Source organism: Corythoichthys intestinalis, chromosome 1, assembly GCF_030265065.1.
Source record: "Corythoichthys intestinalis isolate RoL2023-P3 chromosome 1, ASM3026506v1, whole genome shotgun sequence".
Taxonomy (NCBI): Eukaryota; Metazoa; Chordata; class Actinopteri; order Syngnathiformes; family Syngnathidae; genus Corythoichthys; species Corythoichthys intestinalis.
The window spans coordinates 8,384,893-8,456,981 of NC_080395.1; the positions used below are offsets into that span (position 1 = coordinate 8,384,893).

Here is a 72,089-nt window from a genome sequence, read left to right on the forward strand (position 1 = left end):
AACTATAAAACTCAAATGACATTATCTCCCGTTTTTCTTGGTCGATTGACTTCAAATAAGAACTAGTGTGGACATCAACTTCCGCACTTTCAAATGAGAACAACCAGCGGCACGTGGTTGACGTAATTACAGCGTGACGAAGCTTCAAAAACGATATGCGTAAAGGCGTCGCTGCCGACATGTTCGGTGTTAAAGGGTTAATTACAGTTACAAATTACTTCTCCCAAAAAGTAATTGCGTTAGTAACTTAGTTACCTGAATGTAAGAGTAATTAGTTGGCAAAGTAACTGGTGATAATTTTCATGTTTTTTTTCTCCCAAAAAAAACAAGTCACACAATGTGAAGTTTAAAGGGTTTTTGGGACAATTGGCCCTAGCCCAATTCTTTACCCTAAACTTAACTTGACACAGGGGTATTGCGGATATTGCGATAGTTAGATAGTAACCTTTACTATGTGTGGAAGTCATTTAATGTTGTGAATCAACCGCTAAAGTTGTTAAAATTGCTTCCGTAATTGCATTAGTTCTTCTGTCCATTTTCAACATGTGTCAGTTTTAAAACTGTTTCATCATTTAAAGATAGATTTAAGTTTTGCCGATTTAGGAGTATTTTAGATAAAAAGTTACTTAGCTTCGCAAGGAAGGTTCTCTACAACAGAGCCTTCTTGAGAAGTGTACTGCTTTAAGATGGCGGCTGTTTACTTATGCATCTAGTTCTTTACTACACTTGTTGCTAATGCCGCCGTGTCCGTCATTTGCATCTAGTTCTGTATATATGTGATATCTACCAAAGCATCATGTGGGCATAGTTTGTAGGCTATCGGCTACAGTCAGGTATTATTGGAGCCACCTAGCATAGTAGCATTGCGTTTGCAACGGCGTCACACTCCCTTGCCTCCTCCACACTCCTGCTCCGTCTTTTTCTGACTTTTCTCGCGTCTGTCAACCAACATCGCAACGCATAGTAACGCACGCCTTTCCCACCTCAGTAACTGTAATGGCGTTGCCGAGAAAAGTAATTAGATTACTCACTACTGAAGAAAATAACGCCGTTATATTCTAACGCCGTTATTAACAACACTGCCCGTCAATATATATAATTATGAAGTCTATGGCTTTTCTCCAGTGTGTGTACTCGTGTGTTTTGTCAACTCTTGCTTCGTACAAAATCTTTTATCGCAATGAGAGCAGACGAAAGGCTTTTTTCCAGTGTGTCTTCTTGTGTGTGTCTTTAAATTTCCCTTCAGGGTGAATCTTTTACCACAGTACGTGCAGACGAAAGGCTTCTCTCCAGTGTGTGTAATCGTGTGCTCTGTTAACCCTTGCCTCGTGAAAAAAGATTTATCGCAAAGAGAGCAGACGAAAGGCTTTTCTCCAGTATGTGTTCTTGTGTGTTTTGTTAAGTCTTGCTTTACACAAAATCCTTTATCGCAATGAGAGCAGACGAAAGGCTTCTCTCCAGTGTGTCTTCTTGCGTGCAAATTTAAATTTTCCTTCAGGGCGAATCTTTTACCACAAATTGTGCAGACAAAAGGCTTTTCTTCAGTGTGTGTACTCGTGTGTCTTATTAACTCTTGCTTCGCACAAAATCCTTTATCGCAAAAAGAGCAGACGAAAGGCTTCTCTCCAGTGTGTCTTTTTGTGTGTGAATTTAAATTTCCCTTTTTGGTGAATGTTTTACCACAGAATGTGCAGACAAAAGGCTTTTCTTTAGTGTGTGTATGCGTGTGTATGATTAAATTTTCCTTGGTAGTGAATGTTTTATCGCAATGTGTGCAGGGAAAAGGTTTCCCACCCGAGCATTCGTTTGTTTTCGTTTTCAGTAATGACTTGTTTAAGGATTTGGAAGCATCGAATTCAACATTCTCTTCTTCGATGTGAAAGTCAGAAGAGTGTGACGTTACATCATCGCTATCCGAGAGTGGTGCTAAGAGGTCGTCCGGTTGTGATCGTCCGTCACCTTTTGTTGGCAGGTGTTGAAACAAGTTACTGCTTGCAAGTTTTGCTGCTCTTCTCTCTTCGCTTGGACCTTCATCTTCTTCACGCTTCACATTAACAGTCATTGAAAACTTGGGAATTTCCTCTTCTTCTTTAATCCTGGAGATTTCTGGCTCCGCCTCCTGTTTGATGTATGGAATCTCCGACTCCTCCTGTTTAACATCGGGGGCATCGTGCTTCTCCGGGTGAAGGTCTTCCACTATGACGTCTGCGGGACACAGGATTAAAAAAAAAAAAAAAATCATGCTCTTGGAATGTAACGGCTAATATTTCATTTCTGTATATTTTTTTCCAGTAGGAATTGAAATGATTTTCATTCAAAATGAACAGGAAAGATGGGATGAGACGAGACGAGACGAGACGAGACGAGAGTAGGACAAAACTGGTGTTCTGCCAAAATGTGCTACACTGCCAAAAGAGGCAAATTTAACAATGTACAACCGTGGGCTTTCAGTTTTTTAGATGCATACAGGCAGAACGTACTAAAGATGTCTTAAGAAAGTATTTAAAACGTAGTAAAATCAAATAAGGGTGGTTTAAATACGCAAAGTGACTAATGTGGTCAACAGATCAACAATCTGCTTTAAAGCTACCACAGCAAAACAAAAAAAATATTTTGAGGCAATAAAACGTAATAAAAGACTCAAAAACACAAATGGAAAGTACTCGCCGCTTTTAGACGTAGCATTTGCAGCGCAGGAAAGAATTGAAGAACACCGGTAGTGTTTGTCTAGTGACAGTGACCGCTTCAGACTCAGCACTTTCGCTGCACGCAGGAAGCGTTCAAGACCACACCGTTTAACTAGTTTTTTTTATCACTCTAAAAGCTGCAATCAGTACGTCAAGTCCTCAGATGAAAACCAACAAATCTGTTACGGTCCACGAATCCAAGGTCGAACGCCAAATAGCAAACAACAATAACAGGAATTTTGTACAAGGGTTTATGGATCACACAAAAAACACGCAATCGCGAAAAGGGAGACAAAATAGGGTCTGAAACACTTGGTCTGGATCAATAAAAAAAAAACTGAGGGAAAAGCGCGATGAGAGGCAGACAAACAAAAAAAAAACGGCAATGATGCAACTCGCAGTAAATCAATATCTCGGCAACCTGACTAGGATCGTTTTAAAGAAACTGCTGATGAGCTGGAACTGGATGCAGGTAAAACATTGGGAACTAAGCCTAAACGATAAATCGTTTAAACATCGCCATTGCGATGTGCGCGTGAGCGATAGTCCCATCGCAACCACGTGCGATAGTTTAAAAAAATTTATTCCCACATACGCCATGCCTTCTGCTCTGTGCATAACCTCACACCCTCCCTCTCCCAGCCCTTTGTTCCTCACAGTCACTGCAGCACTTGCTTATTAAAGTTAACGATGCTCGTCTTAGATCTTGCCAATGAAGGGGACTTCAAAGCGGAACAATGTGTCAATCATTGTTTAACTTGTTAAACAGTTTCTGCAAGGAAGCTGTGCTGGAATGAATGTGTGTGTGTGTGTGTGTGTGTGTGGAGACGTTGGAGACATAAAATGCCAGAAGTGATCATGAGTTTGAAATTTCTACATGTCACTCCAAGTGTAACAGCTAAGGTAGATAAACAGAAGCATTTAATAAAGCCAAGCCTTTTTCTACTACAGTACTTTATTCTTGTTCAAAAATGATTTGTTTGGACAGTTATGTTTAAAACTGATAATTATGACATTTGAAGTGCTTAAAAACCATTTATTTATATGCATTTTTTAAATCACTTTGGGGGGGGAAAAGTGAGAAAAAAAACGTCTTATATGTATCTCTTTCCATTGCTAAATCTGAATAAATTGAGCACAAAAAACACACAAACACACACAAAAAATGAAAATAAAAAAATTGGGGGGGTGTGCTACTTTGCGGTTTTTCACTTATCGCAGCGGGTTCTGGTCTGCGAAACCGCAAAAAAACGAGCGATCACTGTACACTGTGGTGATGGTGAGTCATCCAAAGTCTTTCCAAACAGCTATTCAAGTCATCTAGTGAAATTGAGATATATATATATATTACTTTTTTAAAAATATTGCAATACAATATCGCAATATATCGCAAACCCCAAAAAAATCACAACAACAGTTTTTTCCAATATCATTCAGGCCTATCGGGAACTCATCCCACACGTCTGGTACAAAACAATCGGACCAGCAGCAGAATGTGACAAAATCATGCCAGTCGCCATACTAGCTTCGTTTGCTAGCTAGCACAGCCATTCTCCCAGTCCATCCCAACCATGTCATCACCCCCAGTGTCCATTGCGTGCATAAAACACGATGCCCTCCGTTGGTCAAAACAAGTACTAAATATTAAAGATTTTTATATCAAAGGCAGTATTCTATGTGTTTCTATTAACATATTGTAGTAAAAGACAACAATTGTGGGGGTGCGGGGTGGCGTGGCTCAGTGGTAGAGTAGTTGTCCCCCAACCCAGAGGTTGTCGGTTCGATTCTTCGCCCTGATGAACTCGCCTAAGTATCCTTGAGCAAGATACTGAACCCCATGTTGCTCCTGGTGCTGCGTCACCAGTAGGTGAATAGTGAGATAGTGTAAAGCGCTTTGAGCGCCTTGAAAGGTGGAAAAGCGCTATATAAGTATAACACCATTTAACACCATTGTGGCTTAATAGAGCTACAAGTCTGAGGTACCCTTTAAGATAAACGTACAGTGTATTCAACATCCGAGTTCAGAAATACATGAGCAACAGATGGCCAAGCAGAGGAAAGTTAGTTAACGACAATCCTAGTAAAGTAAAACATACTTATATACGTATAATATATAGTATGTGTTGTTATTGTAATTTAATGTAAGAACGATTCAATAGCATTGTTTTTGTCGCCAATGACGATACCAAAAATATTTAATTGACGAATAATTTTAAAATAGTTATCAACGACTAAAACTAGATAAATACGAAAACACTTGAACAATGCTATTGTTATTATAGTTTATTGTAAGCATACCATAGTCGTCCAATTGTGTTAAAGTATGAGGATTAATGCAATACAAAGAGCACTAGTATATACAACCCATATTTATAGAGGACATCTCTAAAAACAGTTTACAAAAAAGGAATTAAGACAGTCTGTAATGAACAAAAAAGTTTAATATTAAAAAGGTCCAGTAATTTTACAATGAAACAGATTTCAAATTATTACAATGCACAAGACAACTCCTTACACAATATTGACATGATCGGCAGAGATCAATAACTCTGATTAGTTCAAATGCAATGTTTTCTGGAACAGCAAAAAAAGAACAAAGCTTGTTGAATCGGTGCAATAAAAAAGGGCAATGCAACGGAAAATGGAAAACTCTTTCAAGGGTAACCTTGGATAGAAAGACATGTAGTTCTTAAAAGATAAATGTTAGTACAAGTTATTATAACTTGATTTTAAAACGCGTCTTAATGTTTTTGTTTCAATAATATTTGTAAAATTATTCACAGGGTCACGCTGAGGTACTTCAGTGTCACTCAAAAAAAAAAGTGTCACTCTTTAATTATGTAAGGTAGTGATTTGAATACGCCACAAGATGTCAATGGCGAGTTTTAAATTAATTAGGGATCAAGCCAATGAGTGCATTTTGTCCCTTGACTGACGCCGTAGTTTTCCTTTCATGCACAATGTGGTGTAAGGCAGAGAGAAAGGAGAGGACACAGGCGTTCAGATTCGTAGCTCAGACCGCCCTGTTTATTGGCATAAGCTTCAGCAACTCCTTCACAACAAACCTAAGTATCATTTTGTGAAAAAGAAAGAAAAGTGCTTCCATCTGTATTAATTAGGCCCCATTCTCACACAGTTAAACAACAATGCAAAGAGAACTGGCATTCACAAATTCACAATCAAAATATATATGGCGGAAAACACAGACAAGACTGAAAAAGCAGTTTCTGCTCTTGCACTCCTCTTTAAAAGAAACTATTTTAAGCCAAAACAACTGTTGTTTGATAGAACAATATGTCTATATGCTGCCATAGCAAATTCATGGCGCATTAAGCCCCCGAACTATTTTTAATTTGTCCGTTTTACCCTGAAACCCCCCGTGTACAGACATCGCGCAACCGCTTTTGTTTCAACTCAGCCATGAAACGAATTATATCAAAATGTCATTTTTTGCTTAGAATCATTAATTGATGTCCAATATTTCGTTTAAGAAAAAAACGACTAGAAAATTATTCACTCGCATATTTCAATCTTTTAAACAAATTACATCACAATGAAAAAAAAGGTGTCTGTAAAAGTCTCGGATATTTACTATCTACTATCTATCGCTTCATTGTATTTTTTTTTGTTTCTGTCACATTTTTTCAGATATGTTAGATGATAAATAATCCATCCAAACAAAGAAAAATTGGGAAAAAAAACATTTAAAAAGGTAAATATATGAAAAAGAAAATCTCGACCGCTCCTTGATGTCTGCGATTTCTGCATTGCAACCCTTGTTATATGACCATTTTTCACCCATAAAATCCCCCCAAAATCCAGCTGTGGCCATTCACAGCTGTGTCTTGACACTCAGTGACACAAGCTACATGGAGGTTTTGGATCATAACAAGGTATGTACGCGATAATATCTCGTTAAAGTCATGGCTTCTGTAATTCTGCTCTCGCGTGCTCTCACCTCCAGATAGGGTTTTGCTGTTTACATTTAAAAAAAAAATAAAAAAATACCCTCCTGTTCAAAATGTTTCTTCCCCCAGAAAATTGAGATTTTAAGCTTTCCAAAGATGTATCACACATCAGACAATTTTGAAAGTTGGCTAAATTGGGGGTCTCAGAACGGAACTTCAAGTCACCTGAGTGTTTTACGCCATATGCATAATACACATTAGAGTTTGGTCAAATTCTATTTAAACATTTTAGCAACTCATTTAGCTAAAAAAATACACTGGATGGCAATATTTAGTCACAATATACAAACTATGATGCTCGGAGCCATTATCAGAAGATATCCTGTTTGTTGTGACTGACTACAACGGTGTCAGACGAGGGACAAAACGCACTCGTCTTGAGCTTTTATTAATTGAAAACTCGCCAATGACACCTTGCGGTATATTTAAATCACTACCTTACATAATTAAAGAGTGACACTGAAGGTATGGCAGCGTGGCCATGTGACGTCACCGCCGTGCGACGTCAACAACAATGGCGAGGTACTTGGTTTTTTATTTAAAATTTTACTAATTTGAATAAAACGAAAACATTAAAAGGGGTTTTAATAACAAATTATTGTAACTCGTACTAATATTTATCTTTTAAGAACTACATGTCTTTCTATCCAAGGTACCCTTTAAGAGAAAGAAACGAGTTGAAGACGCTTATTTATTTTATATACTGTAAATCAGGGGTGCCCAATCCCGGTCCTCGATAGCCCCTATCCAGCTTGTTTTCCATTGTCTCCCTCCTCTAACACACCTGAATCAACTAATCAGGATCGTTATCAGGCTGCTGCAGAGCTTGCTGATGAGCTTATCATTTGATTCAGGTGTTTAAAGAGGGAGACACGGAAAACAAGCTGGATAGGGGCTCTTGAGGACTGGGATTGGACACCCCTGCTGTGCATCATGTAATTAGACCTGTCAAATGTCATTGAAATTGTCACTGAAGGTAAAAGAACAATGAATGAACATGTGTGGAACTAAAGAATGTGATTAGCAAAACCGTGAAATAACTAAAAACATGTACATATAATGTTCTTCAAAGTAGCCAACCTTTGCACTGATTACTTTTTCTTGCCATTCTCTTGATGAGCTTCAAGAGGGAGGCACCTAGAATGGTATTTGACTTATAGGTATGCCTTTTCAGGGTTCATTAGTGGAATTTAGTGCTTTACCAATGGAGTTGGACCTTCATTTGTGTTGCATTGAATGAGGTGTGTCCAAACTTTTGGCCTGTACTGTATCTTGCGTATGTCTATTATTAAAAAAAAAAAAAAAAAAATAGAAAGAAAAGTAAATGTTTGCATGAGCTTCAACTTTAATGTACATCTAAAATTAAGGTTTTTCATTTCGATGTGGGGGAGAAAAATAGAAGATGAAAGGGGGGACTGCTGTTTTTGTTAACTTTTATTTTGCAAATAATTGAAAAAAAATCAGTTTTCTTTGTATGTGTTATAGCAATAACTGTCAAAAGCAGTTTTATCTGCATTTTAGTGGTTTTAGGAGTATTGAGATTTTTTTTTTTAATTAGGGGTGTGTCAAAATATCGAAATGGTGATGTATCGTGATACTTTGTATCCCAAAAGGTTATCGATATGCTCCTGCAAAGAATCGAGATCTGGTTTTAAAGGGTATGACAACACCTGGGGAAATGCTAATATTCCATCTTTATCCATAAACGCATGCCTTTTGGATTCATATCATGCCACTTCGTGTAAATACACACATTGCAACACCAAGAAAATGATAGAAATTAGGTCGAATGTCAAGCTAAAAGGACCCGCCCCCGAGATGCCGGAAATCTAGCATATTGTGTGCGTGACGTCACTATAGGGAAACAACGGGCTCAGTGCTTAGTACTGAATGGCGGCGATGATGGCGGACAATTTTGTTTCTAGTTGCAGCGACGAATCCGACGAAACGAACATTCTTCTAATGGTGACGAGGAGAATTATGAACCTTTCTTAGGAGTTTTGGGTTATCAATTTGAGCCCAAACGAAAGCCAATGCAGCCTAATGAAAGGATCATTGAGGGGAGCAATCACACTGATGAAACCCCGACAACAGTTCGTGTGGGAAACACCAAATGGTATATTTTGCATTTCTTTTTGTGAAGCTGATACGCCATGACCGCAAAATAATGTATAGAATAATTATCATTTATTGTGCTATCATCGGTTTTCGCTCTACCAACCGACACAAATATGAATGGGATTAGAGGATTTGTTCTATATATTTTACGAGCAATAATTTGTACATGTGTCCAGTCCTATATCCAATAAGTGATATGTTTTTTAATTATCAAAGAGTACTCACTCTGGCCATTTTCCTCCTTTGCTTTTCCTGGGGCGGTGGGGTGGTCTCATCAGAGCCAGTCATCGTCCTCTTTCTTGATATCTCGGGACATTTAAGTGCTTTCGGCAGCAATTTCTTAGCAAAACCTGATTTAATTTGTCCATAGTTCGTATAGCTTTCAGGAGTAAAATGAGTACCACACAAAACCGTGCCGGAGGCTGGGTCTGCAAAATTAGCCCTCTTAGCACTGACGAACTTTACTCATTGTCTGCGTAGTCCAGCTCTTTTTCTCGCGTTCGGGAACTCATGGGTACTACATTGCGACAGATGGCTATTTGTACACCACATAGCATGACAGGTTTGAACCATTTTAGCGATTTTTTGATGAAACACGAACGCAACTCTCTCGTCGATAAAAAACGATGGCACCTGCCTCGACCTATTGTTTCCTTGTTATGACGTCTCCGCCCCTTTGGGCTGTTACCGGAATACTTTCGGAAATGTTCGTCATTTTCAATCTATTTTCAATAATTGCTCATTAATGTGATTGATTTTTATGTTAACTTTATCAATATTTGTTATCTTGGCACATAACGGTTCCATTGATGTCTCACACCCACTTTGCGTTTTCATACCCTTTAAAAAGGTTTTGGTGTTTTAAAAAAAGGGACCAACATGTTGCTACCAAAATTTTTCCACCATAATAGTGTCTCAGGTTGCCATTGACAGTGCTCAATGCCCAATCCATTTAGACTGGGAACGTTCGTTCATTCGAAATAGGGCTGCAGCTATCGACTGTTTTAGTAGCTGATTAATCGATGAAGTATTTATTTCGAATAATTGAGTAATCGGATAAGGAACATAAAAAATTTAAATACCTGACCTGACCCTAAAACGGTATTAAAAAAATAAATGAGGATATACAGTGCCCTCAATACTTATTGGATTTATAGTAATTATGTGTTTTTTAGCTTCTAATTTTTTTTTCTTCTAAATAATATGAGACCTTAATGGAAAAAAAGTAGGGCTGTCAAACGATTAAAATTTTTAATTGAGTTAATTACAGCTTAAAAATTAATTAATCGTAATTAATCGCAATTAATCAAATTTCAAACCATCTATAAAATATGCCATATTTTTCTGTAAATTATATATATATATTCTGTAAAATAAATTGTTGGAATGGAAAGATAAGACACAAGATGGAAAGGACTGTAGTGGGCATTTCACTCTACTGTCATTTAAATCTGTCTATGCTGTCCTCACTCCGAAGCTAGTGAACGACGCCTTAATAATCAGACTTCCTTTTTCATCTGATTTATTAATAAAATGGCCTCAAACCATTGTCCTCTTTAGACCGTCGTAAAACTACAAAAAAAAAAAGTACACAAGCATTGCATTAGCAACAATGTTAGCTTAGCACGCTATACAGGTTCACTAAACATAAACAAAAAGCGTCTCATACAAAAAATATAACATTTCGCTTATTAACATAATATGTACATTCTTTACAACAACCATACTTACGGACAAATCTTGTCCAAGGATCATATAAGCACAACATTACAACGTAGGCGTCAGCCCGAGACGTCGTGCAGCCATATTGAACTGGCAAGAAAACAATAAACCATGTCGCAAAGTGACCACAAGAGTTCGCTGTTAGACAGCACAAAAAGCCTTGCTGTAAAACTTACCAAAAGGAAGAATACTGTCTGAGCGGGACATGTGCGTTAATTGCGTCAAATATTTTAACGTGATTAATTTAAAAAATTAATTACTGCCCGTTAACGCGATAATTTTGACAGCCCTAAATAAAAAAAAAAAAGAAAAAAGAAAAATCCAACCTTCAATACAGTGCATTTATTCAGTGGGGAAAAAATCCCAATAATTATATTATTAAATTATTAATTATTAAATAATTATTTGACATCAAATAATGTGTGTCACAATTATTAGCACCTCTGGTGTTAATACTTTGTACAACCCCTTTTGCCGACAAAACAGCACCTAATCTTCTCCTATAATGTTTCACAAGATGGGAAAAGACAGAAAGAGGGATCTTCAGCCATTCATCTTTGCAGAATCTCTCTAAATCATCCAGAGACCTGGGTCCTCTCCTCTACTCTCCTCTTCAGCTCACCCCACAGGTTTTCAATGGGGTTGAGGTCTGGGGACTGAGATGGCCATGAGAGGAGCTTGATTTTGTGTCTGGTGAGCCATTTCTGTGTAGATTTGGCCATATGTTTAGGGTCATTGTCTTGCTGAAAGACCCAGTGACGACCCATCTTAAGCTTTCGGGCAGAGGGCAACAGATTTTGATTTAAAATATTCTGGTATTTCAAAGCATTCATGATGCCATGCACCCTAACAAGGTTCCCAGGGCCTTTGGAAGCGAAACAGCCCCACAGCATCACTGACCCACTCCCATACTTCACAGTGGGAATGAGGTGCTGTCTACACGCCAACAAGCTGTTGGCTGTATTGAAGGTTGGATTTTTCTTTTTTTTTTCCCCATTAAGGTCCCATATTATTTAGAAAAAGAAAAAATATTACAAGCTAAAAAACACAATTATTATAAATCCAACAATTATGGAGGGCACTGTAAGTATTTAGTCAACCACCAATTGTGCGAGTTCTCCTACTTGAAAATATTAGAGAGGCCTGTAATTGTCAACATAGGTAAACCTCAACCATGAGAGAAAGAATGTGGAAAAAAACATAAAATCACATTGTTTGATTTTTAAAGAATTTGTTTCCAAATTAGAGTGGAAAATAAGCATTTGGTCACCCACAAACAAGCAAGATTTCTGGCTGTCAAAGAGGTCTAACTTCTTCTAACGAGGCTCCAATCGTTACCTGTATTAGTGGCACCTGTTTTAATTCATTATCGGTAAAAAAGACACCTGTCCACAACCTCTGTCAGTCACACTCCAAACTCCACTATGGCCAAGACCAAAGAGCTGTCGAAGAACACCAGCGACAAAATTGTAGACCTGCACTAAGCTGGGAAGACTGAATCTGCAATAGATAAAACGCTTGGTTGAAAGAAATCAACTGTGGGGGTAATTATTACAAAATGGAATACATACAAGACCACTGATAATCTCCCTCGATCTGGGGCTCCATGCAAGACCCGTGGCGTCAAAATGATGATAAGAACGGTGAGCAAAAATCCCTGAACCACACTGGGGTACCTAGTGAATGACCTACAGAGAGCCTGGGACCACAGTAACAAAGGCTACTATCAGTAACACAATGCGCCGCCAGGGACTCAAATCCTGCACTGCCAGACGTGTACCCCTGCTGGGGAAAGTACAAGTCTGCGGTGCGCTAGTGAGCATTTGGATGATCCAGAAGAGGACTGGGAGAATGTGTTATGGTCAGATGAAACCAAAACAGAACTTTTTGGTAGAACCACAGGTTCTCGTGTTTGGAGGAGAAAGAATACTGAATTGCATCCGAAGAACACCATACCCACTGTAAAGCATGGGGCTGTTTTTCTGCAGAGGGACCAGGACGACTGATCTGTCTAAAGGATAGAATGAATGGGGCCATGTATCGAGAGGTTTTGAGTGAAAATCTCCTTCCATCAGCAAGGGCATTGAAGATGAGACGTGGCTGGGTCTTTCAGCATGACAATGATCCCAAACACACAGCCAGGGCAACAAAGAAGTGGCTTCGTAAGAAGCATTTCAAGGTCCTGGAGTGGCCTAGCCAGTCTCCAGATCTCAACCCCATAGAAAATCTGTGGAGGGAGTTGAAAGTCCGTGTTGCCCAACGACAGCCCGAAAACATCACTGCTGTAGAGGAGATCTGCGTGGCGGAATGGGCCAAAAATACCAGCAACAGTGTGTGAAAAGCTTGTGAAAAGTTACAGAAAACGTTTGGCCTCCGTTATTGCCAACAAAGGGTACGTAACAAAGTATTGAGATGAACTTTTGGCATTGACCAAATATTTTCCACCATAATTTACGAATAAATTCTTTAAAAATCCAACAATGGGATTTTCTGTTTTTTTTTTCCCCACATTCTGTCTCTCATGGTTGAGGTTTACCCATGTTGACAATTACATGCCTCTCTAATATTTTCAAGTGGGAGAACTTGCACAATTCATGGTTGACTAAATATTTATTTGCCCCACTGTATTCTGATTCTTTGAATAACATTTCTAAGTCTCATATCAAATCCGATGTAGCCAGAATGTTGAAATTTTCCATAGTTAACTGTATGGGTGTGTGTATGCTGTCCAACTGGGCTCCTACTAAAAGCTTTACATAGCTTCTTTGGAGTGTCCCTTTTGCGCATCTAATCAGATGAACTGTTTGTAGTAGTATATGACCATGTTTTGTGAGTTCCTTGATATGATGTGTGAATTAACAAACTGGAGGGAGAGGGAGACTACGCGATTGGGTCGGGACAGCTCATCTAGATTTATTTTTTAATTGAAAAAAATCTGCGAAGGACTGAGGGCGCGAAGTAGCGAGGTATCACTAATTCACTGCTTCTACTCGCCAGATCGACCAGATCCTCTACTACTGATGTTCTACATCCTCCTTGTCGTTGTGATGTCACTTTGTTGATGTAGTTGTGAGAAAAATTTATTATTCCAGCAAAGATGTGATATGAAACATCGCAGATGCAAGATGCCACTGACGCGAACTTCAACTTTCTAACTTCAAGTCAGCTCAGGAAAACTCATTTGGTGATCATGGGACAGTGCAGCTATCTGGTGTTGAATGAAAGAGCTACTATTCCTCTACATCAGAACTCAATTAGTGGGGAGCTCTGCCCTCGCTCCTCACATCCACTCCGTCTGGACTCTGACTCCCAGTCCCACTTCACAAGGAACAGTCATTTTACACAAGTCACTTTACTATAGTCATTTTATAAGTTACCCTTATAACATTTATAAAGTCATCTAGTCACTTTATACTGTATAACCATCCCTTTTTGCACAACCATGCATGTTGGTATGTATGAATGTATGTATATATGTGTGTGTGTGTGTATATATATATATATATTAAGCTTGAGGACGATAAACCGATACGACCGGATATCCAGTTTTCCAGGTGAGAGATATAGATGTATCGATAGTAAAGTTACCATTCGACATTAATTAGCCATTAAATATTCAGTGAACCGACAGTAGAGAAAGAATTCGGCTATCGCGAGCACAAGAATCGGCTTCTAATGCCTAGTTCAATGCATTGCTTAGTATGATAATTTAGCTTTTACTTCACATGCTGCGCTTGTGTCTTTCAGTGAATTACACAAGAGCGCCTCATTCACCACACAGCGCACACTGAGATCGAGACCGCATGCATGATATAATATGGACAAGCACTACTCACAGTCGTGGTTAACTCAACTTTCCATGCATTTCGGCAGAACCGCTACTAGTGGCCGTCATTATCCCATCGTCACGGGCGTGCCATAACAACGCGAGAGCTAACGAAACCACTGTAACGCACGCTCCGTAGCAATTTCTTCACAGCCCAAAACGAAACTAGTAGTGGCAACGAAGCAACATGCTAAAACAATGGACAGTGTGATCACCGACGGCAGCGACGTGCTGTGATTGATTTCCAACACACCCAGGAAAACAAAAGTCGGACTTTGAAGTGATGAAGGCGGCCAGATCTGTTCGCATGGGACAGAGCTTGTGTGAAGTGTGGAGCGGTACAGAAATCGCGAGTTTTAACCCTGAAAAATAACCCACTACAATGCTGGAAAGGGCGGCATATTGTTTCCACGAAACGCAGTCTGCTTAAACATGAGGATTAGTTGATCAAGAAAAATCTGCCCTTCAAAGATATGGACAGTGATGAGCAATAAAAAATGAGGAAGCACAGGCATAAGTGAATGACTTTGCTGTGTATTAGCTTAAAGTAATGATTATTGACCTGTTTAAAATGCCATGTTTTTATTCCCCCAATTATACCAGTCGTAAAGCATAATTTAATATTTATTTATGATAACACTAGCAGGTTTAATTTTTTTTTCAAGAGCTGCTGCATATAATTAATTTTTTTTTTTTGTAAGATGTTTACGTTGAAAGTTTGCACTTAAATTACTTACCTCTTATGTTAAAAACACCAGGAAATACAGTAATTGAATTACTGCACTTTATTGTTGTCTGTGACTGGAGTTTTATTGTATTATCAATCCCATCAAACAAAATGACGGTCATATAGTAAGCCTCATTTTTTTTCTCATAAAACATTAGTATGAAATTTTGTTAATTTTGCTATTAAAAAATGTGGTCTTTTTTATATTTTTAAAATACTGAACGAACACACACAACAAATGTTCACTATCATATCGTTTTCACTCTGTATCGAACCGTATCGTTCTTAAACTGTATCGAATCGTATCGAATCGCTCAGCCTTAAAAATGTATCCTTTTTTAATCAAATCGTAACCTGTGTATCTAGTTACATATCGAATCGGCTTCATGCCAGATTCCCAACCCTAATATATATACAGTAAATGTATATAGAACAATACATTTGCACTATTGCAGTCAGCTTTTCCATTCACCTGTTTATATTGTGTCTTGTTTCATAGATATTGTCAGACTGTACAGTTGTCTATTTTTATATATATGTACTTATTTCATTTTTTACTTGCCACTGAGGTTAGTGTGTCATGCAATTTGAATTCTCTGTCCTTGTACATGTGATAGAATTGACAAAAAAGCAAACGTTGAACTTTTAGAGTGTAAAGAATTGAGGTTTTTACACAGGGTCCCCCCAGAATTGATAAATCTAAATTCAAGACTTTTAAGACCTTTTTTAATGCCATTTCAACTGAAAATTAATACTTTTCTTGCACCCATTATTTAGATCATATTGAATCATATTAAATAAAGCACTGAACATCAAATTTAACCTCAATTACTCAGTGTGTTTGACAAAAGAATGCACATATATTAAAGATACAATTAAAACACATTTAAAGTAACATTATAAAGTCTGTCAGATTTTTTTTAAAACACACACACGCACACAATAAGACAAAAAGAGGAGGAGGACAGGACTCAGACCAGCCATCTTCTGTAACAGGCTAGCCGCTAGTGCACCTGCCAAGACCCCAGTGAACATGGCTAACTCGAGTTAAAACGGCGAAATTCACACTCATTCGAAAGGCAAACCGAAATGATCAAGCAGATCCACTACCTTCGCATGACACATAAACTGCAAGCTAAAGTATCTGGATGTAACTTGAGCCCCTATCACATACTTCAAAACAACGGGAATATCGCGGGACTTAACCGTGCAGCAGTTGTGTGGGAAAACAATTTCCCGTGTTGACTGACATGGGAAGCAGTGTGCGTGAAAGCAGGCGTTAAATTCCTGGGTCACAGCAGATGGCTGATGACTTAAATATCATAGCGGCGGCCGATGTAACTTCCTCCCTCTTCGCAGTAAGAGGAAAATCCGTAAACAAACATCTCAATTATAAACGTAGCAAGCTGGAAACAGCCAAATTAAACTGAAAACATGACCAAAATTAAAATGTCAATTACTACTTCGGGCCAGGCCAGGGTTCTTTCTCGCCAACTTTTTGAAATAACTATATATTAACGATGTATGAATGATAAACTAAGGAATACTTGTTATAAAATAAATAATTTGGATTAAAAAAAAGAAGGCGCTGTGTGGTCATTGCAGAGCCAGAGCGTGCCTATACGCCTTTTTTAATCTTCCCCTCTGCGAATCCGCAAAACCGCACCTGTTTATTTATATTTAACAAACTTTTCCAGCGTTATTTCGTTGTGTAAATAAATTTATAATGATCATAAAAATATGTAGTCTATTTAAACATTAAAATAATGTGCGTTTTTTTTCTGCCAACTGAGAATTCGTTACAAAAGACAGGCTTTTATGCAGACATCGTCACAAATGTTACACAAAACGCGGGTCGGGCTTTAATACCCGCGGACCAGTTCGGGTCAGGCTGAATTTTTTAGGCCCAATTTTACCTCTATCTTAAAGTCTTGATGAGCTTAAATTGACTGCAGTTACGAAGTCGGGAATGCTCCCTCCGGAAAAAAACACGATTTGACCAACATTCTGTTTAACAAACTTTTCTCCCGTTATTTCATTGTGTAAATGCATTTATAATCATAAAAATATGTAGACTATTTAAACATTAAGAAAATGTGCGTTTTTTCTGCCAACTGAAATTTGTTACAAAAGACAGTTAAGACATCGGGAACGCTCCCTTGAACAAAACGCAATATGACCAACATTGTGACAGCCGATGCCGACCAAAAATGACGTAATATCCTAAACAGATCACCAATGGACTCATTTGAAGTATATGAATGGTGGTCTGTTTTGGTGTTCAGAATCCACAATACTTCTGCCTGCAGGGTTTTCGTTCCACGCATTCCCGATGCAGAGGTGGGTGGATTCTCAGTTTTGCCGGTTGTGGTGGTTTGGCACGCACGAGTTGCATTTCAATTGGTAGTGCAGTGCATCGTAAAAATTCTATGCGTTATCTTCGTTATGGATTTTAAAAAAACAACAACTTCGTCACGGATATAATTTAGGTTGCACTGAGATGTTCTTGAAAATTAAGACCACGGTGAAAAAATTCCAGACTTACAACAGCTAATTTAATACTTTTAATACCTGTAATAATGGAAAACTAAATTCAATGCTTTTTTAATACTTCTAATAACCCGCAGGTACCCTGTTACAGCACACGGTGAAGGTGAAAGGTTTCTCCTTGGTGTTTTCTTTTGGAATATTTTCATTCTTGCTTCCGGGTGAACCTTTCACTTGGCGTGTATACACGCATGTCTTGTTAACTCATGCTTCATACGATATCTTTTATCACATAACGTGCAGACATAAGGCTTTTCTCCAGTGTGTTTACATGCGTGTCTTGTTAACTCATTCTTGCTAAAAAATCTTTTATCGCAAAGAGAGCAGACGAAAGGCTTCTCTCCGGCGTGTGTTCTTTTGTGTACATTTAAACTTCCCTTCTGGGTGAATCTTTTACCACAAAGTGTGCAGAAAAATGGCTTTTCTCCATTGTGTGTACTTGTGTGATTTATCAACGCTCGCTTCGAAACAAATGTTTTATTGCAAGGAGAGCAGACAAAAGGCTTCTCCCCAGTGTGTGTTATTGTATGATTGTTTAAATCTCTTTTTTCTCGGAATCTTTTACCACATGATGTGCAGACAAAAGGCTTTAATCCACTGTGTGTACTCGCGTGCCTTATCAAGCCTTGCTTTTCAATAAATCCTTTATCGCAAAATGAGCAGACATGAGGCTTCTCCCCAGTGTGTTTTTTGGTGTGTCTATTAAGATTTCCCCTCCTGTTGAATCTTTTACCACAAAATGTGCAGAGAAAAGGCTTTCCTCCCGTGTGTGTATACATGTGTTTCATTAAATATTCCTTGGTAGTGAATGTTTTATCGCAATGTGAGCAGGAAAGAGGTTTCCCACCCGAGTATTCTTTTGTGTGTCTTTGCAGTGATGACTTGTTTAAGGATTTCGAAGCATTGAAGTCAACATCCTCCTCATCCGTGTTGAAGTCAGAAGAGTGTGATGTTAAGTCGTCGCTGTCCGACAGTGGCTTTAAGAGGTCGTCCGGTGGCGATCGTCCCTCACCTCTCGTTGGCAGGTGCTGAAACAAGCTACTGCTAGCTAGTTTTGATGCTTGGCTCGGACCGTTATCTTCTTCACTCTCCACACTAACAGTCCTTGGAAACTTGCAGATTTCATCTTCCTGTTCTTCTTTAATGCCGCGGGTCTCTGGCTCCGCCTCCTGTTTGATGTACAGCATCTCCAACTCCTCCTGTTTAACGTCAGGGGGATAGTGCTTCTCCAGGTGAAGATTTTCCACTGTGGCGTCTGTGGGACACAGGATAAAAAAAAAAAAAAAAAATCACTTTCGCTGCATGCAGAAAACGGTTAAGGCCACACCGTTTAGTAGCATTAACCAACACCACAAGGACCACGTTCTTTTTTTTACATCGATAGTATGTGTATTTTTCATCAATCTATTAACTGCAATCAGTAACTCAAGTTTAGTTTTACTCAAGTCTTACGGTCCACGAATGCAAGGTAGGACCCCAGGTTCATTGAAAAAAAAAAAAAAAAAACAACGAACAAAAACAGGGTCCGAGACAGTTGGTCGGGACAAAAAAAAAGGGAAAACCACAACGAGAGGCATACAAATGAAAACGACAGGTCAATAATGCAAATCGCAATGAAGGGATATACTGTACAAACTTAAATGGTAGCAAGTCAATATCTCGGCAACCTGCCTAGGATCGGTTTAAAGACACTACTGATGAGCTGGAATTGGATACTGGTACTACATCGGGACTCATCCCACAGTTCTGTTACAAAACTATCTGACCAGCAGCAGAATGTGACAAAATCCTGCCTGCCGTCATATTGGCTTCGGTTGCTAGCTAGCACAGCTATTCTCAGTCTAGCTCAACCAAATTATAACCCCCAGCGTCCATTGCGCGCATAAAATATTATGTAGGTCAAAACAAGTACTAAATATTAGAGATTTTTAAATCAATGGCAATATCAGTTTTAAAACATTGACATTTCGAAAGTAGACAGAAGGGAACTAATGTAATAAATGCAATAACCTTTTTTTGAATGGGGAAAAAAAACATGAAAATTAACCCCAGTTACTTTGCCAAGTAACTAAGGCTACGTTCATACTACAGGTCTTAATACACGAATCTGATTTTTTCGTGTTTTTCCGACTCGAGTGAGGCATTAACTTGACGGTCTGAACGTGACAAAGTCGCATAGAACTGGACCATTTCAAATCCGATCTGGGTCACTTTCGTATGTGGTTCAAATCTGATCTGGGCCACATTTTTCCAGACTGTCGCGGCGGTCTGTACTGTCCACTCTCCCAAATCAGATTTCATGCAGCAATTACGTCATCAAATAGCGAGAGAGACGCTACCGTAGCGGTGCAGCTGTGCGTTATTAGCGCCTAGCTTGCAGTGAACATGGCTTTTGGGGAAGGGCTGGGCTTGACAACAGTCATAAAAAATAAAAAAGGGTTGAGAATAAGCCTGAGAATGCTCAGTTTTCTCTCTGCTCCAAGTGAGCAATATTTCATCATTGCCTACACGGCCAAGAGTCGGGGCAAACTGCCCGTATGTGTGTGTGACATGCACGGACCGTGCGTGCAAGCTATCGATCCATATAAACTTTGAATATAAGACTAAACGGGGATTATTTATGTCTTATTTGTGTCCTCCTTTTGAAGAGCAAAATATGATATCCCTGGAATGACGGATGACGTGTGTCATTTGTTTTGATGCTTCTGCGCATGCGGGTCTTCTTGCTCAGCGCGTGTCGGACTGCGAATTAGTGCGCATGCGTAATACTTGAACGGTCTCAATGGACAAAGGCAGTCTGAACGGGCACGCCAAAAAAACATGACAAAAAATCAGATTCGTGCATTAAGACCTGTAGTATGAACGTAGCCTAATTACTCTTACATTCAGGTAGCTGAGTTAGTAACTCAATTACTTTTTGGAATAAGTAATTTGTAACTGTAATTAATGACTTTTTAAAAGTAAGATTAACAACACTGGGCAATACAGTCCCCACATCCCCGAAGATTTATTTTTGCATTAATAATTTAGCCTATCAATTAACGTTCAACTTAATTAACAAATAACTAGAGCTGGGCATCTTTGGGCACCTAACGATTCGATTACGATTACGATTCAGAGGCTCCGATTAGATTATAAAACGATTATTGATGCACCCCCCCTCATTTTTTTTTTTTTTTAATGTTTTGTACATTAGTTCCAAAATTGTTCAAAAATACTCTCAGGCTAAACCAAACTACTATTTCAGTATCAACTTAACATATAGCAGTAAACAAATATACAAAAATAACAGTAAATAAAAAACTCCAGTCCCCATTCTGTATCAGCAGCTTTAAACTACATTCAATTAATTTAATGATGTGAGTCAACCGTAAAGTTGTTAAAATTGCTCCCGTTATTCCATAATTTCCCTTTTGTCTACTTTCGACATGTGAAAGTTTTAAAACTATTTTAAAGATAGATTCAAGTCAATATTTTACCGATTTAGGAGTATTTTAGATAAAAAGTTAATTAGGTTTGCTTGGAAGGTTCGCTACAACAGCCTTGCAGGGAAGTGTACTGATTTAAGATGGCGGCCGTTTACTAACGCCTGCATCTAGCTTTTTGTAGGTGTGCTGCTAACGCTACCGAATCGATATTGCATCTAGTCCTATATAAATGATATCTACCGTAACATTATGTGGATGTACTTAGAAGCAGCTTTTCAGCAGCAGTCAGGTATGTTGTTGTGTTTTTTTAATCTCGTGGCATGAGTTGAGCGAGAGCCGTGAGTTGAGCATTGGCATTACCCGAGGGGCCAGGTAATGAGAAGCATGATGTTTAGCTACTCTCGCTCCGTTCCTCATTGACTGCGTGGCGCGCTGAGTGTGTTGTACTTCCACTTTACTTGGCATATTTCAGTAATCGGAATTTGGATGTTTGTGAATCGTTCTCGAATCTTCCACGGCCGAATCGCGAAAAATCTAAGAATCGGAAATTTTGCACACCTCTACAAATAACGTTAATTGACGTTTGGGCTGGTCGTAAATATACATTTTTAAAGAAGCTGTTCGTTAAACTCGTTAGTAACGGCGTTAAAGAACCCCCCTTTGCGCGCTAAATTATGGCCCTTCCTATAATTTGGATTTCAAGACCCCGCAACACGCTTCCAATGCCTCTAGCTCTGGGAGAGAGCATCATCCTGTTCACTTGATCCAGTAAAACTTATTTTTTGGTTTTGATGGCAAAACTTTGGCACGCTGAGGTAGCGTGACAAGCGTTAACCCATCTGGCCGCTTGGCACGACCCATTATGGTTGTTTTCGAGGATGTTTGGATGAAAGTACAGCGATGAGCCTACCGGCGTGTTGGGCAGCTGTCGTGGCCGCCCGAAGCTCCCTTTTTTGGGGCAAAAAGACAATCAAGAGTGGAGTGAAATCCACATTCTCAGGCAAAACATAACTTTGAGGACTTTAACCCAAAACATGACACTCTGAAGTGAATTGATGGACACGAACTCCCCTGAAATGCACAGATGGTTGAACTGTATACTGTAAGTGCTTTGGGAAACAGCCGTTGGAGCGAGTTCCATTGTTTTATCTTTCACATCTATAGTTTTATTTTTTTGTACTTTTCTGTCAAGAACAATATGAAACCAACCAATGATATATTAAAGTATATAAAGTACTCCTTGATAATTTTGAAGTACAAGTTTCATTTTGGCAACATAAAAGCATAGGCTTCATAATGTATTGACGGACACGGGCCAATAAATAGGGGGTCTGCATTGTTGGCAAGGCCGTCAAAGCTGACAGAGTGGAATCACAGACAAGGAGCTTTTTTCGTTGAAAATTCTTGTGAATAAATATTTAAATCTAGGGCTGCAGCTATCGAATATTTTAGTAATCGAGTAATCGACTGAAAATTCTATCGATTAATCGAGTAATTTGATAAAACAAATAAATTTTTAGGTGGCGAGCAATTATAAATATACATGAGAAAACAAGACATTTCATCTAATCTTGAACCATTTTCAGTCAATCAATGTCTTTATTTTCGATGTATATTGTTGAAAACAGCCAACAATTGCATCTCAGATGTAACAAGAATAAAAAAAAGACTAATTCACTGCTTTCACTCAAAAAACCTTTAGACCTTATTAAAAATAAAATTATATATATACCTAAAAATGCCTTTATGCTTGATAACACACATCACTTAAAAGTTAGGATTTTTTCCCACGAGTTTAAATTGAATTTCTATTTGTGTCAAGCCATTTTTATGTTCTAGTTAAGTTTTAAGTTAGTCGAAACTATAAGTCCTGATAGGATTTTGAGTTTTTGCAGTGTTCAAAATAGATGTATGATACAGGCTGTATTGGAGCACATTAGGGACTAGTGCTACTTGGTGTTTTATCCAGCAATGACTACTGAGCTAAAATTGATAGTTAGCATTATTGAGTTTTTATTTTACATCCTCATCACTCCACAACGCTATGTTATGTTAAAGCCTGTATGTAAGACACGTTAGCCACGCATCGAAAGTGGTCATAATTAATAGAAACCTAGCCCTCTGCAGGGCTAACGTTACGTGAGCTAGTCACAGTAATGTTAATCTTATTTATTAGCGCTTTAGCGCTCTTTATTAGCGCTTAGCGCTCTACTGCTTTAAGATGGCTGCTGTTTACTAACGCTGCCCAGACGCGGCTGAGTCTGTCAATGCGCATCTAGTTCAACATACATGTGATCTCTATGAGACTCATCCGACGCTACCTGCTACCAACCATCGTGCGGGCTAGTATTTAGCAACGTCGGCGTCGTTTGTAGGGGCTGCCGGCTGCAGTAAGTATGTTTTTTCTTTTTTGCTTCTTCCTCTACACACGTGACATCAGCGCGTTGTCCCGCATTAAAAGTCGTCCGAGCAAAACGTGATGATTAGAGCTGTCAAAATAAACGATTACTCGAGGTGAATAAAATTACTCGGATCAGTTTTTAAACTCGAGTAACTTGAGTTGCTCGAGTATTCGTTTCAGCTCTACTTAAATCCCTGAATTCTTTATAGATATGAACGTGAAATAAAAAACAAAAGCAAAAAAACATGCAGTTAGTATTTATTTTACATATATATGTCGAAGTACAATTCTCGTCTGTTAGTGAATGTAGCTAGCGGCTAGCCTGGTATACAAGACTCACTGCTGTTCAAGCTATAGAGTCTGGCGACCTTTGAGCGGATCAAATTTCCAGGGCGGAGCAAGCCACAACAAACAGACAGCGGAGTGGACCAATCAGCGTCGGGCGGACGTGACGTTGGTAAAGTGACAAAAAACTAGCGCGAGCGTAGAATGGAGAAGTTTATTCAACGTGACTAACGCGAGACAGACTGTTGTCAATGACTTGTGTCGATGTGTTTTTGGTATTTTAAAACTAATTTTATCGCAGATTGGAACATTCTCGGCTTTCCCATTCGCCATCCGTGTTGTTGTGGAGACGACCTCCGACGCGCAAGTAATCGAATCCGATTGGACGGATAATTTCGTTTGGCTCGAGAGGCCATTAAGGAGGTGGGTTCCAGACTATTCTCGAAGTGTTTGAAAAATACAGGGAGAACAGTCTGGCCGTGCCGGGCAAGCTAACGGCCGATGTGAACAGAGCTTTTCCGGTGAAAATTCTTGTGAATAAATGCTTAAATCCCCCAATTCTTTATAAATATTGCCGTAAAAGTCTCGGTTCTTGGTTAAAAGCAAAAAAAAAAACAACAACAAAAAAAAGTGCAGTTAGCATTATTTTACGTAAATATTCCGAACTATGATGCCAATGCAATACTGGCTAATTTCTCCCATTGACTTTTTTTCACTGAATCCTCGAACAAATCCCTCCTGAGACAATCCTTCCTGTTTGTATGCGCTACAGCTTTCATACTTTTTCAGCAGAAATCCAGCATTAGATGGCTGTGTGCGTGTTTGTAAATAGCTCCTCTTGATGGGGACGGCCCCCTATTTGAATGTGATGTGCAGTACATGACCAATCCGACCCGTCAATACATTATGAAGTCCATGATAAAAGATTCAACCAACAAAATTGTAAATGGCAGAAAATACAGACAAGACTGAAAAAGCAGTTTCTGCTCTTGCATTTCTCTTTAAAAGAAACTGCTGTATTTTAAGCCAAAATACTGGTTGTGTTTGATAGAACAATGTCTATATGCTGCCATAGCAGATTCATGGTGCATTAAGTCCCCGAACTATTTTTAATTTGTCTGTTTTACTCTGGAAAACCGTTTACAGACGTCGCGCAACCGCTTTTGTTTCAACCCAGCCATAAAACGAAGGTAATTGTATTTATTATTCAGAACATCTGTCATTTCTAGCTTAGAATCATTAATTGATGTCTAATATTTCGTTGAAAAAAAAGAAGAAAAAAAAAAAAGACTTAAAAATTATTCACTCGCAAATTTTAAACTTTTAAACAAATTAGGTCACAATGAAAAAAATCGCGTCTAAAAAAGTCACGGATATCTACCTCATAACTATCACTTAATTGTATTTTTTTTTTGTAACTGTCACATTTTCTCCGTTATGTTAGATGATAAATAATCGATCCAAACAAAGAAAAATTGGAAAAAAAAAAAAAAACGGACGAAACAAAAAAACAAAAGAAAATCTAGACCACTCCTTTATGTCTGCATCGTGACTCTTGTCATATGACCATGTTTCACCCATAAAATTCCCAAAAAATCCAGCTATGGCCATTGCATTACACATTCCTGCATTTACTAGAGGTAAATCTCAGCTGGATGCCATGGATGTTTTAGAAACTAGAAAAAATGCTAATGTCAGGATACATGTAGAAAGAGTTAAAGGAATGTTTGGGAAAAAAAAACTGTTCTAAATTCAGTAATTCCAATCACTATGATTCAGTCAGTTTCATAATGAAACAACATGTCTCGATAAAATTGTTGCAATTCCTTGTGCACTTTGCAATGCATGCCCTCCCATTATTCCGTCCGACTGATTCATGGCCTTACTGTGGAAATGAAATTGATGAAAAAGATTAAATGATTTCTTACAATGCTATATGAAAAGTTTATTCGATTTTTTTTTTTTTGTTTGTTTGTTTGTAAATTTTGTTCTCTTCAGCAATGTCCTACAAAACTGACAAAACCAGCCATTTTTAGGCATATTTTTAAGACCGCAGCATTCCTTGTGGAAAGCCTTAATCTTACAATTATCCCTGCTGCGATAAATTATTGTCTTATTATTACCACTTTTTTGGCAGTAACAGATCTTGTTCTCTACATTTTCAACTGGCAAACACAATGTATTTTTTTGGGGAGAAGGACTTGCTAAGAAGTTCAGGTAGTATGCACATTTTGTAGAAGGTGGCAACCTTCTCCAGTGCTTCGGCAAAGAACTTGGTGTCCAGGGTTATGCGCTGGATAAGCATTTCTTTACCTGTCAACAAACTCCGGTCCTGGTAGCACCGGCCAGTCACACCAGGCTGACACTCGATCTGGTACGAGTATGTATGGTCTGCTTTCCATCCGAAATGCCCATCAACAGACTCTATGCAGACATTTTTATCTTGCACTGCACTTTCGATTGTTGAATCTATGTGGCAGAAAGAACATTTTATCTCCAGGAGTCCTTCTCCGCAGCAGTCGTCACACTTTACTAAGCCATCAGGTGAGGCACCTAAGTAAGGAAACTCCTTATGGATGTAGATTCCACTCTCTGTCACTTTCATGTCTCTTTGTTTTGGCTTAGTGATCATTTCATAGTCTTTCCTCACTTTCCATTCATGACTGCATCCATACCTACAATGATAAAATTATATTAAAAATATTAGAAATAATTAGGGCTGTCAAAATTATCGTGTTAACGGGCAGTAATTAATTTTTTAAAATTAATCACTTTAAAATATTTAACAAATTAATGCATGGCAGCGAACAGAGTATAATGGCGCCGCTTTAAGTATATTGAGAGCAAAGTCAAGCGAGTGGAGTGGACACAGGCATTCATTGGAGCCGTGCTATTTATTGGTATAAGCTTTGCCATGTCGTCCACAACAATTATAACCATTGTGGCGAGAGACGTGGGGAAGAATGCCAGGCGATGAGCTTTTCTTAACACCCTGTATTGTACACAACACAGAGAAGATATACCATTTGCAGCCACCACAGACAGTCATGGTTGCCCAACTTTCCAGTAAATAAGACGATCTTGGTCTTTTTCAAAAGGCCTAGATAATTATAACTACTGTGGCAAGCGACGTGGGGAATAATGGCAGGAGATTATCTTATTCTTAACACCATGTATTGTACACAACGCAGAGGAGATATACCATTTGCAGCCACTACTGACAGTCATGGTTGTCAATGTCCTGTCATGCATTTGGACAGTTAAGTTAAGAACAGTTAAGTCGCTACAGTATCATTTAGTGAAAGCACAAAGAAAATAATATTCCTATCTCTTGAAAAAAATAATGTTCACAAAAAGAAAAGCGCTCAATGCAAAGAGAACTGGCATTCCCAATCAAAATAGCTATGCAAAATAATAATTACAACTCTATTTAAACATTTTGTTTAGCTCAACAAATACACTAGATGGCAATATTTAGTCACAATATACAAACTATCAAAATTACTGTAACTTGTACTCACATTTATCTTTTAAGAATTACAAGTCTTTCTATCCGTGGATCCCTTCCACAGAAAGAATGTTTATAATGTTAATGCCATCTTGTGGATTTATTGTTATAATAAACAAATACAGTACTTATGTACAGTAAATTGATTGTATACATCCGTCTTGTCTTTCCATTCCAACAATAATTTACAGAAACATATGGCATATTTTAGAGAAGGTTTGAATTGCAATTAGGGCTGAAGCTATCGAATATTTTAGTAATCGACTGAAAATTCTATCGATTAATCGAGTAATCGGATAAAACAAATATATTTTTAGGTGAAGAGCAATTATAAATATACATGAGAAAACAAGACATTTCATCTAATCTTGAACCATTTTCATTCAATCAATGTCTTTATTTTCGATGTATATTGTTGAAAACATCCAACAATTGCATCTCAGATGTAACTAGAATAATAAAAAGACTAATTCACTGCTTTCACTCAAAAAACTGAGTTCTTATTTAAATAAATAAATAAATAAATAAATAAAAAACATATATATATATATATATATGGGCTGTCAAAATTATCGCGTTAACGCGCGGTAATTTTTTTTAAATGAATCACGTTAAAATATTTGACGCAATTAGGGCTGCAGCTATCGAATATTTTAGTAATCGAGTAATCGACTGAAAATTCTATCGATTAATCGAGTAATCAGATAAAACAAATATATTTTTAGGTGAAGAGCAATTATAAATATACATGAGAAAACAAGACATTTCATCTAATTTTGAACCATTTTCAGTCAATCAATGTCTTTATTTTCGATGTATATTGTTGAAAACAGCCAACAATTGCATCTCAGATGTAACTAGAATTAAAAAAAAAAAAAAAAAGACTAATTCACTGCTTTCACTCAAAAAACTTTAGATCTTATTACAAAAAAATATATATATATCTTACCTAAAAATGCCGTTACGCTTGATAACACACATCACTTAAAAGTTTGGATTTTTTCCCACGTCTTTCAATTGAATTTCTCTTTGTGTCAAGCCATTTTTAAGTTCTAGTTAAGTTTTAAGTTAGTCTAAACTGTAAGTCCTGATAGGATTTTGAGTTTTTGCAGTGTTCAAAATAAATGTATGATACAGGCTGTATTGGAGCACATTAGCACCAGTGCTACTTGGTGTTTTATCCAGCAATGACTACTGAGCTAAAATTGATAGTTAGCATGATTAAGTTTTTATTTTACACCCTCATCACTCCACAATGCTATGTTATGTTAAAGCCTGTATGTAAGACACGTTAGCCAAGCATCGACAGTGGTCATAATTAATAGAAACCTAGCCCTCCGCAGGGCTAACGTTACTTCAGAACAGTAACGTTAATCTTATTTATTAGTGCTTAGCGCTCTTTATCAGCGCTTAGCGCTCTACTGCTTTAAGATGGCGGCTGTTTACTAAAGCTGCCCAGACGCGGCCGAGTCTGTCATTTAGCATCTAGTTCAACATACATGTGATCTCTATGAGACGCATGAGACGCTACCTGTACCAACGTAGCATCGTGCGGGCTAGTATTTAGCAACGTCGGCGTCGTTTGTGGCGGCTGTCAGCTGCAGTAAGTTTTTTTTTTCCCCCCTTCTTCCTCTCCGCACGTGACAGCGCGTTGTCCCGCATTAAAAGTAGTCCGAGCAAAACGTGATGCTTAGAGCTGTCAAAATAAACGATTACTCGAGGTGAATAAAATTACTCGGATCAGTTTTTAAACTCGAGTTACTCGAGTTGCTCGAGTACTCGTTTCAGCTCTAGACGCAATTAATGCACATGTCCCGCTCAGACAGTATTCTGCCTTTTCGTAAGTTTTAAAGCAAGGTTTTTTGTGCTGTCTAACAGCGAACTCTTGTGGTTGCTTTGCGACATGGTTTATTGCTTTCTTGCCAGTTCAATATGGCTGCACGACGTCTCGGGCTGACGCCTACGTTGTAATGTTGTGCTTATATGATCCTTGGACAAGATTTGTCCGTAAGTATGGTTGTTGTAAAGAATGTACATATTATGTTAGTAAGCGAAATGTTGTATTTTTTGTATGAGACGCTTTTTGTTTATGTTTAGTGAACCTGTATAGCGTGCTAAGCTAACGTTGTTGCTAATGCAATGCTTGTGTACTTTTTTTTTTGTAGTTTCACGACGGTCTAAAGAGGACAGTGGTTTGAGGCCATTTTATTAATAAATTAGATGAAAAAGGAAGAAGTCTGATTATTAAGACGTCGTTCTCTAGCTGTCTCGCTTTGGAAAAAGTAGACGCTTCGGAGTGAGGACAGCATAGACAGATTTAAATGACAGTAGAGTGAAATGCCCACTACAGTCCTTATGTACCGTATGTTGAATGTATATATCCATCTTGTGTCTTATCTTTCCATTCCAACAAATTATTTTACAGTATATATAATTTACAGAAAAATTGGCATATTTTATAGATGGTTTGAATTGCGATTAATTGTGATTAATTAATTTTTAAGCTGTAATTAACTCGATTAAAAATTTTAATCGTTTGACAGCCCTAATATATATATATATATATATATATATCTCTTACCTAAAAATGCTGTTACGCTTGATAACACACATCACTTAAAAGCTAGGATTTTTTCCCACGTGTTTCAATTGAATTTCTATTTGTGCCAAGCCATTTTTAAGTTCTAGTTAAGTTTTAAGTTAGTCTAAACTGTAAGTCCTGATAGGATTTTGAGTTTTTGCAGTGTTCAAAATAAATGTATGATACAGGCCGTATTGGAGCACATTAGGGACCAGTGCTACTTGGTGTTTTATCCAGCAATGACTACCGAGCTAAAATTGATAGTAAGCATTAATAAGCTTTTATTTTACACTCTCATCACTCCACAATGCTATGTTATGTTAAAGCCTGTATGTAAGACACGTTAGCCACGCATCGACAGTGGTCATTATTAATAGAAACCTAGCCCTCCACAGGGCTAACGTTACGTGAGCTAGTAAATGGTGTTATACTTATATAGCGCTTTTCCACCTTTCAAGGCAGTGACAGTAACATTAATCTTATTTATTAGTGCTAAGCGCTCTTTATTAGCGCTTACCGCTCTACTGCTTTAAGATGGCGGCTGTTTACTAACGCTGCCCAGATGCGGCCGAGGCTGTCATTATTCATCTAGTTCAACATACATGGGATCGCTATGAGACGCATCAGATGCTACCTGCTACCAACGTAGCATCGTGCGGGCTAGTATTTAGCAACGTCGGCGTCGTTTGTAGCGGCTGTCGGCTGCAGTAAGTTTTTTTTTTCCCCCCCTTCCTCTCCGCACGTGACATTAGCGCGTTGTCCCGCATTAAAAGTAGTCCGAGCAAAACGTGATGCTTAGAGCTGTCAAAATAAACGATTACTCGAGGTGAATAAAATTACTCGGATCAGTTTTTAAAGTCGAGCTACTCGAGTTGCTCGAGTATTCGTTTGAGCTCTAATTGCGATTAATTACGATTAATTATTTTTTAAGGTGTGATTAACTCGATTAAACATTTTAATCGTTTGACAGCCCTAGAACTAATACATTCATGTTTGTCACTGCTACATCTCAATGAAAATTGAAAATATGTATCCATGGATATAATTATTATATATTATTATAATATAATGATCCTCCCCTGCAAAAATTTGAATGAATGCAAACCTGTGAAAAATGCATTTATTTCTGAAGGGACTTTGATTTTTGATCATACCTTGTAGCCTCTGTTGTGAATTTGAATGTATCAGGGTAGCATACCCTCTGAATCAGTGAGTTGGAGGGATTTTCTATCTCTGTCCGAGATGCAGCTTTAAAGTTACTAGCTGTAATACGGCCGGCCCGATTCAAAAACCGGGATTTTGTAGTTGACTGTTCTCTAGTCATCTGTTTTACGGCACTGATCTGAAATGAAGACAACATATTATTCTCACTGAACTGGTCACAGCTTAAAATATTACAACTCGACAATGACAGTGAAATTTAGCCTTACCTGAGAATCATCTGTACTAGCTTCCGCTGTAAGTTCATCCAATGACTTAGACACATGTGTCTCCATGAAGACGGAAGACATTGGTTTCGGCAAGCCCAACTTAACAGTCTTGGGGACAAACTCCTCACAGTAATCGGGTAAGACTGACAGTACCACTGGCTTGACACCAGAAAAGTGCAATTTTCGGTAAAAGTCAGTATAATCCTGAGGGGGTTGCAGTTCCTGTTCACCTGGGGTTACTGACGTAACAGACTCCCCAGCACATTTCCGCTTTTTTGCTGGTGGGCTTGTTAAGTCCATGTCTGATGATCTGGAATACTCAACATTTTGGGTTTGTGAAGGGGCTTGCCAGCTACAAGAAACTGAAGTGCTGGTAGTGTCATTTTTCATCTTTACAGCCGTTTCTACAGCAAACATTACAGAAGTGACATGTGAACATGTTTCACCCAAACCAGCCATGCAGGTGCAATGTCCACACAAGATTGTTCCTGAGGGCTGAGCAGCAAACCAGGGTGATTGAGGCGTCTCACTCAGATGTTGTGAATGAACTACCTGAAAATATATAATTATAAGGGCATAATAAGAAAGTTGGCATACAATTAATTTACAACAACAGCCAAAATATAAATTAAACGAAGGACAATCTGGAGTAGTGCTATCGATAAACCATATAAACATAAAAAGCACTTGCTGCATTGACAAATGACATGAAATACAGTGGAGAAAATAAGCATTTGGTCAATACCAAAAATTCATCTCAATAGTTTTTTATGTGCCCTTTGTTGGCAATAACGGAGGCCAAACGTTTTCTGTAACTTCACAAGCTTTTCACACACTGTTGCTGGTATTTTGGCCCATTCCTCCATGCAGATCTCCTCTACAGCAGTGATTAGGGATGGGAATCGAAATCAGATTCAGACTCCGAACCGGTTCCTAATGTTTCGAGGCCTCGACATCACAATGAAAAAGCCTTAACGATCCCTTTAACGAGTCCTGAAGACGCATATAGACCCTACTCACGTGAAGTCACAGCCACGTCCCCGCGCCATGTTGTCCGTGTACTCGTCATGTTAATGCATTACCGCTTCGTAAATTCCTCCTATTATGGCATGTTTTTCTGCTCGTTAACATTAATAATCAAAATGGTGAAGGCGTGTGTGGCGGTCGGTTGCAAAAACAGAGAAGATAGACGGAGAGACTTGGAAGTTTTACCGTATTCCGAGAGACCCGGAGAGGAGAGCGAGATGGACTGCTGCAATTCGACGAGAAAACTGGGCTCCAAACGACTACCACAGATTATGTAGTAGTCATTTTATATCTGGTAAAATGCATTTAATCTATATTTAGAGGGTTTAGGGCTGACAACCACAATTAAGATCATTGCTAGGCTAATCGCCGACAACATACAGTTTCAAATTCAAGATGCTTATTTGTTCCACCATCTTTATTTTTTGAATAATATTTAGTTGGTAACAAGTGAAAGAAGCTTGCCTCGTCTACGGATCATCGGTTAAACAGGGGTGTCCAAACTTTTTGCAAAGGGGGCCTGATTTGGTGTGGTAAAAATGTGGGGGTGCTACCTGGGCTGATTTACGTAGAACAATACATTTAAAGAAATGCTAGCAAGCCCTTCTGTGTGTCACATTTGCTTCATTATTATTTTTTTAAATACATAATTTCAACAGTCCCGTCTTTGTGGCGTTCTCTTTCGACACTCGGGCTCTTGCGAAATACTGCTGCTGTGCTAGCTTCAAGTTGCTATAATTTCTCGCTGCGTATCTTTCCTGTAATGTTGTCGCACATGTCCGCGTGACTTGTTATTATCGCGCACATCGAACTCTTTGAAAACAGCGACTGTCTCTTTGCAAATGAGGCAGACACAGTTGTTGTGTGTTTTATTGAAGAAATGGTCCAATATCCACCTATCCTTGAAGCGTCGGCCATCGCAGTCAACTTTTTTCTTTTTTTGATTGTCGCCATTTTAGAAATCACACAGGGTAATGTTGCTTAGAGTGCTGCTCTTAATGTTTTTCAAGGTTTCGTGAGAATAGGCCGAGTTTCTGTGGAAAAGATAGTTGTAGATATCAGGCTAGCAGATATCAGGCAGAGAGGGCGAAGACAGCGGGTCGAAAAATATCGATTTAGGCATCAAATATGGATCTGGCGAATGGATAAACTGAAGCTTTTCCGCATAACGCCTTTTATGCAACGCATCCAATGAGTTTACGGCGTCAGATAACACTGGGGCTTCCATGAATTGCTCTATAACTTGCACGACTAATTGAAAACAATGAGGTCTAAAAAAATACGGACAATATGGCGGCCGGATACAGCGACACGTCATTTTGTGACGTAGGTGAGTAGGGTCTATTGCGTCCTGACTGTCTTGTTTTCCAGACGCATTAAAGTAGCATGGCGCCAAGAATCACCGAGACAGCTGTACAGCTAGCTAAACTCCGAAATGGTGATACAGAAGACGTTGGTATAATTTGCTAACTTTATTCAACCAATAGGGAATGGGACGTACTACGTCATTGTTTGGACACGCCTCCATGCTGGCAATATCCTTTACTTCCGGTCCGGCAGACTTCAACGGGGATTGTAACGTGTGGTAGTGCTAAACTAATTCCTTCGGTGTATTAGAAATTCTGGGTGTGTATTGCTGTGTTACCGGCTGCAACAGTGTCTCCCACTCACGACAAAAAAGGGCAAGGAAAACTGGACTCACTTTTCACCGTTTTCCTGCATGGAGGACCAAATATCAGATCACGAAGGCACGATGGATGGCTTGGGTCGCAGCAGTGATGATACATACATGCGTTGCCTCTGTAAATATTTTACAAACTTTAAGAAAGAACGCAGGGTCGTAGCAGTGCTTCCCTCTCTCACTCGCTTGGATGCGGCATTTCTTCTTCGCGTGTAAGCGCTAATGATGGGCGGATCGATACCAAAATATCGATATTTCGATCCAGCGCGTTAAGTTTTAGGTATCGATCCCCAAGCAAAAGTATCGATATTTGGAATTAATATACAGTATTATAATTTCTTTGTCTATTTTTTGGCTATATTTTTGTGCACACTTTATGTACTACTTTTCCCTTTCGCCTTCTACACGCACGTAAGCAGTGCACGCACATAAGCAGTGCACCGGCGTCTGCTCCCGCCCCCATTTACGTCCCTATCCTGTGTATCGATCAGCATGCCTTTCCTCTGCCCCTCTCACGAGGCACCAACACAGCCACAACAAACATTTGGAAGCTGGTAGGCTCAGGCTGGTAGCATGGCTGCGGGATTGAAGACGGAACGTAAAAGAAGTCTGGTTTAGACATATTTCAATTCAATAAATAGCAATGAGGCTAAGTGCACAGTTTGTGCCAAAACTGTCAGATATTGTGGTAATACCACAAACCTCACGAAACACCTTGTAGGAGCTAATAGATAATCAGAGACGTTATAAGCATTAGTGGCTGATGTGCAATATGAAACGATAATAAATATGGCGTTTTTGTCATCTTACATGAAAAGAACTTTGCAGCACAATTGAATATGCTTTGTGATGGGAAGTTATAGCTACATCTTGTTTGTGAAAAGCAAAGTTCATACCACATTATATAAAAAAGGTAAAATGACCATAGTAACATATTTAACATTGAAGTATTACTGTAACCTAAATGTGAGTCTCCATTTTATTAATTTTTGATACAATGAGGACAAATCAGCCCACATCACATTCCATAGGATAGTCAAGTGAACTACTAGCAAGCAAGTAGTTGGGTATAAAAAATATATGAATTATTACTTAACATTTTAAATAGACACATCTCCCCTTACTGTATTTCTAAAATTAGCTATTATTATTATTATTTTTTTTTTTAATGCAAGTGACTATTGTTTATTGGATTTGTTTTTTAATTAGATTCAAAATATTTAACTTAGGTAGATTAAAATTTGATCAAATACAATGTGGAGCAGGGAAATGTTCCGTGCATATGAATTTAAGGGTCATATTTAAAGAGTGAGACTGACTAATCAGATTTTGTTGTTGATGGATTGGTTTGTGAGTTTCTAGGGAAACTGCTTTGCTAGTTATTAAAATCAGCAGTTTTTCCATTGCAATGCATATTTGACACAAAGAGACTTTCATTAGTTTTTGAGTGCTTGCTGTAGTTCTACATTAGATATAATCAGAATGGCTGAGAAATCTGCAGGGTTGTATATATATATATATATATATATATATATATATATATATATATATATACATATATATATATATAAATATGAACTTCCGGTATCGATATCGGATTGGGATCGCAATATTTGGCCTTGGTATTACTTGGTATCGGATCGAATCCAAAATCGCTGGTATCGCCCATCACTAGTGGCGGGGTGATTCCTAAGCACGCTCTTCTTCACGTGAGCGCGTTCTTCATCGCGTGAGGAAGCACAAGGGCGCCCCCACTTGAGCGTGAAAGCACCATAAAAACTAAAAGGCATGCATTTCAATATACTGGTAAATAATACACTTTAACTGGGGTCCCTAAACTACGGCCCGCCCAGACATTTGGTCCGGCCCCCTGAACCATACCAGAGCCCCTTTTGATTTTTTTTTTCCCTCAATAGTGTCATTTATTTTCTGGCCTTTTCCTGTGAAGAACTCAGAGAGGGTTATTTGGTTATTATCTATTTGCTTAATAGTGTTATCATTATTAATTATTATCCTTATTTTTATTTACTTTTGTTCCGTGAAATATCCAGAAAAGGTTATTTGATTGTGGCTTTCTGAAAAACAATATTTTTTCACATTTAGGCACTCCTGTAATCGTCACACTTTTTCTGTTACAAACTGACCCCGTCCCCTCATCAGAGAAGGGAAAGTTATGTGGCCCTCACTGGAAAAAGTTTGGGGACCCCTGCAAGTTTAACACATATTGCCAACGGCAGACCAACGACCTATATGCCAATATATACCAATATTTTTTATTTCTATTAGAAAAATGTTTCGGTAAAATGTTACACATTCTTGTGCATTTGCCACTTATTGGCACAGTTAATATTGAGGCTTCGGGCCTCTTTTGACCTTGTTGTAAGTTTGTAAGGTTGTGACTTCCGATTAAACAAACTCAATGCCAATCAAAACTAGGGTTGTTCCGATCATGTTTTTTTGCTCCCGATCCGATCCCTATCGTTTTAGTTTGAGTATCTGCCGATCCCGATATTTCCCGATCCGATGGCTTTTCTTTGCTCCTGATTCAATTCCAATCATTCCTGATTATTTTTCCCGATCATATACATTTTGGCAATGCATTAAGAAAAAAATGATTAAAACTCGGACAAATATATACATTCAACATACAGTACATAAGTACTGTATTTGTTTATTATGACAATAAATCCTCAAGATGGCATTTACATTATTAACATTCTTTCTGTGAGAGGGAGCCACGGATAGAAAGACTTGTAATTCTTAAAGGATAAATGTGACTTTGTATATTGTGACTAAATATTGCCATCTAGTGTATTTGTTGAGCTTTCAGTAAATAATACTGTAGCCATGCCCAATTGCATGATGGGAAGTGGAACCATGACTGTGCGTACCAATTGATATATCTTCTCTGCGTTGGGATATAACATAGGGTGTTAAGAAAAAGATCAATTACTACTTTGCTTCCCCACATTGCTTCACACGATATTTCTAATCGTAGGGAGAGGGATTGTAAGGCTTTAGCCAATTAAAAAAAGGCTCCAAAGGCCTCCAAAATTCACTCTACTCATTATAAGCTGCCTTTTAGCTCTCTATATGGGTAAAACGGCGCCATTACAGATTGAGTGCGACAATGCGTGAGTGGGTCGTGCAGCGCATGCATTAATTGCGTTAAATATTTTAACGTGACACATTTTTAAAAAAATTAATTACCGCCATTATCGGGATAAATTTGATAACCCGACCTGAAGCCAAAACTAAAGACTCTGGATGAGTGTAACATATTATGTATGTAACGTTAAATACAATTAGAAAACGATTTAATTAAAAAAAATATATATATATATATATATATATATATATATATATCAGAGGTTGCGCTAGACATTTTCATTGTCTGTCATTTTGACTGACAGGGTCATAAAAATCCAGTCATAATCTATTTTTACCAGTCACTTAAATTTTTAAAATGATAATGACATATTCAATAGTATTTAGTTTTCATTCATTTTTAATTAATATTGTAACGCTTGCTTGGCGGCGAAAAATTAGACACGGAAGTTGTATTTTTCTCCCTCTTTTTAACTCTGCTTACTTACGTAATGTGTAAACACGAGCTGACGGACAATATGGCTGCTCCAGTCAGGGGGCGGAGTTGTGACGTCATGTGATTGGGGTCTATAGACAAGTTTCCTGAGCGAAATACGGGCGCTGCCATCTTGGAAAATGTCTGCTTCGCACTTCCGGTCCGGTCGAGTAGCAGTGTATTAGCAGTGTATTGACGACGATAAAACTACGAAATCAACCCAGAGCAACCCATGGAATCTTCAAAAATGGATTCAGCACGACCTAGATGACACGTAGATGAGATTGGATGGCAGTTCGTGTCACTTCGTTGATCATTCGTGGACAAAATTATTAACAACGGTCAGCCTGTGTTAACGTGAGGAATGGATTGATACTACGGCCATTAGTGACCAAAATGTGGTGAAATTACAAGTTATATTACATTTGCCGACTGCAGAAGGGCTGACATGGATTGTTTTGTTACAAGGAAATGCTACAAGGTTATGTACATGTGATGTAAACACAAATAGTATGTCATTCTTTTTTTTATTGCAGGCATTGATCGCAATAAAACATTTAGACATGATTCAATTTCTTGTTTTATTTAAAACGATTGGTGCACTCCAAAACAGGTCAATAAATCACATTTATAAAAGTATTGCAAAAATAGCATACGAGAATGTGATATCAGACCGCAGAGCTCCGGAGCCTCGTGAACAAATAGCGACATCACGGAGGCCCTCGGCGGCATTTAGATGTGCTTTTTTCCCGTCCTCGGTAATTCCAGCTCCAATAGCATATATTTAAAGATGCTACCGTTCACAAGTTCGTAGTTGGATCACGGCGATCTCGGCGAACCACCATCTGTCACAATTCCTGCCTCTCTCGGCCTCTCCCGGGAGTCGAGCTGTCATCATCATTGTGGAACGCAAACGATATATGTTCGATAAATGTCCATCAACGTACAAGTCAAGTTGTCTTCTCTTTTATAACAGCATTTCCCAGCTGTAAACAAACGAATAAAAACTTGTAACACTTGGATTAATGCGGTGCATTCAAACACGATTAGCAACAGGCGGCTAGCAGCAGTAGCAGAAGCTAGTTGTTGTAAAAATGATAAAACTTCGTAATTACAATCATCATCGTAAAATCAATAGCAAAGGCAACAAGTCGTTTCATGCGCCAGATTTTAGGTTTCGTATTTTTAGAGCACATTACCTTCCATAACAGCGGGGGCATGACTGCAGGAGCTGTCAGTTTTGTACATCTCCTTCCCTCCCACCTGTATGACGAGTACGGGCACCCATGGTTTGGAAATCGACATGGTACGAAGCATGGAGGCCTTGGCTTGGTTCTCCACCCGCCTACATCAAAATAACATTCCCGGGATCTTGTATAAAGACCTTCCAACTTCGATTCCACCGCCATTGACTTCAACGGTAAACAGGCGGAAACGGAAGGGGAAGGAAGACATAAGGAAGTAAACCGGAAGTACCTCGGAAACTTGTCTATACACAGGCGACAATCTAGTCCACCAATTGGATGACGCGCTGGCACACCGGGTACACCAATAAGAACCTCGCGTTGATGTGTCAATCACGGTGCTGCCGCCAGACCACTACAATATTCTGACAGAATAGCCAACGACGTCATGCATTAAGAGAGACAATAGCTAATTAATATGCCACCCTGTGGTCTGGGGTGTGAATTGCAACCTGTCAAAATGACGGACGGACTTCAGTTTTTTCCGTCACCGTTTTAAAAAAACGGTCAACGATGGAAAATATTCGGTTAACGCGACCCCTGCTATATATTAAAAAAAGGCATGTCCGATATTTTTTTGCCGATTCCGATACTTTGAAAATGACGTGATCGGACCCGATCGATCAAAACGTTTGTTCTTGTTTTTCCCCAAATTAGAATCGATAAGAGAATCGATAAAATCCTATCAATTCCCATCCCTAGCAGTGATGTTTTGGGGCTGTCGTTGGGCAACACTGACTTTCAGCTCCTTCCACAGATTTTCTATGGGGTTGCGATCTGGACACTGGCTAGGCCACTCCAGGACCTTGACATGCTTCTTACGAAGCCACTACTTTGTTGCCCTGGCTGTGTGTTTGGGATTGTTGTCATGCTGAAAGATCCTGCCACATCTCATCTTCAATGCCCTTGCTGATGGAAGGAGATTTTCACTCAAAATCTCTCGATACATGACCCCATTTATTCTTTCCTTTACACGGATCAGTCGTCCTGGTCCCTTTGCAGAAAAACATCCCCGATGCATGAGGTTTCCACCCCATGCTTCAAAGTGGGTATGGTGTTCTTCGGATGCAATTCAGTATTCTTTCACCTCCAAACACGAGAACCTGTGTTTCGACCAAAAAGTTCTATTTTGGTTTCATCTGATCATAACACATTCTCCCAGTCCTCTTCTGGATCATCCAAATGCTCTCTAGCGAACCGCAGACGGGCCTGGACGTGTACTGGCTTCAGTAGGGGGACACGTCTGGCGGTGCAGGATTTGAGTCCCTGGCGGCGCATTGTGTTACTGCTAGTAGCCTTTGTTACTGTGGTCCCAGCTCTCTTTAGGTCATTCACTAGGTCCCCCCGTGAGGTTCTGGGATTTTTGCTCACCGTCCTTGTTATCATTTTGACGCCACGGGGTGAGATCTTGCATGGAGCCCCAGATTGAGGGAGATTATCAGTGGTCTTTTATGTCTTCCATTTTCTAATAACTGCTCCCGCAGTTGATTTCTTTACACCAAGCGAAGAGTGAAGAGTTACAGAAAACGTTTGGCCTCCGTTATAGCCAACAAAGGGTACATAACAAAGTATTGAGATGAACTTTTGGTATTGACCAAATACTTATTTTTCACCATGATTTGCAAATAAATTCTTTAAAAAATACAAAAATGTGATTTTCTGTTTTTTTTTTTTTTTTCCCACATTCTGTCTCTCATGGTTGAGGTTTACCCATGTTTACAATTACAGGCCTCTCTAAACTTTTCAAGTAGGAGAACTTGCACAATTGGTGGTTGACTAAATACTTATTTGCCCCACTGTAAATTAGACTTGACAGTGGATGTTAGCGAGAATAAAAGATTTTGAACTGAAAGTTTCGTAACTCACCTTCCCGAGCACAAGATAGATCCCTGCCGAATTCTTGTGGACGAGGACCTGTTTTACCCAACCAGCAACGAAGTGTTTATATGCCTCCAAGCTCTTCAAGTTTTTCAAACTTTCGTGAGAATAGGCCGACTTCGTGTGGACAAGATAGTTGTAGATATCAGGGTAGGAGATGTCAGGCAGAGACGGCGAAGACAGCGGGTCGAAAAACATCGATTTGGGCATCAAATATGGATCTGGCGACTGGATCGACTGAAGCTTTTCCACATAACGGCTTTTATGCAACACATCCAATGAGTTTCCAGCGTCTGAAAGCACCGGGGTTTCCATAAATTGCACGACAACTGACAATACGGACACACAATGACGAACAATATGGCGGCACAATACAGTGATCACGTGATTGTGTGACGTTGGTGAATGGGGTCTACAGCGATCCTTCGCTGCTTCGCGCTTCAAGCATCGCGCCCTCAGTCCATCGTGGAATTTTTTTTTTTTTTTTCAATAAAAAAAAAATGCAGGATTTTATAGAGGTGTCCGATCCGATTACGTACAGCATCTCCCTCCTGAAGCTTGTTAAAGTTAACGATGAGTGACAAATGAGCCGCATTGAACTTGCCAAAGAAGCTTGAGAGTACTTCAAAGGTTCCGACTCGTTTAACTTGTTAAACATTGGCTGTAGTGTGCTATGGCAACTCATTGTGATGTGTTGTTCTATGCAGCATAAGTTGATTTGACAGGACTCAATTAATGTAGCATTTAATAAAGAATTATACCAGCCATTGTTAAAGGGATCCTCGATCTTTAAGACAAGTAATTCTCAAAAGATAAATGTTAGTATGAGTTATAACAATTTCATATTAAAACCCCTCTTAATGTTTTCGTTTTAATAAAATTTGCAAAATTATTTTAAGCCATAGGTCGCCATTCTTTTTGACGTCGCAGTGCCGTGACGTCACCGGGCCCGTTGCCGAACTTCCAGCGTGTCACTCGTTAACTACCCCAACATGTCGTCGGTTCTGCCCTTCCAATTTGAACCAGATCGGAAAAGTGAAGAGCAGGATAGCATTGTCGGTCGTTCACAAGACTGGCAGTTGAAGCAAAATGCAGAGCGGGAAATACCTGATAAGACAAGAGTTGGGCAAAACTGGTGATGTACTCGCGGCAAGTGCGTCTCAATAATAACGAAGCGAGAGAGCGTATGCTGTTGAGAACTCCGGTTTTTGTTAGCAGATCTTCAATGTGAGCTATTGCATAATCAAATTTATTCCAGTATAATTGTTAAAAATGCCAGGTTTGAATGTTGCGTGTTTTGGATCCCCCTGGTGGTGAGTTGCAATTTGTTCTTTTTCAGATCAGGCATATTTTGGCCACCTAACGAAAGTTAAGACCCACGTTAACAATAGAAAGAAGAGAAATAAAGCATTGTTGAGGAAGAGCAAGTTTTTGGTCTCATTAATTCGGACGGACATAATTATAGTTCTAACCGGACTATCTGCAGTGGTATCCAACCTTCATCACATCAGCCCAGCTATATTTCACAATAATTCGTCAATCATCGTCAATACCGCTATCATCGTTCAAAAATCGAATCGTAGCACCCTGAATCGTAATCGAATCGAATCGTGGGGTGCCTAAGATGGCACACCCCTAGTCGTGGCTGTCCAGATTAAATTCGTCATCTGGATCGAGTGTCCTCCATGTTTTGTACATCCAACTCACGTTTAGCTACGTAAGGGTGGTTCATATTAATTCCAGCATCAGCTGGCCACTGTATCGCTGCATCGTACCTGTCTGGATCAGTTTGAGAGGTAGCATCACTCCAATTAGGTGAATACTGAACAGACACACTTACTGCCTGATGAACTGACAGTAGAGGTGAATTATTAGCTTCTGTGACTAGCGGTACGCCAGAAGGTTCGCCTACCGCTGTAGCGAGAGGGGTGGCTTGCCTGCTTAAGAGAGCGGCCAGCAGTTTGTCTTTGGTGCTTTATTGCGCGCATTTCACTCGCTATCCGAACGCGTTAAGGCCTCTTGTGGGGGAAAATTATTGGAACAGCATTTGATTTTAGTCTCTGCTTATATCCAGCCGCTCCGGTGAGCTCATTCATAAGTTGTCATCGACTAAAAGCCTCGATCGCATAGGAGAAAAAAATGGCGAGAATTAAGCTTTGGTTCTTTGGGAAGTTTTGTCAGTCTACAGGCATTTTCCCAAACGTTTCACCTCTTCTTGTCAATAGGAAATCTGTGGAGACTCAGATCACCCCCCTTGTTTCCATTTGACTGGAAATTGCATCCAAAAGCAGCACATCGTGACATTTTACTTAGAGAGTTTAGGCAGCCATACACAATTGTTGTACACAATTGGAAACATCCCAATTATACGTCATCACTCCGAGCCCGCAAAACATGGCGCCAACTATCGGTCAAAATATGTACTTAATATTATAAAATATTGCCATTTAGTTAACATTTCATGTGTTTCTACAACATATTTTAGTACAAGAGAATAATTATGGTTTATCAGGGCCTACATCTCTTTAAAGTGATCCTATAACTTAAATACATGTAGGCTCTAATAAACCACAATTGTTCTCTTGTACTAAAATATGTTGTTAGAAACACATAAAATGTTAAATCAATGGCAATATTTTATAATTTTTAGTCCATACTTTGTCCGTTAGTTGGTGCCATGGTTTGCGGGCTCCCAGTGATGACGTCATTGGCATCTTTCGTGTTCAACAATTGCTTATTGCTGCCTAAACTCGCGAAGTAAAATACCACGATGTGCTGCTTTTGGATGCAATTTCCAGTCAAATGGAAACAAGGGCAGTGAAGTGAGTGGTCAAGGTGGAATTATTATTTTTAGTGAATAAATGTGCATAAGTGGAAGCTTCTCCCCCTTTTTGGTCCCTGTATGCACGTATCCTACCCACCACGCGTTACAACTAGCGCCCGAGCATTTTTTCTGGATCCTCAGTCAAGAAAGGGATCCGTCTATTTTCTGGATTCGACGGTCGCACCGCGTCTGCAAAATTGGTTTCAGATCTGTCCATTTTTTATATTCGTCGGTCCCACAGCGGCTTTTCGGATCAGTCTATTTTGTAGAATCGACGGCCTAATCGCGGCTGTGACATTGCTATGGCATCGTTCTAATTCCTGGATCTTCGAGTGAGTAAAAAACGCAGATTTGGATTACTATTGCTATCTTTTTTGTTGACTATTCTTCGTGGGAGTTTTTCCCAAATCATACTAAATAATTAAAGCACTATGGCACTCTACAGTGACGACAGTGACTCTGACGTGGACCTTACAACAATGTTGAGAGTTCGTCAGGGAACGCGTGTTTGCGTACTGCTGAGCTCCCGAGTGAAGAATGGTCAAGGTGGAAATATTATTTTTTGTGAATAAATGTGCATAAGTGGAAGCTTCTCCCCTTTTTGGTACTTTTATACACGTATCCTAGCTACCACGCGTTACAATGTACAAGACATGGATTTTACGACAGCTCTGGATGCTAACAATCTACATAATTATATTGGGATTAGTTTGAAAACGCAATATGCTTACCTTGAATATCTGCTAATAAAACCGGACAGCATACACTCTCGCTCCCAACCGGACTTCCCAACAGGACCCTCTCGCACCACCAGTTTTGCGCAACTTTTGTCTTATCAGGTATTTGCTGCACGCATTTTTCCCTGAAGCTCGTCTTGGGAACGACCGACAGTGCTGTCCTGCTCTTCACTTTTCAGATCTTGTTCAAATAGGAAGGGTAGAAGTGACGACATGTTGGGAAGCTAACGAGTGACACGCTGGAATTGCGGCAACGGGGCCAGTGACGTCACGCACTGCGACGTAACAACAATGGCGACCTTAAAATAATTTTACAAACTTTATTAAAACAAAAACATTAAGAGGGGTTTTAAAATCAAATTATTATAACTCATACTAACATGTATCTTTTAAGAATTACTTGTCTTAAAAACAGGGGATCCCTTTAAGATCGAGGATCCCTCTAAGTATCTTTTATAGCAAAGTGAGCAGGCAAAATGTTTCTCTCCAGTGTGTGTTTTAGTGTGACGGTTTAACTTTTCTCTTAGAATCTTTTGTGGCAAACTGAGCAGGGAAAGGGCTTCTCTCCACTGTGTACCACTATGTGTTAGTTTAAACTTCCCGTCTCAGCGAATCATTTACCACAAACTGCAGCCAAAATTCTCCCCGGTGTGTGTAGGCAAGTGTCTTTTTAAGTGATATTTCTGAAAATATGTTTTATCTCAAAGTGAGCAGGTAAAAGGTCTCCCAACCACTTTTGTGCCTCTTTTCAATGAAGATTTGTTTAAGGATTTTGGCCTTTATCCATCTCATCGGTGTTAAACTCAGAAGAGTGTAACGTTACTTCTTCACTGTGCAAGAGCAGCGCGAACAAACCTTCATGGTGCGATTGTCCCTCTCCTTTTGTTGTCAGGTGTTGAAATGAGCCGTCGCACGAAGGTTCCTCTGCTCCGCTCTCTTCGCTTGAACCTTCGTCGTCTTCACTCTTCACACAGACAGTAATTGGATACTTAGTGATTTCATCTTCCTCTTCTTCTTCTTTAATGCTGGGGGTCTCTGGCTCCTCCTCCAGTTTGATGTACGGCATCTCCGACTCCTCCCGTTTAACATGGAGGGGATCGTGCTTCTGAAGGTGAAGCTTTTTAATAGTGACGTCTGCGGGACTCTGGAAATGGAAAAAAAAATCATGTGAATTGCTAAAGTCGAGCTTTGCTTAGTTTCCCATCGTGATTTTTATGTTGTAAAATTTTTTAACGACATTTTGGCCTTGTTCAGACTGGCAGCCAAAATCTGATTTATACCCCATCCAAATTGTAAAGGCCGTTTCATACTAGCGGCAGGCCAATGTAAAGGGTTCAGTGGTAACCCATTAATTGCATAAGTGGGAAAGTGAGAGGTGGACGGCAGTCTTCGGCGGAACGGCATGTTTAAATGAATTTTTTTTTCTAGTTGCATAAACAATACCTTATTGTAGCTAACAGTATCTTATTTTTTACTTCATTAAATTGATGTGTTCTGTCCTCACTAAACGTGATGTTGTTCAGCTTTACAAACAGCTAACAAAGCAAATCCAATTCTGAATGAATTGCAGACGTGTCGGCATCGTCGTAGCATTATATTCGGCAGGCTTCCCGGCCGATTAATAAATGCGCTTTCTTAGAAGTTTGGGACACTCTAACAATGGGTCTCATGCCTCCAGTTGCGAAGCTAAATGAAATCTCGATGCACGATTGTGTGGAACTGTAGTCCTCAACAACAACAAAAAACTATTCAGTCCTTGCCAAAACTAGTAAAGCTCTTTACAAGGCTATTAAAATCCCTCGTACTCCTAGAATAAGATTAGTTGTTTTCTTGTGAAACAAGTGGAATCAATCGGGAGTTCATTCTAATTAAATATATTGTACAGAAAGTCATTTTGGAACAATTTTGGTTTGTTGTGTGCCGTAAGATTTTTTCCAATGTAAAAACATGCCATGACTCAAAAAAGGTTGAAAATACGGCACTATTAGTGTTAAACGTTAAATCTTTTTACCGAATATGCAAATTTAGCTATTCTCGGCGCTGAATTTTCCGCCATAACTCTAATATACTTGTCCTTTGAAAAAAATTTGCATGTTGTGATAAAGTTCATTATTTTATGTAATGTATTAATAAACATTAGACTTTCATATATTTTAGATTCATTACACACAACTTTTAATATTGATGATTTTGGCAAAAAAGTCAAGAAAAACCAAAAATCCCTATCTCAAAAAATTAACGAATCATGAAAAGGTACTCAAAAGAAGCTACAAACCGAATCATCTGAATCAACGAATTAACTCATACCCCCTGCAAAAGATTCCTGAGGCTTTTGAAAACTCCCAGCCTGGTTCATTACTCAGAACCGCAATCATGGGCAAGACTGCCGACCTGACTGCTGTCCAGAAGGCCATCATTGACACCCTCAAGCAAGAGGCTAAGACACAGAAAGACATTTCTGAGCACATAGGCTGTTCCCAGAGTGCTGTATCAAGGCACCTCAGTAGGAAGTCTGTGGGAAGGAAAAAGTGTGGAAGGAAACACTGCACAAACAGAAGAGGTGACCGCACCCTGAGAAAGATTGTGGAGAAGGGCCGATTTCAGACCTTTGGGGACCTGCAGAAACCTGGAAATGGGCTACAAGTGCCCTACTCCCCAGGTCAAGCCACTTTTGAACCTGAAAAAGTGGCAGGAGCGCCTGACCTGGGCTACAGAGAAGCAGCACTGGACTGTTGCTCAGTGGTCCAAAGTACTTTTTTCAGATGAAAGCAAATTTTGCATGTCATTCGGAAATCAAGGTGCCAGAGTTTGGAAGAAGACTGGGGAGAAGGAAATGCCAAAATGCCTGAAGTCCAGTGTCAAGTACCCACAGTCAGTGATGGTCTGGTGTGCCATGTCAGCAACTCAACATTTGTTTCTACATCCGACGACATGCTCGAAATACGACGACACGAAAACGCCGCAGACGGACACACGGCGGATTTTCTTGTGAGAGAAATCAACACAGGTTCAAAGAAGGTGAGTGCAGGTTGTGAAAAAAAAGGAAAAAGGTGACGCTAACCATTGAAATGAAGATGGAAATGATAGAAAATTATGACCATGGGGTGCGCATCAGTGAACTGGCTCAAAAATGCGGCCGTAGAATGTTGACGATCTCCACGGTCCTCCTCCGATCGCCGTTCGCCAGTCTTTTTAAGTTCTAGTGACAATAATTATTGTGGTGACATCGCCAAAAAAAAATCGCCAGCTTCGTCAGGTTTTTATCATTTATTTCAGAACTTGTCCAACACAACACGCCTCCTGAGTTTAACAGAATAATTTATTTATTTATGGGGGCACAACATGTTGATGACCCCGAAATAAAGTGTCAGCTAGAAATTTAACTTACAAGAATATATATAATAATAAGTTGACAATGAGCATTTGTTTCCCATCATTCTTGAGGGGAATTCTAAATCAGGCTGCTTCGGCAATACTTTTCGCCAAAATCATCAACTATTGAATATGGATCACCCGCAGGTGTCGTACCAATGTAGTTACCCCAGTCAAAAATTGTATCCCCCGGGTGGAGCCATAGGAAGAAGATCTGAGTCTATATTATTCAATCAAAAAAAGTTGCTTCAATTAAAAAAAGTTGCTTCAATCAATATATATATTTTCAACCCCCCCCAAAAAAGTCGCTTTAATGAAAAAAGTGTTTGAATGCAAAAATAAATTTGAAACTCAAAAAAAAAAAAAAACTACAAATAATGCATGTGAAAGCTATTTTTATGTGATTTTTTTTTTTTTGATGGAAGTCAAGTTTTTTTTTTTATTGAAGCAACTTTTTTGATTGAAGTAATGTTGATTTGTGTTTGGGCCACATTTTGGCTAGGACATTGTTGTCTTTATTATTCAATCAAAAAATAAGTTTCTTTAAAAAATATAAATATTTTTAAAAGAAAAATAACTTCAATCAAAATTAGAAAAAATTAAATCATAGAAAAGTTTTTTAAATGCGAAAAAATGTTTGAGATTGAAAAATTTTCATTTGAACAGTTAATTTTTCATTTAAAAACTTTTCTTTGATTGAAGGAATCCTTTTTGTGTTTGGGCCATATTAAGGGTTGGACATTTGTGTCTAAATCATTCAATCTGCCCAAAAAAAGTTCCTTCAATTAAAAATATATATATATATATTTACAATCAAAGAAAACAATCATTTGAAAAATAAAATTGCCCCACCCTAATTTTTTTGTTGAAAATTATATGCAAAGCAAATGACCGTCTAAGTTGCTAGTCACATGATCTGTTCGAAAAATAATTTTGATCCAATTTATTTTTTGTTTATTTCATTCATTGTGGTTGCAATTATATTGTTTTACAACTTTTATAAATATATAGGAAAGTCAATTACATGCAATGACACTTTTTGCCCTCCCCCTTAAAATCCGCTTATGGCAAAAGCACTTGTGTGTGAAAATTTGACCGTTTCTTGTTAGGTTTGTCTATAAAAAATTAATGCACGCCGCCGCAGATTCACAAATACAATTCGAATTTTTGCAAACAATAAATTAGAGCTGAAACGAATACTCGAGCAACTCGAGTTTAAAAACTAATCCGAGTAATTTTATTCACCTAGAGGAATCGTTTAAATTTGCCAGCTCTAAGCATCACGTTTTGCCCAGACTAGTTTTAATGCGGGACAACGCGCTGACGTCACGTGCGTAGAGGAAGAATAAAAAAAAAATTAAAAAAAAAAAAATTACCGTAGCCGACAGCCACTACAAACTACGCCGACGTTGCTAAGAACTACGCCCGCATGACTCTAGTATGGTAGCAGGTAGTGCCCGATGCGTCTCATAGATCTCGCATGCATTTAGGACTAGATGCAAAATGACAGACTCGGCCGCTCTGGGCAGCATTAGTAAATAGCCGCCATCTTTAACCCTTTAACACCGAACGTGTCGGCAGCGACGCGTTTACGCATATCGTCTTTGAAGCTTCGTCACGCTGTAAATACGTCACCCACATGCCGCTGGTTGGTCTCGTTTGAAAGTGCAGAAGTTGATGTCCACACCAGTTTTTATTTGAAGTCAATCGGCCAAGAAAAACGGGAGATAATGTCATTTGAGTTTTATAGTTTTATTGCACTCATAAATATGCATTAAAACGTTGCACGGACCATGTATCCATCTCCATATTTCCATCATTTCTTCTCCTTTTTCAAAACCGAAAGCAGCACAAAAGACTACAAATCCCAAGAGCCGTTGTGATGTCAAGAAGGACGAACCGAATGTGATCATTTTTAATAAATTTCCGAGCGAGGCGCCAACTATTGAAAGGGTGGCATGCGAACCAAGCAACGGCCGGTTTGTTTGAGCGAGCGACTTTGAAACGCGCAGAATGAATCTAAAACTACATTTAGCGCAAGCTAATGCTTTATTTCATCAACTCAAGGAAGAAGATGAGCCGTATTTGTCGTTGTTTTCTTTGAATGAGTCGCCGTCTCGGTGAGTAGAAGTGACAGCAGCGCGCAAAGCCGCAAACGGCGAAAGAGTAGGCTGTGTGACGCAGCTCCGTGACCTGTTCAAGAGGAAGCTTTATTGAGTGCGCAAAGAAAAAACCTTTATTGTGTCGCAAGCCTGAAAATTTTGAATTGAAGTACTTGTCAATATTTCTTAAAATACTTTTTCCCCAAAGATATATATATTTTTTTTCTTCACTATAATCTTCATAATCAATTTTTATGTAGATGTGTGTTCGAGAAGCTCGAGTGCATGTACGTATATACTTTTGATAAGGTGATGGGTACAACACCTAACTTCACAAAGAGATATCCTCCAAACCATTTTTGTGTTAGATGATATATATAATTTTTTTCTCTCGCTATTTTGCACAGTATATAACCTGTTTTGACCATAGTATGTGTAAAGGCCAAAAACGCCTATGACCATACCTGCTGTTTGTGTTGAATTGTCAAACATAAAACTATTCAATCTTATTTTTTTCTATTGAATGTTTATCCTAACAAGTTGAAAAATTTTTATCAAGCTTCAAAACTGTTGGTTGAGCATGTTTGGTTGTCAATGGCACATCAACATTACAAATTTTGAAAAAAGATTTCGGGATTTTTTTTGTCTTTTTGGGTCCAAAATGTGGATTAGAATTGGTCAGTGAAGAAGTTCAAGGTGTCCTGAAAAAAGGGACCCAACTTGGCCATTGTAAACAATTTTTTCTTTGAAATATAAAGGCAACATAAAAATGCATGCAAATTCGGCCAAAATAGGCTTAGGTGTTAAAGGGTTAAGCAGTAGACTTCTCATCACTAATAAATATAACATTACTGTCACTCGCTCACATAACGTTAGCCCTTCGGAGGGCTAGGTTTCTTTTGATTATGACCACTGTCGATGCGTGGCTAACGTGTCTTACATAAAGGCTTTATTTAATCTGTAAAAACCCAGCGCTGTAGAGTGATGAGGGTGTAAAATGAAAACATAATAAAGCTAACTAGGGGTGTGACAATATATCGTAATGGTGATATATCGTGATACTTTGTATCCCAAAAGGTTATCGATATGCTCCTGCCAAGAATCGAGATATCGTTTTAAAAAGGTGTCAATGTTAAAAAAAAAAAAGAAAAACAAAAGGGACCAACAAGTTACTACCAAAATCATCCACCATAATAGTGTCTCAGGTAACTAAGGCTGCCATTGACGGTGCTCGACGCCCAATCCATTTAGACTGCGAACGTTCGTTCATTCGAAATAGGGCTGCAGCTATCGATTATTTTAGTAGTCGATTCATCGATAAACTATTTAGTTCGAATATTCGAGTAATCGGATAAGGAAGATAAAAATTTTTTACCTGAGCTGAGCCTCACACGGTATATACGTACACTGTATATTAAAAAAAAAAGAGGATCTATGTAAAACAAAAGAACAATTGGCTAACTTAGATAGCAAAAGTCAGCTAGCTTAAATGCTATAAAATGCTAACGCTTTTTTACAATGCTCTTAACAAATGGCTCAGACACATATTCCTACAAAAAATGGCTAAATATACCTTTAAACTAAATTATGAATTTAAAAAAAACATTAGCTCAAACAAAAACTTGTTTAAGGCTCAGGGAGCAGATGGATTCAGCCATGTGAAATGAGATAGACTAGAGGGCCGTGTATCCCACCAAATCAATCAAAATAAATGCAAACACTTTTAAAACAAACCATTACTACACCACTTTAATTAAACGAATACTCGAAGCAGCAAAATTTAATTTGAATCTATTTTTCTAATCGGATACTCGAGTTAATCGATTAATTGTTGCAGCGCTAATTCGAAACCAGAGCATTCGCAGTCATTCTGTCCGATTTTCGGGGAAGTAACTGAAAATCAACAGGTAAATAACCTTAAATGGCTCAAAATGACGTCAATGCCTGGCATTGGCTGCCAATGACGGCCATAGACGTTCAATCAGTTTGAAGTGGAAGGGATGCCACCCTCCCAGTTCAAATGGATTGGACGTCTACTAGTGATAAACTCATTCCAATTCGCAGCAGAAGCTTGTTTTTTTGTTTATTAGTTGTTTGTAGACTATCCGAGAATGGTTTCCCGACCAATGTATCGATAATCGTTGTATCGCCATATCGTCAGATCATCGTTATCGTGAACTTTGAATCGCAAATCGTATCGCATCGTGAGGTACCAAGAGGTTCCCACTCCTAAAGCTAACTGTCAGTTTTAGCTCAGTAGTCATTGCTGAATAAAACAAGTAGCACTGGTCCCTAATGTGTTCCAATACAGCAGGTATCATACAGTACATTTATTTTGAACACTGCAAAAACTAAAAATCCTATCAGTACTTACAGTTTAGACTAACTTAAAGGGTATGTAACGGCAAAGGGGGTGCGAGACATCAATAGAACCGTTACGTGCCAAGATAACAAATATTGATAAAGTTAACAAAAAAATCAATCACATTAATGAGCAATTATCGAAAATAGATCGAAAATGACGAACATTTCCGAAAGTGTTCCGGAAACAGCCGAATGGGGCGGCGACGTCACACCAAGTGATTGACAGTCGAGCGGAGCCAGGTGCCATTGTTTTTTATCGACGAGAGAGTAGCGTTTGGGTTTGTTTAACCAAAACATCACTAAAATGGTTCAAAACTGCTGTGCTATGTGGTGTACAAATAGCTATTTATCGGAATATAGTATCCATGAGTTCCCGAACGCGAAAAAAAAAAAGCTGGACTACGCAGACAATGGGTAAAGTTCGTCCGTGCAAAGAGGGCTAATTTTCTAGACCCAGCCTTCGGCACGATTTTCTATGGTGCACATTTTCCACCTGAAAGCTTCTCGAACTATGGACAAGTGAAATCGGGTTTTGCTGCAAGATTGCTGCTCAAAGCAGATGCGGTGCCCACCATACACCAGCCACCTAAATGTCCCGAGATATCAAGAAAGAAGACGATGACTGGCAAAGGAGGCTAAGGCTAAGCAAAGGAGGGGAGCAGCCAAGCTCCAAATGGCCAGAGTGAGTACTCTTTTATAAAAAAAAATATCACTATATTACTAATATTACTTTATTTTGCGGTCACCGTGTATCAGCTTCACAAAAAGAAATGCAAAAAATATCATTTGTTGTTTCCCACACGATCTGCTGCCGATGTTTCATCAGTGTCATTGCTCCCCTCAATGACCGTTTCATTACGCTGCATTGGCGTTCGTTTGGGCTTAAATTGGTAACCTAAAACACCAATTAAAGCTTCGTAACTCTCCTCGTCACCATTAGATGAACATTCGTTACGTCCTTCTACGTCGGATTCGTCGCTGAAACTATAAACGAAATTGTCTGCCATCATCGCCGCCATTCAGTATTAAAGCACTGAGCCTTTTTTCTTGTTGAAGAAACACCCCTCACTGTCGATTCTGAATTCTCTTTTATTGACAACGAGGGGTGTTTCTTCATGAGGGAACCTGGAATATGTGCAGGACGAACACAATGCAACAGCATAAACAGCTCAAAACAACGCTAATTCTCCCCTCACTAGAAGGAATTATATTGATGCAGACAGGCGCTGCCCCCCTAGTGGCCGGTGGCACTCTCTGCACTTGAAATGACGTCACACACACAATCTGCCAGATCTCGGCCGCCGGTCGTTTTAGCTTGACAATCGAGCCAAATTTCTCTCATTTTCTTGTGTGTAATTACACAAAGTGGCATGACATGGATACAAAAGGCATGCGTTTATGGATAAATGATGGAATATTAACATTTTCCCAGGGCATGACATACTCTTTAAAACTTAACTAGAACTTAAAAGTAGCTTGACACCAATGGAAATTAAAATTGAAACACGTGGGGAAAACCCGTAGCGTTCAAGTGATGTGTGTTATCAAGCGTAATTACATTTTTAGGTAAGAATTTTTTTTATTATAAGATCTAGAAGTTTTTTGAGTGAAAGCAGTGGATTTTTTTTTTCTAGTCACATCTTATATGCAATTGTTGGCTGTTTTCAACAATGTACATCGAAAAAATAAAGACATTGACTGAAAATGGTTCAATATTGGATTAAATGTCTTTTTTTCCTCATGTACATTTATAATTGCTCATTACCTAAAAAAACACGTTTTATCCAATTACTCGATAGAATTTTCAGTCGATTACTCGATTACTAAAATATTCGATAGCTGCAGCCCTACAATAAATTATGATAAGTGCACGCACAACATAAAAAATACATGTGGATTTCGAGGATCTATTTTTGGATTTCAAAAAACACGCAAAAACCTTGGATATATTTATGGATCTAAAAAACCTATGTGTGAATCGCTGATGTAGTTGTGAAAATATTTTTGAGACAAATCTCTCCCCAGAGAGGCAGTTGGACATCCGGGCATTTAATGACGTCACCAGCCACAACAAAGCGTCGCCATATTGACAATGGGGTAAAAGACGAGTCACTTATAATAGAAACGCATTGAACTTTCGTCTTATTTGCAGTCTTTTTTCCGTCGGAATGGCTAAAAGTTGCTGTGTTGCGGGTTGTCACACAAAGAAGAGTTCGGAGCCGCATTTGAAGTTCTTCATTGTTCCACGTGAGAAAAAAAGGAGAAACAAATGGCTGAGCGCAATTAATCGAGGAACAGTAAAAGAAGACGGTTCCGTGGACTATTTTCGCCTGTGGGAACCTAAATCCAAGCACATTTACGTTTGCAGCCAACATTTTATTGCTGGTGAGTTTAATCAATTATTTTTTGCCCCAATTAGCTGCTACGATTCAATAGACTAGGCAGTGGTTATTTTTACCTTAACCGGCAACTCGCAAAGCGTTTTTTTTTCTTTTGCCGTGAACTGCTCTGATTAGTCAATCGGTATATTATTGGCCTGGTGGGAATTGGTTATTTTGCCGTGACGTGTTGACGGCTAAATAGCTTGGAGGCGAATTACCGGTAACGGCAGAAATAATCACTTTGTATATACTACCAATTTTCTCAGTTCCACACAGTACATATTCCACGTAAATGATAAAGGTCAACTTACTGGGTGACTTTATGAGGTAGTTGTAGATGTTTCCGAACTCCACTGCAGGCCATTCCTTTGTTTATCCAGCGATCAGCTGCGACTTTGTATCGGCAGCTTTGTACGCCAATAAACGCTAAGCGTGCGAAGGCCCTATTGTTTTGCAAAGGATTTTTTTTTTTCAGGGCAAATGAAAACGGCCAATTTGGAGGCCTGAACATGCACGAAAAGTCACCAAAATTTGCACATACGTGCGGAAAATTGTAAATTTCAATAATTTTGCAACGTTGCAAAAAAATTAACAAAATGGCTCAGTGGCGCCCCCTTGAAATTTTGAAATTGGCCTATAACATTAGGGTCTGTCAACGTAGAGCAATGAAATTTGGGGAGTCTATACCTTGTCCAAAACTGCTCCAAAAAAACATGTACACTCATATTCCAAACCCAACAGTAAATCGGTTATTTTGGATCGAATATGAAATTTTTATCGATTTACAGGGTGCATATTTGAGACCTTTTAGCCGAGGGAGTTAGTTGGATCATCTTCAAAATTGGTGAGACTGTTCAGGAGACATATGAGATCTTAAGTTTTTAAAATGGTGCGTTTTCATTCACGGGTCTGACCTGGGCGTGGTGCCAAAGTCGGCCATTTTTTCGGCAAAATGACATATTCAGTAAATGACTAATAGTTTCTTGACACAACGTTCAATCTTTTTCATATCTGGCATGTATGTGCGGTATCCCACCCTTAACACGAGTGCATTGAAATTAAAGATGCACCGATACTAGTATCGGCAGGGGGCGCCGATCCGGCCCGAAATGGTGGTATCGGTATCAGCGAGTACCAACAAAGACGGCGCCGATACCAATTACCGGTCCATTATTATAACATTTGACCACAGCCTTATTCTCCTCCTGGCGCTCACTACACTCGGTCTCTGTGTTGTGTGATGACACGTGAACACCAAGCAGCTATCGCTACTGGCCTGCTCCAGACCAATGAGAGCGGGCCAATAGCCACTCCTGACCAATCAAAAGGGGGCTTTTTCATATGGACGAAAAACAAACCAGGAAATATGGCGGCGGTCGGGAAATATTTCCAAATAGAAATCCTGTCGATTAAAATCAATGGCTGCATGCAAGATTTGCGGCCTGAAAGTTTGGAGATGTGGAGTTAAATCGGCCAGTTTCAATACCTCGAACTTGATAAAACATTTGAAGACGAAACGTGAACGAACACAACGAGTTTGAGCCTGCAAGAGCAGGACTGATATCCAGAGGAAGGAGGCCGCTGGACCGGAGCAACAATCTCTGGTCAGTTCACTTCGTCTACTTTACTTTTATTGTCTTTTACTGAAAGAAATGCCACAGTAATTTGGGAAGTGTTTCCAAAGTATTGTTGCCACCTTTCAGAAATAGAAATAAGGGACTCCCACCTCCCGAAAAAAAGGAGAGACGGGATGCTATGGTCAATTACTATTACTTATAATTGTTAGCGTCCGCAAATGCGGAAACAAGGTTGAACCTCGAAGCAGACAACAAGCGGGGGATACATAAAAGGGTTTAATGATTGCAAACAAAAAAATAACACGCGATCGTGGGATAGTAGAAATAACAAAAGGAGTCCGTAACAGCAGGTCGACGGACAAACTAAGACGATAGGCGGCGGTTACAAACGAGAGCAGCACACTAACAGAAAAACCCAATGCAGGGGCATAACAAGCAAATGTAGCGAGATTATTGTGCCAGATGTCAAATAGCGATCAGCAAGGCAAATATCTCGGCAGCCTTCTCTGAGATCACCCGTGCTTAAATGCTGGGTTGATGAGCCTGCATTGGATTCAAGTGCCACGCCCCCACGCCCAACAGCAAAACACAATCTAACCAGCAGCAGAATGTGACAATAATTTCATGAAAGTTGCACTGTTTGGACTTTGAGAGGTTTAAAAGTTTACTCAGTTCATTCAGAGTTTATTATTATGAATTTATTTTTACTTTCTTACTGTTGGGCTAGTATTATATAATTTCACAAATTTAGCACTATTTTGGCCTTTGAGAGCGGAAGGTTTATTCAACTATTGTCTACTAGGGTTTAGTGTACTTTTTCCTATTTTGCAAAGGAAAGCAACAGCCTGACAAAGCCTTGATAGCAATGATTTCACATCCAATTATGTAGCTCTTTGGAAAAAAAATATATATATATATATATATATATATATATATATGTATAATCGGGGTGGTATCGGTATGGTATCGGCCGATACTGCACAGCCAGGTATCGGTATCGGGGCCAAAAAATGGTATCGGTGCAACACTAATTGAAATATTACCCATTAGGCCTAGTGCCCCCTAGTGAGAACAGGAAATGCCTTTTTTTACGAGACAGGTTCCTCCTCCAAGGGGAAAAAATCTGTTGACCTCAAACCTGCATCAGAGGAGCCTTAAGACCTGTGTTCAGGTGCCTGATGAAAAATACTGATGTTTTGTTGAAGCGGAGGGGTCCAAACAGGAAAGTGAAAATGACCGCCAACAATTTGTCTTGCAAAAAACTTTGAACAGTTATAACTCAGCAGATATACAACATATCTGCGCCAAACTTCCCGTGCTTGTTGAGAGTCATACCCTGAAGGGTCTTGTAAGGGTCATTTGCATCAACTCTACAGTGCCAACTAGTGGCGACAGAAAGGAGTTTTTAAAAAGGCCTTTCCTATTGGGTTTTTTTCAACGTAGAGCAATGAAATTTGGGGAGTCCATACCTTATGCAAAACTGTTCCAAAAAGTCTATTGCACCCATTTTCCAAATCCAACAGAAAATCGGGTATTTTGGATCGAATGTGAAATTTTTATCCATTTGTAGTATAGTTTCCATTTGGTGGCCTGAACATGCACGAAAACTCACCAAATTTTGCACATACATGCGGCTTTGCATGGATTTCGATAATCTTGCGACATTACAAAAAAAATGTAACAAAATGGCTCAGTGGTGCCCCCTTGAATTTTTCAAAAGGCGTTTCCTATTATGTTTTTTTAACGTAGAGCAATGAAATTTGGGGAGTCGATACCTTGTGCAAAACTGCTCCAAAAAGTCTATTGAACCCGTATTCCAAGCCCAACAGGAAATCGGGTATTTTGGATCGAATGTGAAATTTATATCAATTAACAGGGTGCACATTTGAGACCTAGTCACAGAGGGAGTTAGTTGGATCATCTTCAAAATTGGTGAGACTATTCAGGAGACATAGGAGATCTAAAATTTTCAAAATGGTGCGTTTTCATTCATGGGTCTGACCTGGGCGTGGTGCCAAAGTCGGCCATTTTTTCGGCAAAATGACAAATTCAGTAAATGACTAATAGTTCCTTGACACAACGTTCAATCTTTTTCATATCTGACATGTATGTGCGGGATCCCACCCTTAACACGAGTGCATTGAAACATTACCCATTAGGCCTAACGTCCCCTAGTGGAAACAGGAAATTCCTTTTTTTACTAAACAGCCTCCTCCTCCAAGGAAAAGAAATATCTTCACCTGAAACCTGCATCAGGGGAGCATGCGTTCAGCTGCCTGATGAAAAATACTGAGGTTTGGTTGAATCAGAAGAGTCCAACAGAAGTGAAAATGACTGAAGCCATTTCGTCTCACCACAAGTTTTGAACAGTCATAACTTCTACAACATATCTGTGCCAAACATCTCGTGCTTGTTGAGTCATACTCTGAAGGGTCCTGTAGGGATCATTTGCATCAACCCTATAGCGCCAACTATTGGCAATAGAAAGTCACTCATTTTTCTAATATATGTCCAGTTCTTTTCAGGTTAGTCATTGTAGTTTCAAGACCTTTTGAAATACTTATTTTACGGCCCATGTCCACATGTCTCTGTCTGTTGCCGTGACGACCCTTTATTCGCTCCTTTTTTGTAGTACTCTCTCCAATAAGGGTTTTTATCGCTTAGGTGTGTGAATGAAAAGAGGCAACTTTTGAGCATGTTAGGTTCTTATGAGATGATTAGAGAGGACGATCTGCCACCACCCTGACCTGCACACTGTCCGAGTTGCGCTAGATTGCGAGGGCCCTGTTCAGTCCTTCTTGCAGGCCTAGTTTTAAAATGCATTGCGTCTGTCGGCAGTGACTCGTGATAATAGTAAGCCACGTTTAAGTCGTTTTTAGGAAAAAAGACACAAAACACACCTGAAATATATGAATTTCAGACGTTTGTCCATGGAATGTTTAGCTGTGCGTACCCCCTTCACAAAATGGCGACACGTTGCTAAGCGAGGTGACGTTATCGTGACATCACGCCGACTTCCTCAAAAACACGCGAAAATCTTGGGATATATTTATGGATCTACAAAACCTATGTGTGAATCGCGGATGTATTTGTGAAAATATTTTTGACACAAATCTCTCCCCATTGCATAAAGCGAAAGCAATCGAAATACGTTCACGTGTCTTGGCTAGCGAGCTAAGCTAAACAAAACGTTATGTTACCCTGCAAAGCTTCAACATTAAGCCAAACGAGTTCCACTGAGCTTTAAGATGGGACGTTTTAGTCCACTAAATTCTTACTACGGTACTTACCCGATGAGAATACTTGGAGGGGGCTCGTTTGGTGAGAAGGAAAAACGAAAGAAGTTAAAGAACAATAAGTCCCGGACAGGTCAAGAGAGAGCACTTCCGGAGCAGTGGTTCACTGAAAATATACGTCATCGTTTCGGAGCACGTTTTGAAGTTTCAGTTTCAAGTTTTGGAAAGATTTTTGTAAGTTTGTTGACAGGAATCTACATGTTGACTTCTAGCTAAAATGTCATTTTTTTGTTTAAAAAAAAAAAAAAAAAATCAGGAATGAAGATATTTTTATTATTAATCTACTTCTTTTGTTGTCATAATTCTACATCCACAAATTTAGCATCTTTTTCTCACGTCCACAATGAAACGGTATGCTACATAAATCTGTTAAAAAAAAATATCAAAGAATCGGTCTTTGTCAGTCACGTGCCCAAACTAGCGGACACGCCCCCATGCGCCATTTTGAGTGTTTCACGGATGTAAACAAACCAGAACAGGAGTACCTCCGACGCCACATTACTGCCTCCAACTTCATCGCTGCATATAAAAAAGTCCCTCGTTTACGGTATCAGCGCTTACATTTTAAAAACTATAAATCTATCGAAGCTCACGGACATTTAACGAATGGCTCGGTGCAGGATCTCGGCATTTCGACCGCAGGACTGTGACAACACAGTCGTCACTCTCGTTGCTCCTCTCAGAAGCATGATACAGCTCTTACTTGAACATTGTTGAACTTGAATTGTACCTTGAATATCATCTTAAACATCACATGACTAAAACAGGTGAAGGAACTGTCATGATGACATGCAAATTCATGTATATTGCACTATATAGTTTCAGTGTTGACATTGCCATGCAAAGATGTGCAATTCTCTCAATGCAGGACTTATCATGTGAAGTGGGACAAATTTACTTGAACACGTTATTCTTCAACTAGTGTTATTTATTTTACTTCATATGCATGTTTTATATTTCCTTGTGTTGCTATTTTCGGTTTACCATTGTGCTGCTGCTGTGTTTTGAGAATTTTAGTAAAAATTATATATCTAAAAAAGTAAACCTGTCAAACTTCTTATTTTGTTAGCAAACATCGTATTTTCTATTCAGTGCTTATCTCCACAAAATTGTTTGAATGTAATTAGTTAAAAAAAAAAAAAAGTACTTTTCATTATCAAAACCAAGACTAGTTCTTTACGTACCTAAGAGAGGCAGAGTCAAAAAGACTTCAAAATTGTCACTGACATACTTTATTAAACAGGTTTAGGGTCATCTACAAACGTATAAAAAAACTGCTTGTACAAACACAACGGGAAAAAAATTGTACTAAACTACTTTTGGGCAATGGCTTGTCAGGGCACAGCAGACAGTGACAACCTTATCCAACATTGTGGCTTATTCACTTTCACATGGAAGAATCATGTGTATGGGTATGGTTCCAGTTAAGATCTTATACTTCTGACAAACATTTCCGATGACCCTTTCAACATGGATTCTCAAATGTGCTAACTGACAGCGGCCTTTTGTAAATGCTGGGAGTTTGACATCTGAACACTACATGCCCACACATTCTTGTATGTCAAAACCTCTGTCAGCCAAGACAATGTCCCCAGGTAACAAATTATCAAGAAAATCACAGTTCAGGGTTATATGTTTGCCACTTGTACGCTCTCCCCAGCCTTTTGATAAGAAACAAATGGCTCCCTTGGGTGTAATACATATTAAATACTTCATAGTATGGTGGTGCTTGGGCACGTGCTTTCAGATTTGATGGGTTTTCTGTGAAAATTTCAAAATGGTCAATAATCACAGTCTGTGTCACATCCTGATTGGTGTTGTGTGTCTCATCCTCTGTGATTAGCTGATCACTTTCTTCTCCAGCTTCATGTGTCCCCTCTTAAGTCTGTAGCTGACCACTTTCTTCTCCAGTGTCAGGTGTCCCCTCCTCATTCTGTTGATGACTGTTTATTTCACCAGGCTCAGATGGTCCCTCCTTGGTCTGCAGCTCTTCAATGTTTGCATCCTGCTGGACCCCCATCTCTGGTGCTTGCAGTGTCTCTTTCCGTAGCTGCTCACGCAGAGCGTGCAGTGTTTGTCAGTGCAACAGATGTGTGTCCCAAATGTAGGGATGGTGCCCAGTCTTGGTCAGTCTCCATCATTTCATAAGCTGGTTCACCTGCAATCACTTTAGGTTTTATTTAGAAAGCAATTTAAGATTGGATATTTCCATGGCATTTCACAATCGTAAACACTTAATCAGACATGCTACCATCCCATCAGATCTCTCAGATGACAAAAGGAAATCTCACGCATTGATAAATATTTCTGTGCATTTTTGCTGTTTACCTTTATCTTTCAAATCATTCACTCTATAATGTTTTTATAAACGATGACTGAATAAATTAAACACTGATTTATCACGAACAGATTAACCCATTTCCACTGCCCTCCCTTTTTGCCAGTGAGGCTAGCTAGCTAAGGTTAGCCAATGAGAAAATCGCGACTTTAGAAAGCAAAAAAACAGCATATTCAGTATCAATATATTAAAAAAACTGACTTGCCTCTATGAAAATGCCGAGAGCAAACACGCAGGAAGGGAGATATGGTGTCGAAAGTCGTTTCACCGCTGCAACCCAGGCAGTCCGACGCCGCTTCGCTAGTTCCTCAACCTGCTGTCCATAACCTCTTTTCCAAGAGAGAAAACCAAAAAAAATCTTACATCGTGGTCAACTTTGCTGCCATTTTTGTCGTGTGATTTAGTATGGCAGCCTTTCAAACAACACGAGTGTCCCATTTTATCAAAAACAATGATGAAAGCAAAGACGATTCTCACTGCTCAGTTGTTTACAATCAGTGAGCACTCAAAATGGCGATTCGACCCACAATGCACTGCGGCTTTTGACAACGTTACGTCACCTGACAAAGACCGATAGACCCTACTCACATGAGTCACAACTACGCCCCCGCGCCATATTGTCCGTCAACTCATCACTGTTGATGCATTACCGCTACGTCAATTTCTCCTATTATGGCATGTTTTTCTGCTCGTTAACATTAATAATCAAAATGGTGAAGGCGTGTGTGGCGGTCAGTTGCAATAACAGAGAAGATAGACGTAGAAGACGGAGAGTCTTGAAGTTCTACCGGATTCCGAGAGACCCGGGGAGGAGAGTGAGATGGGCTGCTGCAATTCGACGAGAAAACTGGGCTCCAAACGATTACCACAGATTATGTAGTCATTTTATATCTGGTAAGATGGATTTAATATATATTTAGAGGGTTTTGGGCTGACAACCACAATTAAGATCATTGCTAGGCTAATCGCCGACAACATACACTCAGACGTTGTGAACTACCTGAAAATATATAATTATAAGGGGATAATAAGACAGTTGTCATACAATTAATTTACAATTTTACTATTGAGTTCAAAAGCCAAAAAATAAATTCAACTATTAACTAAGATCATTGCTAGGCTAATCGCCGACAACATACACTCAGACGTTGTGAACTACCTGAAAATATATAATTATAAGGGGATAATAAGACAGTTGTCATACAATTAATTTACAATTTTACTATTGAGTTCAAAAGCCAAACAATAAATTCAACTAGGGACAATCTGGAGTAGTGCTATCGCACTTCGTATTTATTACATATTATATATGTATGTAGTGAGAGTGCTATCGCTAAACCATATAAACGTTAAAAGCCCTAGCTCCATTGACAAATGACATGAAATACATTAGACTTGACAGTGGATGTTAGCAAGAACAAAAGATTTTGAATTGAAAATTTCGTAACTCACCTTCCCGAGCACAAGATAGATTCCTGCCGAATTTTCGTGGACGCGGACCCGTTTCACCCAACCAGCAATGAAGTATTTATAAGCCTCCAAGCTCTTAAAGTTTTTCAAACTTTCGTGAGAATAGGCTGATTTTGTGTGGACAAGATAGTTGTAAATATCAGGGTAGCAGATGTCAGGCAGAGACGGTGAAGACAGCGGGTCGAAAAACATCGATTTAGGCATCAAATATGGATCTGGCGAATGGATAAACTGAAGCTTTTCCACAAAAAAATGCCTTTTATGCAACGCATCCAATGAGTTTACGGCGTCAGATAACACCGGGGCTTCCATGAATTGCTCTATAACTTGCACGACTAATTGAAACCATTGAGAATAGGGCTAAAAAATGACGGACAATATGGCGGCCGGATACAGCGACACGTCATTTTGTGACGTAGGTGAGTAGGGTCTATAGGAAAGCGGAAAAAATAATTGATAATTGTGAAAAGCTTTTTTGTGAATAGTTGCTTATAGAATTATTCATTTTTTCTTCTCTGATGTGCAATGTTTGATATGTTTATACCCCCTGGCATATTTGTGTTTGTATTTTTTTTTTTTTTGTTTGTATTCTTGATTATTTTCTGTCTATTTTTGTGTTTGTATTGTTGTTTATTCTATCGTATTGTTGTTACAAAAAAAAAAAAAGTTTGTTTCAAGTTGCCATCACTACTTCTATCTATGGAATAATTTTTTTTTTTTTTTTTTTTTAATAAATCACCCCCCACACACTTCTGCCCTAAAAAAAAAAAAAAAAACATTTAATCCATTAATCCAACACATACATGTAAATATCTCCCATCATCCCTCAGGAGCAGGACGAAATGGCGTCGGTTTGCACAAGTGCAGTAGCAGTCCGTCACGATACGATAGCAGGGCCGGCCCAGGCCATTTGGCGGCCCGAAGCAAAATAATACCAAGGGGCCCATATTTTTGTAAAAATGTATTAAAATTGTAACCTCATGTGCATCTTTCTTGATTCTTGATCTCTTAACTATGTACACGACATTGCCCAGCATTACCTTGAATTGTACATTTGGGGAAATGTTGTTTCTTTTCTTCTCTGATTTTCTTTTCTTTTGTTTCTCTGCTCCAAAGGATAAATTCTCTTCGACATAATCGTGCATCTATTTTCCAATCAAGTTTGAGCACCAATCATCGCAAAGCAAGTTCAACGTCTCTCCCCAGGTTGCCAGATGATGACAAGAAAATGGATTTTTGCATAGATAAACGGCAATGCACGCCACATTATTTACGATGCTCTATTAACAACGTATAAAATGCGCTTGCCAGATTGGGGACCCCCTAGTGGGGGCCCTAAGCACCTGCATATTCTGCGTATAGGCTGGGACGACCTTGTACAGTAGGCCGTCATGATCGGGTAGTGACAGACAACTCCCATATGGACCTGTTAAATCATATTGTTTACTGTCTTTATCGCTTGGTAAAGCCCGCTATCTAGTGGTTGTTTTGTTTCCTGATTAAAAGAAAAACAGTTGGGGAAGAATGAAAAACAGAAGTTGTTTAAATGTTTTTCATTGTTATCCATTCCAGCTCAACTCTCACGACGATTATGATTTTTTTTTTTTTTTTGAAGTGCACTTTGCTTATTGTCCTGAAGTTGCATTTTTAAGACAGAATGTGTTTTGTAATTTGAATTCAGCACTATGTTATGCAAGGCAAACGTGTTTCCATATGCAGACAGCTTCTTTTTGTTATTTGCAGCAGTATTATTGATTATACAACCCCTAGCAAAAAGTACAGAATCACCAGTCTCGGACGAACACTCACTCAGACATTTTATCATGAAGAACAAACTCAGATAAAAAGCTTGAAAAAAATAATGAATTACTTCAAAAGTGCAACTCTTTTAGCATTGAGAAACACTACAATGAATAAAAAACATTGCGGTGGTCAGTAAATGTTACTTTTGTAGAGCAAGAGCAGGGAAATATATATGGACTTACTCCATTCTGAGGGAAAAAAAATGGAATCATGAGAAACAGAGAAATAACAAACAAAACACATCTTTAGTATTTAGTAGCACCACCTCTGGCTTCAATAACAGCTTGCAGTCTTTGAGGCATGGACTTGATGAGTATTCTTCATCAATTTGGTGCCAACACACTTTGATTGCAGTTGCCAGTTCATCCTTGCAGGTCGGCGCCTTACTGTGGACAATTTTTTTCAATTCCCACCACGGGTTTTCAATAGGGTTGAGATCTGGGCTATTTGCAGGCCATGGCATTGACTGGATGAGTCTTTCTCCAAGGAATGCTTTAACAGTTTAAGCTCTGTGGCATGATGCATTGTAATCTTGGAAAAATGACATATTTTCAATTGAAGGGATAAGCTTTCTAATATTTCAATGTAATCTTGTGCTTTATTGAAGATTTAACCACAGCCATCTCCACAGTGCCTCTGCCTGACATGCAGCCCCATATCATCAAGGACTGAGGGCATTTTTATATTTTCTTCAGGCAGTCATCTTTGTAAATCTCACTGGAGCAGCACCACACCAAAGTTCCAGCATCATCACCTTGTCAACAGACAAGAATCTGCATTGGACAAGGATTCATGAGTCAAGAATCTGCATCGACTACAAGCTGTCATAAAAGCCAGAGATGGTGCTACTAAATACTAGAGATGTGTTTTATTCGTTTCTCATGTTACCATATTTTTCCTCAGAATGGAGTGATTCCATATATATTTCCCTGCACTTGCTCTATAAAAGTAACATTTACTGACCACCACAATGTTTTTATGAATGCTAAATAGTTGCACTTTTGAACTAATTCATTATTTTTTCAAGCTTTTTATCAGTTTGTTCTACATGATGTCTTTTTGCGAGGGGTTGGACATCTTTTTTGATGTTTTAGTTTTACAAAAGGGAGACACGGTAAAGCATCTCTGCAATCATCTGGAGTGTGAAGTCTCTCTATGTTGAGCTGCTTGGACAGCGGAAGAGAGGCCATCTACAGGTAATTCACCTTATTCTGTCCCCGATCTCATGGTTACTGTCAGTGGCGGAACAAATGTGAACAGGGCCCAGGTGCGACGGCATAACCGTGGACTGTCCAACGGGGGACGGGCTAGCAGAGATATTTTTACACTTCCAGGAGTTGGACAAAATAATGGAAAAATCTTAAAGTCAACAAAACTGATTTAACCCTTTAAGAGCTTAGCCTATTTTGTCTGAATTTTGCATGCCTTTGATGTTGCCTTATATATCATATTTCAAAGAAAAAAATTGTGTACATTGGCCTGGTTGGGTCCCTTTTTTTCTGGACACTATCATGTCCAAACTGTTGTTTTATTCACTGAGCAATTATAATCAACATTTTGGACCCAAAAAGACAAAAATACCTAAAATATCTGGTCAAAATTTGTGATATTAATGTCCCATTGACAACCGAACATGCTCAACCAAACGTTTTGGAGCTTAATAATATTTATTCAACTTATGATAAACATTGAACAGAAAAAAATGAAACTGAATAGTTTTATATTAGACATTTCAACAGAAACAGCAGGTATGGTCATCTGCGTTTTTGTTCTTTCTACATACTATGGTCAAAACAGTTGATATGCAGTAGATCAACAGTGTAAAATATATATAAACATACACCGGCCACTTTATTAGGTACACCTGTCCAACTGCTTGTTAACACTTAATTTCTAATCAACCAATCACATGGTGGCAACTCGGTGCATTTAGGCATGTATACATGGTTTAAGACAATCTTCTGCAGTTCAAACCGAGCATCAGTATGGAGAAGAAAGGTGATTTGAGTGACTTTTAACGTGGCATGGTTGTTGCTGACAGAAGGGCTGGTCTGAGTATTTCAGAAACTGCTGATCTACTGGGATTTTCACACACAACCATCTCTAGGGTTTACAGAGAATGGTCCGAAAAAGAAAAAATATCCAGTGAGCGGCAGTTCTGTGGGCGGAAATGCCTTGTTGATGCCAGAGGTCAGAGGAGAATGGCCAGACTGGTTCGAGCTGATAGAAAGGCAACAGTGACTCAAATAACCACCCGTTACAACCAAGGTAGGCAGAAGAGCATCTCTGAACGCACAGTACGTTGAACTTTGAGGCAGATTGGCTACAGCAGCAGAAGGCCACGCCGGGTGCCATTCCTTTCAGCTAAGAACAGGAAACTGAGGCTACAATTTGCACAAGCTCATCAAAATTTGACAATAGAAGCTTGGAAAAACGTTGCCTGGTCTGATGAGTCTCGATTTCTGCTGCGACATTCGGATGGTTGGGTCAGAATTTGCCGTCAACAACATGAAAGCATGGATCCATCCTGCCTCGTATCAACGGTTCAGGCTGGTGGTGGTGGTGTAATGGTGTGGGGAATATTTTATGGCACTCTTTGGGCCCCTTGGTACCAATTGAGCATCGTTGGAACGCAACAGCCTACCTAAGTATTGTTGCTAACAATGTCCATCCCTTTATGAGCACAATGTACCCAACTTCTGATGGCTACTTTCAGCAGGACAATGCGCCATGTCATAAAGCTGGAATCATCTCAGACTGGTTTCTTGAACATGACAATGAGTTCACTGTACTCAAATGGCCTCCACAGTCACCAGATCTAAATCCAATAGAGCATCTGTGGGATGTGGTTGAACGGGAGATTTGAATCATGGATGTGCAGCTGACAAATCTGCACCAACTGTGTGATGCCATCATGTCAATATGGACCAAACTCTGAGGAATGCTTCCAGCACCTTGTTGAATCTATGCCATGAAGATTTGAGGCAGTTCTGAAGGCAAAAGGGGGTCCAACCCGTTACTAGCATGGTGTACCTAATAAAGTGGCCGGTGAGTGTATATCATCTAACATATAAAGGGTTTGAGGATATCTCTTTGTGAGGTTAAGTATTGAACCAATCACCTCATCAAAATCATATACATACAATCAAGCTTCTCGAACACACATCTATATACAAATTGAAAAGATAGTGACCAAAAAAATCAAATATTAAATTGAAAATAAAGAATTCAAAAATATTGACAATAAATTACTTAGTACAGTTTTTTCAGGCATGCCACTCACTTTCCCCTTGAACAGGACACAGGGCTACGTCACAAAGCCCACTTTTCCACCGTGTGCCCACTACTGTCATTTCTCACTCAACTTCTGCACTTTCAAATAAGGCAAACCAGTGGCACGTGGGTGACATAATTACAGCGGGATGAGGCTTCAAAGATGATACAGGTAGTCCCCAGTACTGCATGGACAGATGCACGCACCCCATACACAGAGCACCCGAGTGACAGAGGACCTTCGATCGAAGCTCTTGTCTGCCACACTGCCAGCGAGGCCGGCCTACCAGGGGCAGTTAGCTTGAGAGCCACCCCGAAAGGCTTCGGCTTGGTCTGGGGCACCATGGCCCCCAGCACTCTTCCTGTTCCGGACAAAGGCACGCACCTCGCGTCGTGTCCGTAGGGGAAGCTCGAGAAACCTAGGTTTTCGCCAGCGGTCTCGCTGCCGGGTGCCGGGCTCGTGGTGGGCCTGCCTGCCCACCTAGGGCACGGGGGAGTGTGTCCCTGCCGGCCGGCCGCGGGAGCCAGAGGACCCAGCAAGGCTCATGGGCCGGGACACGGCGGTCGGTCCGTTGCCCGCCTGACCCTCCTATGGCGCGAGGTGGGCCGGTGTGCGTACATTTGTTGTTTGTGAAGCCTCCAGATGTGACGACTTGATATACAGTGGGGCAAATAAGTATTTAGTCAACCACCAATTGTGCAAGCTCTCCTACTTGAAAAGATTAGAGAGGCCTGTAATTTTCAACATGGGTAAACCTCAACCACGAGAGAGAATATGGAAGAAAAAAAAAACAGAAAATCACATTGTTTGATTTTTAAAGAATTTATTTACAAATTAGAGTGGAAAATAAGTATTTGGTCACCTACAAACAAGCAGTCAAAGAGGTCTAACTTCTTCTAATGAGGTCTAACAAGGCTCCACTCGTTACCTGTATTAATGGCACCTGTTTTAACTCATTATCAGTAAAAAAGACACCTGTCCACAACCTCAGTCAGTCACACTCCAAACTCCACTATGGCCAAAGAGCTGTCGAAGGACACCAGAGACAAAATTGTAGACCTGCACCAGGCTGGGAAGACTGAATCTGCAATAGGTAAAACGCTTGGTGTAAAGAAATCAACTGTGGGAGCAATTATTAGAAAATGGAAGACATACAAGACCACAGATAATCTCCCTCGATCTGGGGCTCCATGCAAGATCTCACCCTGTGGTGTCAAAATGATGACAAGAACAGGGGGCAAAAATCCCAGAACCACACGGGCGGACCTAGTGAATGACCTACACAGAGCTGGGACCACAGTAACAAAAGCTACTATCAGTAACACAATGCGCCACCAGGGACTCAAATCCTGCACTGCCAGACGTGTCCCCCTGCTGAAGCCAGTACACGTGCAGGCCCGTCTGCAGTTCGCTAGAGAGCATTTGGATGATCCAGAAGAGGACTGGGAGAATGTGTTATGGTCAGATGAAATCAAAATAGAACTTTTTGGTAGAAACACATGTTCTCGTGTTTGGAGGAGAACGAACACTGAATTGTATCAGAAGAACACCATACCCACTGTGAAGCATGATGGTGGAAACATCATACTTTAGGGCCATTTTTCTGCAAAGGGACCAGGACGACTGATCTGTGCAAAGGAAAGAACGAATGGGGCCAGGTATCAAGAGATTTTGAGTAAAAATCTCCTTCCATCAGCAAGGGCATTGAAGATGAGACGTGTCTGGGTCTTTCAGCATGACAATGATCCCAAACACACAGCCTGGGCAACAAAGGAGTGGCTTCCTAAGAAGTATTTCAAGGTCCTGGAGATGCCTAGCCAGTCTCCAGATCTCAACCCCATAGAAAATCTGTGGAGGGAGTTGAAAGTCCGTGTTGCGCAACGACAGCCCCAAAATATCACTGCTCTAGAGGAGATCTGCATGCAGGAATGGGCCAAAATACCAGCAACAGTGTGTGAAAAGCTTGTTAGGAGTTACAGAAAACGTACCGCAGATGGGCCTGCACGTGTACTGGATTTGAGTCCCTGGCGGCGCATTGTGTTACTGATAGAAGCTTTTGTTACTGTGGTCCCAGCTCTGTGTAGGTCATTCACTCGGTCCCCCAGTGTGGTTCTGGGATTTTTGCCCACTGTTCTTGTCATCATTTTGACGCCATGGGGTGAGATCTTGCATGGAGCTCCAGATCGAGGGAGATCATCAGTGGTCTTGTATATCTTCCATTTTCTAATAATTGCTCCCTTAGTTCATTTCATTACACCAAGCGAAGAGTGAAGAGTTACAGAAAATGTTTGGCCTCCAAAGCCAAGCCAACAAAGTGTACATAACAAAGTATTGAGATGATCATGTGATATTGACCAAATACTTTTCCACCATGATTTGCAACTAAATTCTTTAAAAAAAAAAAAAACTGTGATCCCCACCTCCCCCACACACACACACACATTCTGTCTCTCATGGTTGAGGTTTACCCATGTTGACTATTACAGGCCTCCCTAATATTTTCAAGCGGGAGAACTTGCACAATTAGTGGTTGACTAAACCCCACTGTAACCCCTTTTGTACTGTTTATTGTGCGTTTTCAATAGTGGTAGACTACTTATGTCGAGTTTACGTGATTGTTTCAGATGATGTGCGGATGCTAACTGATACAGCAATAACAAAAGATCAGCATCTATCAGCTTTGTAAATCTTTAACCACAAAGTGTGCAGAGAAAATTCTTTTCACCCAGTGTGTGTACTCGTGTGTTTTGTTAACGATTGCCTCGAACAAAATCTTTTTTCGCAGCGAGAGCAGGCAAAAGGCGTCTCTCCAGTGTGTGTTCTTGTGTGTCTCTTTAAACATCCCTTATAAGTGAATGCTCTACCACAAGATGTGCATTGCAAAGGCTTCTCTCTAGTGTGTGTTTTAAAGTGACGGTTTAGTAGTTCTTTCCGAGAGAATCTTTTATGGCAAACTGAGCAGGCAAAAGGCTTCTCTCCAGTGTGTGTACGTGTGTGTCTTGTTAAATCATGCTTCGTACAAAATCTTTTATTGCAGCGAGAGCAGGCAAAAGGCTTCTCTCCAGTGTGTGTACGCGTGTGTATTGTTAAATCATGCTTCTTACAAAATCTTTTATTGCAGTGAGAGCAGGCAAAAAGCTTCTCTCCAGTGTGTGTTCTTGTGTGGTTGATTAAAACGTCTTTCGCGATGAATCTTTTACCACAACTTGTGCAGACAAAAGGCTTCTCTCCAGTGTGTGTGAGTGTGTGTCTCTTTAAACATCCCTTAGAAGTGAACGCTCTACCACAAGATGTGCATTGAAAAGGCTTCTCTCCAGTGTGTGCTTTAAAGTGACGGTTTAGTAGTTCTTTCCGAGAGAATCTTTTATGGCAAACTGAGCAGGGAAAAGGCTTCTCTCCGGTGTGTGTACGCATGTGTCTTTTTAAGAGATTTTTCTGAGAAAATGTTTTCTCACAAAGTGAGCAGGTAAAAGGTTTCCCAACCACTTTTGTGCTTCTTTTCAATGAAGACTTGTTGAAGAATTTTGAAGCATCTTGGTCAAAGTCCTTATCCTCCTCATCAGTGTTAAAATCAGAAGAGTGTGAAGTTACGTCGTCACTCTCTGAGAGCGGCGCTAACAAACCGTCAGGTTGCGATTGTCCCTCTCCTTTTGTTGTCAAGTTTTGAAATGAGCTGTCGCTCGAAGGTTTTGCTGCTCCGCTCTTTTCGCTTGGACCTTCATCTTCTTCACTCTTTACACTGACAGTCATTAAAAACTTGGGGATTTCCTCTTCCTGTTCTTCTTCTTTAATACTGGGGGTCTCTGGCTCCTGCTCCTGTTTAATGTACGGCATCTCCGACTCCTCCCGTTTAATGAGGAGGGGATCGTGCTTCTGAGGGTGGCGCTCTTTCATAGTGACTTCTGCGGGAT

General features: G+C 39.5%; 2 protein-coding genes across 6 annotated transcripts in view; both read right to left on the reverse strand.

Moving 5' to 3' along the window:
* Positions 1-13,086: 13,086 nt before the first annotated feature.
* LOC130920385 (zinc finger protein 157-like) lies at positions 13,087-59,434 on the reverse strand. Of its 4 annotated transcripts, XM_057843570.1 has the most exons (8): positions 59,288-59,432; positions 45,057-45,345; positions 40,629-40,933; positions 31,229-31,780; positions 30,953-31,140; positions 26,263-26,384; positions 26,023-26,178; positions 13,087-18,850 (listed from the first exon to the last, which is right to left on the reverse strand). In XM_057843570.1, exons 2-8 carry the CDS (start codon positions 45,265-45,267, stop codon positions 17,766-17,768), a joined length of 2,619 nt encoding a protein of 872 aa, XP_057699553.1. In that variant the 5' UTR covers positions 45,268-45,345; positions 59,288-59,432; the 3' UTR covers positions 13,087-17,765. The 4 variants fall into 4 exon arrangements, with proteins under 4 accessions (XP_057699553.1, XP_057699560.1, XP_057699570.1 ...); XM_057843577.1 differs by lacking the exon at positions 59,288-59,432 and having other exon boundaries at positions 40,629-40,757; positions 45,057-45,107; XM_057843587.1 differs by lacking the exons at positions 40,629-40,933; positions 59,288-59,432 and having other exon boundaries at positions 45,057-45,169.
* An 11,218-nt stretch (positions 59,435-70,652) lies between these two features.
* LOC130905251 (gastrula zinc finger protein XlCGF17.1-like) overlaps positions 70,653-72,089 on the reverse strand; it is an 8,706-nt gene continuing 7,269 nt past the window's right edge. For both annotated transcript variants that reach the window (XM_057819659.1, XM_057818868.1), the window contains exon 3: positions 70,653-72,089. This exon is cut by the window's right edge and continues 1 nt beyond it. In XM_057819659.1, the coding sequence (XP_057675642.1) occupies positions 70,900-72,072 (1,173 nt within the window). In that variant the 5' untranslated portion in view covers positions 72,073-72,089 and the 3' untranslated portion in view covers positions 70,653-70,899.

Excerpts from the sequence above, each read along its gene's own strand:
- LOC130920385 (XM_057843570.1), bottom strand. The coding sequence starts at position 45,267 with ATGCCGTACATCAAACTGGAGGAGGAGCCAGAGACCCCCAGCATTAAA. Across the intron at positions 40,934-45,056 it reads GGGACAATCGCACCATGAAG|ACGCTGGAAACTCATTGGAT; the intron begins GTTTGTTCGCGC and ends CGGTGCTTTCAG. Across the intron at positions 31,141-31,228 it reads CTAGTACAGATGATTCTCAG|ATCAGTGCCGTAAAACAGAT; the intron begins GTAAGGCTAAAT and ends TCTTCATTTCAG.